At 56.4% G+C, this 69,485-nt stretch overlaps 1 protein-coding gene across 1 annotated transcript; it reads left to right on the forward strand.

The window, feature by feature from the left end:
* Window positions 1-1,237: 1,237 nt before the first annotated feature.
* Window positions 1,238-57,914, forward strand: CDH22 (cadherin 22; the record flags this gene model as incomplete). Its single annotated transcript, XM_082491255.1, has 11 exons — window positions 1,238-1,462; window positions 6,526-6,820; window positions 18,075-18,194; window positions 28,197-28,364; window positions 29,379-29,566; window positions 30,407-30,660; window positions 38,071-38,207; window positions 46,241-46,362; window positions 46,678-46,795; window positions 55,712-55,963; window positions 57,376-57,914. The coding sequence occupies 11 exons, from the start codon at window positions 1,238-1,240 to the stop codon at window positions 57,912-57,914; spliced, it is 2,418 nt and encodes an 805-aa protein (XP_082347381.1).
* Window positions 57,915-69,485: the final 11,571 nt, after the last annotated feature.

Consider the following 69,485-nt stretch of genomic DNA (forward strand, 5'->3'; position numbering starts at 1 on the left):
GCAGAAGTGAGATGCCAGGAAAACTTCTGCTGGGAAGGCTAGCAGCAGTGGCTGGACAGCCAACATCTCCCACTGTCAGGCGCTGGCGTCCCCCGGCACCAGCCTTGTCTGTGCGCGCAGGACTGGTGTGGTCTGGCCCTGTGCAGTGGTGGGGGTGCTGCCTACACATCTCCCCGCAGCGTGGGCAGCGATGGTGCAGCAGACCTCACCCCCCTCGGCAGCCAGGGCAGCGTGGTGAGGAGGGGCCCTCGACAGTGGGGCTCCTCGGTCTCGGAGTCCCTGCCGGAGCAAACGTCCACAGTGATGGGAGCTCTGTGACTTGCTGCCCTCCCTTCTGGGGTACCTGCTCTAGCAGGACCTGTGGGGCTGGGCTCTGCGGTGGGGCATCTGGGGCAGGGCAGGGTGGGAGATACTGACCAAGGCTGCAGGGGCAGCACGGCGGGGCACGGAGTCCCGCTCTCACACCAGCACTGACATCTTGGCTTTTTCCAGGCTCCTGGGGATGCTGCCGGCTGCCCTGCGCCTCCCTGCGTGAGCCAGCAGAGGATGGAAGCGACCGGCATCAGCGGGGCAAAGGACCCTTCGCCAGGTGCTGGGATGTCATCCCCCTGAAGATGGGAGTTACAAATGGGCTTTTAAACTTTGCGTGCGGCACAGGCGCTTGGGCTGCCAGACCCCTGGCGCAGTAGCCCAGGGCCACCACAGGACAGGCAAGACGTTGGCCACAGCAGCTCATCCTGCTCCCTTCTCTGTGAAACCGTACGTGGAAAAGCTTCCCTGCGCTTCCCGTGAATGACGGTCGCGGGTGCCTGTGCCCCGCACACGGCTGCGGAGCTCCCTGCCTGCTGGCGGGGTGGGCAGCAGGCTGTGCGTGACCCCGCTCCCCAGCGAGACCGGTGGCAGCGGAGCACGGAGCCGTGCAGCAGTGTCCCCGGGGACAAATGCCAGCTGCCAGACTCTTCTCTGGAGACCCCGGAGCAGCCTGCGAGGCACCAGCGCTGACTGCTCCCGCGCTAGCAGCGGGCGGTCCAGGACGCCTGTTGTCACAGATGTGACTCCAGCCTGCTGGGACAGGAGTGCTCCAGCTGCAGGACACGGCATGCAGCAGGGATGGGGATGCTCTGCATTGACCGGTGAGCCCCACGCTGCTAGTGTGGACTTTCCTCCTCCTCCTCTTCCCTAAAGGATGCTAGTTGCCCGTCCAAAAGCTACTGCTCATGCAGCCTCCTAGAGTGCAATGGCGAAGGGTCTGCAGGGCTTCTCGTGGACCATGCTGCTGCTGCTCTGCGCCATCCAGGAGCTGGGGGCCTGGGCCGTGCACACTGCAGCGGAGGGCGCTGGCCTAGGGCAGCCGGGGGACCCTGCGCTGCTGGCCGGCGGGCGAGTGAAGCGTGGCTGGGTCTGGAATCAATTCTTTGTGGTGGAGGAGTACACGGGCACGGAGCCGCTGTATGTGGGGAAGGTAAGGTAACCCTGTGTCTCCATGGGGCTGACCAAGCCAGTGGCAGAGCAGGGCACGCTGGCAGCATGGTTCAGGCTGGCAGGGGAGAGAGGGTCTGCATGAAGGTTGCTCATGGGGATCTGGTTAGCTCTATGGACTGGGATGGCAGGAGCCCGGTCCCTGGCTGGGGGGTGATGAGGTTGATGTGCTCCCAGAGACTCTAAGGCAGGAGCGCACCAAAATTCACATCTGTGTTCTTCCAGTTGCATGCCGGGTCTCCATGGTGTTTGGGGTGGGCGCAAGAAGGGGTGCAGCGCTGGGTGTTGTGGGGGCAGTGGGGAAGGCTCAGCCCCATCTCTGTGGGTAGACCTGCTGGGCTGGAGCAGATGTGCAGACCGGGCTGGGCAGGCAGGACAGGCATCTGCTCGGGCTGGTCCCTGCCACGTCTTGGCATGTAGTAGTGCTGCCACCAGCACGTAGAAGTGCTACTTGGCATGTAGAAGAGTTGTAGCACCAAGGGCCCTCCTGCCCCCGCTTTTGCTGCCGTAGGTGCAACCCTGCCTTTCTGAAGGTGGTCCGTCCCTGGTCCTGTAGCCCTTTCAGCGTGGGGATAATGTGCTGGCTTCGTGGTCCCTCCCTCTGGCTCCCTCCTAGTCCTGGAAGGACTGTGCTCTGTTGGACCTGCAGGCTACAGCAGCTGTTTCCTAGCTAATTATCTCTGCAGACTGGGGCAGGCAGGGGACATGTCCCACTCTAGTTGTGGCACGGCAATCCTGCTCTTGTTTGTGGCCGGAGTGAGGTTGTTGGTGTGGGTGTGCGGGGCTTGGAGGCACCCTGAGGGCCAGCACTGGTGATGGAGCTCTCCTGGGGCTTGCCAGGAGCCATGCCCACCAGGTCGGTACTGCGGGCGCCCCTGGGTGCTGGCTGGGAGCTGCAGTGCGGTATTGCTGCTCCCGGGGCCAGACCCTCGCTGGGCTTTGCACAGGCGGTGGCACCGATGAACTTCCAGGGAAAGGCACTGGGAGGCTTCAGGCTGGTAACCACCAGTGCGTCCTGCTCTGCTGTGAGAAGGTGCGGTAGCTGTCACTGGAGCACACTGGTCTCCCCGTGCTGGAAAAGCCCCGATCTCCCTCCGGCAGTCTCCCTCCTCTGCAAGGGGGTGGCCACTTGCGTTGTCCTGCCTCTTGCCATTGCTTGCACGCCCTGTGGAGAGCAGTGCCAGCAAACCTGGAGCTGCTGGCAGATAACAGCGCCGTGCTGGGCAGGACTGGGCCTGTCCTTGGGAACTCGCTGCTTCTCTGGTGTGTGACCGCCTAGGGCATGGGGAGGTTGGACGTGGACCTCTGCTCCCTCCACTCCTGGTGTCCTGAGGCTGAAGGAGCATTTTGCCTTGGGGTTGCTGGGCTTTATCCTTTCCCGGGAGCTGTGGAGAAGCTGCCCTGTGGTTCCCGTGTGTCGGGAGGATGTGCTACTTGTGTGTCGATGAAGGCAGTGCTAGCTGTTGGGACCAGAGGAGCGTGCTCAAGCCAGCTAGAGCTGCCCCTGAGGGGACGTGGGCTCTCCCCCAGGGAAAACGCCCCCGAGCTCCTGCAGCAGGGCTGTCTGATGGCCTCAGCCGTCTGGCCGTGAGTCTGGAGGAGGCTTGAAAATGGGCTTCTTGGCTGGGGGCCAGGTGGGATTTCAGTGGTGATTTGTGTCCATTTCAGCAGACACTCGAAAGGCGCACTCCTCTGCCACGGCGCTCAGTGCAGTTACAGCTAATTCACAGCTCCCCTGGGATGCGACTCGAAGCATGAGGCCCTGTCAAACTCCAGGGGTAGCCTAGCAACCGCCTCATCTCCAAAACGAACTCAGGAACCTACAACTAACCCATTTTACAGCCCCTTTCCACACCATTCACCACATCACCCGCCCCGCTCTGAATAAAGAGCCAGCCTGCGCGGAAAGCCATTCCCTGCGATGATTATCGCTCCCGAGGGCTGGAAGCAACCAGGGGCCGGGATTTTCCCTGTGGCTGAGAGAAGCTGGGGTGTCCGCCTGGGGCGGCCAGGGCTGGGGTGGCCCCCGGCTTCCCCAGGGCAGTGTGCCAGCCCCCCCTTCCCCCCCGGGCACAGCCGGTGGGTCCGGGACCCTTCTGGCACGGGGGACCCGCAGCTCCGTGCAGTGTAGCTGGGGCTTGCCCTCCATGGGTGCCTCTTGCACCCCTACGTGTGCTTTTCGAAGGGCCGATACCATTTCCATAAAATCTGGGTTCTCTAGCTAATCCTTCTGCTGAACTGTAATTTCCCCTGAGGCTGCTGTCAGTTTGATGTGGATTTCTTTGGGTTTTTTTTTTTAAATAGAATTATGGGGTCAGCACTAGTTACAAACTTCTGCATGTGGACAGATCTATTTTAGATAGAGGAGAGGATTAAAGGGAAAAAAAGCAGATTTAATTAAGTTGCTAATATTTAAAGAAAATTGATGAACTCGGGCTTTATGAGTTGGAGCAAACAGAGTGCACCTTTATTACGGGCTAGTTTTTATTTGATTTTCTTTCTTTTCCAGCCCCAGAGTCATTTTTTATTTGTGCATCTTTGCTTTCTGTTTAATCGCTTTTAATAAAGGATGCGCACATTTAATTTTGATTTAATTATTAGTAAGTAATTAATGGCTTCGTAAAAGTCCTGATTGTAGCCTTTTAGGACAAGGAAACCGTTTTCCTGTTTAACAAACAGACCAGTCATTTGTCCACCTTCCGAACGGCGGCTGCGGATGCTCCTGTCCTTGGCCGGAGGAGCTGAGCCGCAGGCGGGGGATTCCCGCTGCCCCTGGGGTGCAGCGCGGAGCTGGAGGGAGCTCGGGGGAAGGCGCGGTGGGGGTCCCGGGGCCGGCATGGGTCTGAGCTGTGCCGGGGCTGCCCAACTTTGCTCGCCTGCCGTGCCCGGTGGCGGTGGGAGCACGCGGGAGCGCGGCGGCCCCTGAGCCTGCACGCTGTGACGGGGAGGCTGAGCGGGAGAAAGCATCCCTGGGATGCGGTCCGGGCCTGCGGCATCTCCCCTCAGATGTCTGTAGTCTGTTATCCGGCCCTCCCCCATTAGTTGTTGTTTAGTCAAGCAGCACAGATTTAGCTCTTTTAATCTTCCCTTGTAAATCAATCACTACAGCCCCTTGAGCCCAGGCTCCATTTTTCTTCCTAGCGTTCCAGTTTGCAGGGATGCTGGTGTCTGCTCCGAGCAGTCAGCGCTGAGCAAATATGTAAAGAGGAGGTGCTGAGAGCTCAGTGTGGTTCTGGGGAGAGGTGCTGGGTGGTTTATCTCTGGCCTAATTATTAATCATGAGCCCGGTGTTCAGCAGAAAATTGCAGGTTTCTGTTACCTGCGCTGTACAGACCAGGTGCGCCTTTTTCTTTCTGAAAAGCTCGATATCTAGCGGAGAGGTAGTGAACATGAGGGGAGAGGATTATGAAGTGGAGGGGGCAGCAAGCTCTCCAGCAGCCGGCGGGGAGAGCTGGGGCAGGACCACCGGGGCGGGATGCTCCTGCAGAGTGGGACAGACCATCCATCCCTGCAGGCGCTTTCCGAGAGGTGCTGCCCCAGCAGGTCTGTGGTGGCCAAGCCACGGCAGTGGTCCCGGTGCGCTGCTGGACTCACAGCCCCGCTTGCTAGCTGAGTGAAGGTCTCCTTCCCAGGCAAGCCTTGGGAGACGTTTCAACACGGGCAGTAATATGCGAATGTTGTGTAAAATGCATTGAATTGTCTAACGCGTGGGCCCCTCACTCATGAAATAAATATATAAACTGTATCTAACAAGACAAATATAATGAAGGCGTCATAAAAAAGAGGCAGCTCTGGTATAAATTCTTGCTGGTAGAGCTGTATGTCTGAAAGGTGGATTATAGAACTGCAGTTTGGAAGATTGAATGGCCCATAAACATTTTCATATTTCATTAGCCGATTAATGGACGGCTTTTTTCTTTCTTTTTTTTGGGGGGGGGAGGGGGCACGACTTTGCTGATTCTAAGCAGAAATTGTAGGAAGCAAATGAAAGCAGCTGATGAAACCTTTCCGGGGGCCTGTCCCGTTATGGATTGTCCCAATTAATGCCCATGCTGCTCTCTGTCAAGATGCATTCTGCCTGTCCAGTTACTGTTAATAGATTTCTCATAAGTGGCTAGATTGTAAAAACCTCATAACTCAGTTTAATGCCACCAATAAAATTATCTCTGGACGTCTGGCCTGGATTCCAGTCAGCTCCTGGTCCATGGGGAGCTGCTGTTTACCCTTTCCTTTCCTAATTTCAAACGTTGTCTTAATTAGAAAATGAAGCTGGCGTTGGCTACAAAAGCATCTTCCCCAGGGTCTGTTTTTCATCCTGAACACAGGCCCAACTTGCCACGTTCTCCCACAGGCTTTGCTCAGGTGGGGGCTCTGGGTGTGATGTTGTGAGGGGTTGACCCCCCCCCCCCCCGCTACCTTGCCAGGCAAACCCGATGGAGATGTGCAGTGAGTGCGTGAGCTCTCGGGCAGGGAGACTCGTCAGCACCGTCTGCCCAGAGCAGAGCTGGCAGATGAGGATGGGCTTTGGGCAGCCGGGTAGATGGGGACAGAGGCTGGTGAGCTGCCTTTACCCCCCGGTCTGCTGTGCAGTTGGGAGAGGTGGTCCTACACTGCCAGGGTCCTACACTGCCAGGGTCCTGGCTCCTTGCCCACAAGGAAAGCTTTTTTGGTTTGTTTGGGGTTGTTTTTTTTTGGAGTGCTGCTGAGTTGTCCTTCCCTTTTCCAGCATCTCCTAACCTCTTAGTGGTGGGGTTTGTCCCTCGGTTTGTGGTGTGGGTGGGTACTGGCAGGATTTGTGATCTGCCGAGCGTATGGTGGCATAGCCAGAACTGAAGTTCCAGTTTCTTGGGGCTTCCTGCATGCACAGGCGTTGTTTGGTGGTGCTCTGTGCTGCTCACAGGTCCAGCAGTAGCAGAGGGATCAGAGGAGCATCATGCAGGGACCGTGGGCACCTTGGACCAGGGGCTCCACTCCCATGGGGTCTTGGCTGTGGGGGCACGAGCATGGCCCCAGCCTGCTCCCACCCTCTCCCTCTTTCCCTGGCAGATCCACTCGGACTCGGATGAGGGGGACGGCTCCATCAAGTACACTATCTCCGGGGAGGGCGCAGGGACTATCTTCCTCATCGATGAGATCACAGGTGACATCCATGCCACCGAGCGCCTGGACCGGGAGCAGAAAACCTTCTACACCCTGCGGGCTCAGGCCCGCGACCGGCAGACGGACCAGCTGCTGGAGCCTGAGTCAGAGTTCATCATCAAGGTGCAGGACATCAACGACAGCGAGCCGCGCTTCCTGGAGGGGCCCTACATCGGCAGTGTGGCAGAGCTGTCCCCCATCGGTAGGTCTCCTGGGTGGGCGGAGGTGGGGTGGGAAACCCGCGCCTCTCTCCTATCAAACCTTGAGCCCGCTGTACCCCGCAAAACCGCCTGCAAATCCCGGGGATTCCAGCTGAGACCGGAGCCAGGGAGCCAAAAGGGAAAAATAAATAAGGTGGCTTAAGGAAAACAAGTGAATAAATCCTCTGAGCTGATTGCCAGCCTGTGGCTGAGCGCTCAGTCTCAGCCCTAAGCTGTGCCCTGGAGACAGGTCGTGGCGGTGCCGGCTGCCCGCTGTGCGTTCACCCTGGTTTTGCACAGCCCCCTGGCTCCCAAATGCTGGGGGGGGGGGGGGAGGGCGGGCTGAGCCCTTGCATGCCGTGGGGCTCACGGCTGCCAGTGGCTCAGATTAGCCTGCGCGGGGTTTCTCCCTCTCTGCCTGCCGGTGCCCCAGCCCCTCCTCGGGCCATCCTCTGCGTGCTGCTCTCCAGAGCCCCGCGGCTGCCCGGCCGTCCCCTTGGGTGGGCACCCCTGTGCAGCGCTGCCGAGCCCTCTCACCTGGCTTCTGGCCTTCCTCCGAGGGGGCCAGGCGTTGTCGGCTGAGATTGGGGAAGTCACGTCCCCTGCGACGGGAGTGTGGCTTCCCCGTGTTATCCTGCCCATCCCCTTCCCACCGGGCATCCCTTAACTCCATTGGTGATCAGCCTCGCTGGGACGTGTGCCACGAGGCTGCATGAGTCCACCCCCCCGGGGATGGCGGAGGGGGACAGTGGGCTTTGTGCTCACCTGAGCATCAGGAGGGGTACAGCGAGGTGATGCATGAGCTGCAGTATCGCTGCCCATGCCCGCCGCGCTGGCCCCGATGGTGGGTTCCCATGCTGCTGAGCACAGCTTGAGTGCAGGGAGAACGCCAGGTAGATCGGAACAGTCTTTTTTCAGTGGTGCCCAGTGATAGGGCAAGAGGGAACGGGCACAAACTTGAATGTAGGAAGTTCCATCTAAACATGAGGAGGAATTTCTCTCCCGTGAGGGTGGCAGAGCACTGGCACAGCTGCCCAGAGAGGAGGGGGAGTCTCCCACTCTGGAGCCATTCCAAACCCGCCTGGACGCCGTCCTGTGCCACTGCTGGAGGTGCCCCTGCTCTGGCGGGGGTGGGACTGGGGGAGCTCCAGAGGGCCCTTCCAACCCTCACCAGTCTGGGATTCTGTGGCTGGCTTGCTGCACTGCCCGGAATGTCACACCATTCCCCTTCCGTGCCGAGCTATCTGTTATCCCCCATTGACCAGCCGGAGTGTGTAGCAGACTGCGCGTGCCGGCGTGCGCTGCGGGCAGGGAACTATAAATCACTGTTCTCCAAAGGCTGCATCACGGTAGAAGACAGCCTGCAAAAGACTGACTGACATCAAAGATAAGGCAGATCCCCAGCACTGTCAGCAAGGGATGAGTCAGCAAGGGGGAGAGTGATGGTGCCGGGAAGGCGGTGAGCGCCGGGAGGGAGAGCACAGGGGGATCCGGGCTGGGGGAGCGGGGCCGAGCCCCACGAGGGACTCGGCGGGTCAGGGGAACCGCCGGGTGCTGCTGTGCTGGTGTGGGAAGGTCTGGCTGGAGAGGCATCCTGGAAGCGAGCGCAGGGGATGGTGCTCGGGTCTGCGCTGCCTCAGGACAGAGCTCTGTCTCTCCGTAGTTAATGTGCAGCATATTGTGAGGCTGGTGCGTGGCCTCCAGCCGGTACAGATGTGCAGGAATTGCCCACACCAGAGGAGCTGCTGCTGCTTGGATTTCTGTTGACGGATGGAGAACGAGCTCTCCTGAGGCATCCCAAGCCCTCCTTCCTCATCCATTTACCTGCACAAATCCTTTCCCGAGTCAGAAAGCGACCCCTTGAACTACAGCCGTGTGCTCCTGGAGAAATGAAAGGCAGCATGTGGGCAGCAAAGCAGGAGGCATCCTGTTCCCAAAGGGAACAAAGAAATTAAATTAATCTATTTTGCTTGAACAACATTTAAAAAGGAAGGAATTCTCAACTCTGAGTATTAGACAAGGATCCCAGTTCTTTGAAAATCACTAACAATTATGGAGCTGCCTGATCAGACTGATGTGAACAAGACATATCAAAGGAGACAGTTTCTATGCGAAATTGGAGATCAGAGGGAGAAAGAAACACGGTTTCACAACATGAAAGGAGGCGATTCCTGCAAATTAAAATACTCAGAAGTTAAAAGTAAAGAGGAGCTCTGTGAACGGCGTGGGCTGTGCTTCCAAGCTGCATGCGCAGAGAGGGGAGCTGGAGCCAAGAGCCTCTTCTGCTTACCAGGCTGATGTTTGTCCGCCTGCGACAACCTTGGAGCTTTCTGTAGCCTGGCTGTGCCAGGGAGCATCGGGGCTCCTCTGTAGCAGCCCAGCCCTGGAGATGGCCCAGCTAAGAGGGCAGGGAGAGCTTCACATAGCATCTTCAAGCGCATGGTCCCCTGCAGTATGAATGCAGAGCTGGAGGGTACCCACGCGCTGCTGCCGCAAGTCCCCAGGTCCCTCCTGGTTCTCCTTCAGCTTACCAGTGCTTTGGCCAGAAACAAGTAGCGCAAAGGACAGGATGGACACGTCCTGCGAAAGAATAAACAAGCAAGCCTGAGAAGTAGCTTTCTCCTCAACCTTTTGGGGTTCAGCAGCTGCCCTGCTCCTCCACTGTAGCCCTGGTGTGGACACAGAGGGAGGTGGGGCTGGTCATGGACCTGGTGTGTGAAGTTCAGCTCCAGCCACTGTAGGAAGGGCTGAGGATGCAGGGCATGGGATGCTGCCTGAGCCAGGGAGGTAAAGTTCAGGACTTTGTTATGGGAAATATCCTGCCAGGCCCTGTTTGCTTGGAAACACTCCTTTTGTGGCATCGAGGCCTGGTGTAGCTGTGATCATGGCTTGTTTTTGTGGTTGGTATTGGTGGTGATGTCTCTGAGCTGGACAGATGATCCCCCCTAGACCTGAGGGGTATTTTCATAAGGGTGGATGGGGAGCGTGCCTTGCTGCCTTCCTGAATGTAGATGGAGGTGATCCTCTGTCCTGGCCAAGCAGGGGTAGGAAGGTTGGGCAGCCTGGGGAGAGCTTGGGTTGCCTATTGATACATCAAGATCAAAGTCAAAGCCTGGGATCCTGCTGGGAAACGTGCCTGGTCTCGACTCCGTTTGGGCACAGATGTTTTCCCGGATCACCAGTGTTTCTGGTTCAGCTGTGCTCTCTGCTGGGGAAGGGGCTGGGATGGGGCCACCCTGGGGGCAGGGATGCTCTCCAGCTTGGAGCTTGTTTGTAGGGAGCTGTTCATTCCCTGCCTCCGCTGCTCTGGCAGCCTTTGCTCCGTGGCCCAGCCTGAAAAGTGAAGGGTGACCCCCTTCTTCCTCTTCTCACGCGCCTGCCTTCCCAGACCTCGCTGGGGTTTGTGCTTGGGGCTGCCCAAGTGGGTGGTTTTTCTTCTCGCTCACGGTGGCTATCAGCCACAGCTCCCTGATCCCTGCCAAAAGCGCGGTCCCAGCTCCCAGGGGTGGGTACCTTCCTGGGGCGTAACGAGGAATAAAACAAATACGGTCAGATCCGCTCTCTGACAGCAGGAGCAGATCAAAGGACATTATTTGCATAATGAAGGAGTACTAATTGGGAGGGAAAGTCATTTGATTTCCTAGTGTCTAAGAGGGAATAACAAATGAGAGAACCGCACAAACTCTCACGGAGTAGCTGGGAGTGCGTTGCAACGCACCTGCCCCTTGCTCTGCGCCGGGGCCAGGGCAGCACGTGTGGGTAGTGGCAGCGTAGGTGCTGCTTGAGGCAGTGACGCTAACGGGGGACTGAAGGCCTCTCTGTCCCAGGGTCTTGTCCTGACAGTGGCCAAAGTGGATGCTTATGCAGGAGGAGGAACTGCGCACGCAGCGTGTGTGATGCTCCTCTTAATACTCTCCCAGCCAGCAGCCAGTTTCAGCTTGGGGATTTCTGCAGCTGTAGGTGGTTTCGGTGGGTTTAGTCAGCTTCAGTCTGTCTTGCATGAACTCATCCAGACTCTCTGTAAAACTCCGCAAAGGGAAAGGAAAAGGGGTTGGTATGAGTTTCAACAAGGGCGAGTGCCAGGTCCTGCACTTGGGCCACGGTAACCCCATGCAGCGCTACAGGCCTGGGGAGGGGTGGCTGGAAAGCTGCCCGGCAGAAAGAGACCTGGGGGTTCGAATTGACAAGCGGCTGAATATGAGCCGGCAGTGTGCCCAGGTGGCCAAGAAAGCCACCGGCATCCTGGCTTGTATTAGAAATAGCGTGGCCAGCAGAAGTAGGGAGGTGATTGTGCCCCTGTACTCAGCACTGGTGAGGCCACACCTCAAGTATTGTGTCCAGTTTTGGGCACCTCAGTAAAAGAGAGATATCGAGGCGCTGGAGCGAGCGCAGAGGAGGGCAACGAAACCGGTGAAGGGCCTAGCAGACAAATCCTATGAAGAGCGGTTGAAGGAGCTGGGACTGTTTAGTTTGAGGAGGAGGAGGCTGAGGGGAGACCTCATCACTCTCTACAACTATTTGAAAGGGCACTGTAGAGAGGTTGGTGCTGGTCTCTTCTCACAGGTAATTAATGACAGAACAAGAGGGAATGGCTTCAAGCTCCAACAGGGTAGATTTAGACTGAACATTAGGAAAGAATATTTCACAGAAAGAGTGGTCGGGCATTGGAATAGACTGCCCAGGGAGGTGGTTGAGTCACCATCCCTGGATGTGTTTAAGAGACGTCTAGATGTGGTGTTGGGGGATATGGTGTAGGGGAGAACTTTGTAGAGTAGGGTAGATGGTTGGACTCGATGATCCCAAAGGTCTCTTCCAACCTAGACAATTCTATAATTCTATGATTCTATGGTATTGCTATCTGATGGGTATAGCAGATGGAAGATGGCCAGGAAGGTAGGGCCGGAGTCTGGGATTTGTAAGGGGCAGCGGTGGTGCTTGGAGCTAACCCCAGCCCACGGAGCCAGGCTGAGCGTGTGCGCTGCCCCTGGAGGAGTCAGTGTTTTCTACACCCAGAGCACAGACCCGAGGCTGGCCCAGAGCTCCTGCGCTGGGAGGAAGCACATCCGAAATGGAAGCCGGCCCAAACATTTCACCGGGGCTCCCCCAGCGTGGCAGGACCAGCTGCAAGAGCGGCCTTCAAATGGCTTGTCTCCAGAAACCTCGTCTGCTCTGGGGCTGCTGGGGCGTCAGGAGAAGCGGCGCAGCTGCTGAGGACGGCCCTGCAGACAGCAGGACACGGAGCCGTGGCGTGCGGCTGTCGGGGAGGCGGGTTTGACCTGGTGCTGCGTGAGGCTGGCCAGGGAAGGCGGCTGGAGCCGCAGCGGGGCAGAGGGCTCTCCCCGCTCAGCCCCCAGCGCTGGCTGGCCAGGGACCGCTCTGTCTGCAGGATGGAGCCTGAGCCGCAAACCCCATTGTGGCCCCACGGCCGCCCCGTCCCCTCGAGGAGAAGCTGCGGGCTAGGAGCTTGGCAGGCTGCCCCGTGCTGGCTCCTGAGGCTCAGCCTCTGCCTGGGTACCCCAGTGCAGATCACCCCAAAATGCCTGAGCTGAGCAGAGTCTAGCATCAAAGGAAGAGACCTGGAGCTGCGGAAGAAGGTAGGGTGGGACCCGGCCAACTGCCTGGGAACTGCAGGAGCTTCACCTCCGTAACAAGAGATGCTAAAATTAGCTGTGTTTTGGGCTCACTTCCTGAGCTCCCTGGGGTCTGCTTAACAGCTGTCTGCCGCACACAGGCATGAGCCCAAATCCGGCAGACGCTGCCTCCTGCAAGCCAGAGCGGGTGTTGCAGCCCAGAGCTCGCTCCTGGGCTGTTTGGGGAGCAGGCAGAGCCTGGAGTGAGGGACACGCGAGGAAACGCGCATCCTTTCATCAGAACATCACTCCTTCCCTTGCTGCATTTTGCTCTCCTTATTTCTCTGTGTAGCACCAAGTCCAGATTAGAGACGATTTGGCTGTACAGACAGAAACTTGGGGTCAAGCCCTGACTCTAGCACAAAGCTGGCTGAATGCAGAAGTGATTATTGTGAAGAGAAATTGTTTAATCTCCATGCTGGAAGCGGAGAAAAATACTTTATTTAACATGCAGCCAGAACACTTGCAGGCAGCCTGATTGTTGCTTTGGTTTTATTTTTTTCCCCTGATAAGAAAGCGCTCAAAAGACCTGCGTGCGTCTGGAAGCTGCTGGGGCAGCGAGTAGCTGGGAGCTGGGGCTTGCCCTGCCTCCTGGTCCTCAGTGGGACCTTTGCCTTCAGCGCCGCGCTCTTGGTCGTGGTGCCAGCTCTGAGCCCTCTGCCCCGCACGTCTGAGACACCACGTTTGCCTGCTTGGTGCCAGGGGCTGGGGCTCCTCGTGCAATGGGTTTCTCTCGCCAGACACCCCAAAGGATGTTTCCACAGTTGTACGTTTGAGCGGTTCCACCACAGCCGGGTTGGCTCCCTCAGGCTTGTCCCGCGGGGTGCGAGGGCTCTGCAGTGAACCTCCTCTGGGTCGGATTTGGCTTCCTACCAAGTAAGGATGTTCCGCAGATTGCAAGAACGTCACTTCTGCTCCAGTAATTTTTAAGCTCCTCTGGTTTATTTACTTCCCCGCTGCCCTGCCTGCCTGCTTCTGGGGTGCATCAGCCGCTGCGTGTGTTGGGGGCAAGACGAAAGCTGTAAATTGCACCGTTTATAAAAATCTCAGCTGCCCCCTCCGCCTCCACTGCCCCCACAGCAACCACGTCCCTGCGGTGGGAGTGCTGCACTCTGGCATCAGTCCAGGGGCTGTGGCTTTGCATGACAAAGCACTCCTCTCGGGGTTCCTTTATATTCTGTGGGGCTGAAATGACCACCTGCTGCCCTGGAGGTAACCCCACCTGCACAGAAAGGTGCTGGGAACCATGGGTGGAGGGTTGTCCGCTGGGCTCAGCCTGAGGTGGAGGTGAAGGCTGCAGCCCCAGTGCTGGGCTGGAGGCTCCTACCTGCAGCGGGGACGGGGTGACGGCTGCCATGAGGAGGGGTAGGCAAATTTAGCAAGTGTTGGCTTTCCCTGCTCTTTGCCTCTCCTCCGGCCAGGAGCTGGCTGTACTTCTGCCCGTGGGGAAGTGACGGGTCCCTTCGGCTTGCTTGTGGATTCAGCGCAGGGCCTCTTTACTCTTGGATGTGTTTGGAGTTTGCCTGTCGACATTTATTTTAGCTAAACGTGTTCGGAGTGAGTGGCATAGCAAGTGGTCTGGAGCCATTAGCCTTCCGTGTGCCGGCGGATGGCACCTCCCCGGGTCGCTGAAACCCCACAGGCTCTGGGTCCTGCGGGGAAGGTGGGGATGGATGCTGGGACAGCATCCTCAGGCACCTTTGGGTGCTGCTGACCCCAGCTGGCTGCAGCGGGGATGGGATCCGTCTCCCTGCTCTGCGGAGCCCACGGGCTGGCCGGTGTCCCCGGCACGTCTCCAGGACGGCTTGGGGTATGGAACGGGGACAGCCCCGGCAGGGCTCCGTGGCACCGGGGAACGGCTGGTGGCCAGGGTCTGTGTCCCCTCCTGCGGCCCTGGCGCGGGCTGGGGGGGAGGATTGCTCAGGAAGGTCAGGGTCTCGGCCCCACGCTCCTCTGGGGGGAAACCGAGTTTGTCTGATCTGCTGTGCCAGATCACACCTCTGCAGCAGGCGAGTAGGAGAGGGACTCTGACTCATTAATTTTTATGTAAAATCGTTGGTTTCCTCCGGTTCTGTGGGGTGAGGTGGCATGGGGAGGAACGAGGTCTTTATCTCCTTTTACGTGTCTAATTACCTCTCGATATTAGTTGAGGATTCCTGGTTATGGGAGCTGGGTTATACAGTACATGATGGATGTTTAGAGTATATTTATCGTGTCTTTTATGGCTAAGGCACATGCCAGAAAACTAAATAAAAGTCGTACATGCTGTACTTGCTGTGGGCAGTGCTATGCTTGGAGAGCAGAGACGAATATCAGAGCAGGGGCGGGAGCCAGTGTTCCCAGGCTTGTCTCCACAGGAAGAGGGGATCCGGTTAAACTGGAATTCAAAATGTTTGTTCTTCAGACTGAAGGAGAGGGGGAGTTAAGGGTGGAAAAGGGCTAAGTAGGGGCTAAGAGAGGATGCTAGAAAGTTGGACCTCTAGATTCTGGATATCCTATAGGTGACCTTGAGCAGGCTGCATTGCATCTTCGCAGATTAAAAGTCAAGGCACAAAGTGGGGTTCGTGTTCCCTACCTGCCTGCTCATCTGTCAATGAGACGATGTGAGAGCAGGTGGGGAAGGGCAGAGCCTTCATCGCCTTCAGGGTTGCTGGCACCGGCACGATCCTGCTGCCTCTGAGCGGAAGGTGCCTTGCTGCAACGCTCCTCATGCTGCTGGGTTTCCCCTCGCACTAAGAGTGGAAAGCGCTGGTCCCAAACATGGGGCTCAGGCCTGGGACCCAGCAGCCCGGATCTGCCGCCCTGCAGCCCTGTTGCTCCGGCGCTTGGAAGCTCCCAGGAGCCCTTCTGCGCTGGCACTGGAAAACTGAGGAGCAACCCACCCGGCGTGTCCAGAGCGTGGCTTAAAATGGAGAAACAAAACCCGGCTCAGGGTGGGAATGGATTCTGCCTTCCCGCCAGACTCTGGCACTGACACAGTTTTGCAGTGTTCAGGTAGATACCGGACCACAAGGGGTACAGCTGTTTGTCTGGTAGGGATGGATTAGCAGGTGAGCTGTGCGACTGAGTGAACGCATCTGGGGAGGAGCAGCATGAGATGCAGAGCCTGATGCAGACTTTTAGTGGCTCACCCCCCTCTTTAATGAACACTGGGCTGGCACCTGTGGGGTGACACCACTGAGGTGGCGGGGGTAGAGGGCTGCGGCATAGTCCTTGGGGCACTTGCTCTGTCTGCACGCGTGCAGTCATGGCGCAGGTTATACTGTATACCGGGCAAGTGCAGGCAAATAACTGTTGGGCTTGTCTACACGTGGGTGAGTTTGGGATTTCCTAACGGTTTGCCTCTGAGGTGCCTTGGGCTTGTGTATGTGTGGGTTTTGGATCTCCTAACCCTTTGCCTCTGAGGTGCCTTGGGCTTATGCGGGTTTTGGATCTCCTAACCCTTTGCCTCTGAGGTGCCTAGGCAAGAGCAAGTGGTTCTTGGAGTGGGGGTGATCTGCCTTGGCTCATACCTGGTGAAAGTTGTGTGATGGCAGGTAGGGGAAGGAGGAGGAGGAGGAGGCAGGACAGATCCTTTCAAGGAAATGCAGCAATAGTATTTCTTAAACAGTTGTTTGCAAGGCAGGGAGCTGGTGTTGTGGTGGTGTGATGTGGACGTGCCTGGCAGGGATGCACCATAACTTCGCTGGAGACAGCAAAACATAAATAAGTCGACTCGAGGTAGCTTGTTGCTGAAGATCGATGAGGGGGATTCTCATGTTATCAGCAGAGTTGCAGCTCTGAGAAGATGGCCAGGAAGAATGAAAAGCAACCATGGTAACTGCTCATTTTCTTCAGTGAACACCCTTTCCAGGAGATTGGCATGAACTGGACTAGGGGGACAACGTGTGCATCCCAGCTGGTGGCAGCAGCATTGCTATCTCCGCTGTCTTGTCTCCTGCTGGGCTGGTGCAGAAGTGCCCTGGCTGCCCAGTTTGCCTGCAAGCTGTGGGCTTGTGGTCTCCTGACAAGGAAAGAGGAAGGCACCAGGGACTGGAGCTCCTGGTTCTCCATCTGGATGGTTCCAGCTCCATTTCTGCCCACTGTGACACGGGAACAGAGGCTGCTTCTGACTTTGTGTGTACCTCTGGAGTTTGGGAATGTAGTGAGTCTAGACTCACGTGCTGGCAACTAGTAGTAAGCCTGGCTCGGGGTTATTCATGACATGGGTCTAGCCAAGACCGGCCTGTGAGATTCTTTGCAGCATATGGATGGATGCACTGCAGAACAGAAGGGTTTCTGGACCAGAGTGTGGTACCTCTGGTCCTCAGCTGGTGGCGCAGCAGCCCTGAGAGGCGCCTGAGGCAGAGCAGAGCTGCTGGGTGCACCAGTGTGAGCTGTGAAATGTTCTTTCCTGGCCCCTTCAGTTTGGCCTGGTCTTGTGCCCTGGAGTCACCTCTGATGCAAAACCTACCTTCTCCCTGCAATCGCTGCTGGGGGATCTTGTCCATGATAAATTTCCAGCTTCTCTGCCATCCTTGTCAGCTCTTGGCCCCGGCAGTATCATGCAGCAGGGAATTTCCCAGTTGGTTTCATCTTTCCCTTGAGCAGATCAGGGCTCTTCTCCCTGTCCTGCACCATCCCACCAGAGAGATGACTGGTGCCGGTGCTTGACCTCCAGGGCAGGGATGCTCTGACTCTGGTGCTAGAGTTGGAGCTGGGTAGCCTGTCACACCATCTCCTTTCTCAAGGTAGATGGTCTCCTACACCAAGGTAGATGGTCACACTATCTCCTTTCTCAGAGGTGTGTGTAGCTAGGATTAGGCTTCCCCTCCTTCCTTCTTTCTGTTGTCTCTGTAGATCTCAGCCCCTTTGCTCCCGGGCCCATTCTCATGTCCTGGGTCCTGCTTTTGTCAAATTGAACATCATGTCAAATTAAAGCCATCACAGGGGCAGTTGGAGTGAAGCACCCAGTTTAATGAGGCAGCGTTGAAAATCAATAACTTAATTGCAGACATTTGATGGACTTTTATCCAATTTATAGTCCTCCTGCCCCGCTACGTGTAGAGCATGAGGACGTGGTGCTGTGTCTGGCTCCGGGCAAGCAAAAAGCCCTTCCTCTCCCATGGCCGTCATCCCTTTGCAGGTCCGTCTGCTGCAGAGATGTGCTGCTGCAGTGTGTGGATTAGGCCCTGGCTGGGAGGTCCCTCTCTGGGCAGGAGGTGACTGTTGCTCGGAGGTGACAGAAGAGGGGCAGCTGTGGTGGTAACATCTCATCCCCAGCTCCTTCCCAGATGGTCCAGCAAAATTCTTCTGGGAGAAAAGCTCCCAGCTGTTCAGACTGGTGATCTCCTGGAGACCAGGTCATGCCTAGACAGCAGCGCCGAGGTGGCCCACGGTCCGGCCCCTCCTGCCACTCTGCAGGACAAAAGGGGGGTTTGCAGCAGGGTCTGGAGTCGTGGCTCTCAGGCCTTTGCGGGGAGGCAATGCTGCGTTTGCACCCAACTGCTCTTGCTTCCATCAGCACGTGTGAGTGGTCAGTGTTGGCCCCTGCTCCCCCGTTCTGCCGGCCCCTAGCCCTGCGGTTTGTGTTGCTCTTCTCACCTCCTCCCTAACTTTTTGTTTTCCTCCTGTGTCCCTGCTGCAGGCACCTCTGTGATGCAGGTGATGGCATCCGACGCTGATGACCCCACATACGGGAGCAGTGCCCGGGTAGTCTACAGTGTGCTGGAGGGCGAGCAGCACTTTACTGTGGACAGTAAAACAGGTGAGCAGCACCCAACGGGGCTGGGACCGTCTGCGTGGGCGTCAGGAGACCAGAGCGTGGCCACACGTCCCGCATCTTTTTGGTGCATGACTGTGTGCCAGCAGGTCTGCGCCTCCGGTGCTGCGGCTGTCGGTGCCGGGGTACCCGTGCCATGGGCATTACTGGGTGCTGGAGGGGAAGCTCGCCAGCCCCGCAGGTGCCCTGCAGTGCCCGCAGCAGGCAGCGCTGTGGAGCGAGACCTGCAGCTGCCAGCCCAGAGTGCCCAGAGCTCCTCTATGCCCAGAGCACGAGCGCACCCGCAGGCACGTAAAATCTCGGTGTGAAAGGTTTAAGTACTACCGGAGGGGCCTTACCAAAGGCTGCATTGTTATCACCGGGGCTTTGATTAAAGGTAACACTTTAAATTAAGGATCGGTTTATAAATGTTCTATTAATATTTAATGAAAGAACAGTAGAAGCTGCTCCATTCCTTAATAACTTATAATAGAGCCTGTTGTAAAACGCCTCTGTAATAAATCACTAGCAGATGATGCTCTGACATACTGGTTAGAGTAGACCATAACCAGGAGTTGTTGGGGTATATATTCTCCTTGCCTCCCAGGAGTGTGACTCTCATTACCCTTAATGGGAGCCTTGCAAGCTTTCTAAGGAGGGAAGACACTCAAATGCTAATAAGAGGTGTTTAAGGCACAAAGCATGCAGTAAAGAACCCGGAGGGTAATGAAAAATTGTCAAAGGACAAAGCAGGCTGGGTAGCTGCGGCTCTGGTTGGAAAGCTGGGCAGCAAAGTCCCCCCCACCCTATTGCTGGACCACGGTGACACAGGCTGAGATCAACCCCTGGCCCAAAGTGCCCAGTCTCTGTCAGGCTCATTTGCTAAGGCTGTTTTTATGTAAGTCAGAGTGAAATTTGTTGGGAGGCTCTGGCGTGAGGAGGGTGTAAGGAAGGTGTGTGTGCCTGAGCCTCCATCTGCGTGAAACCACGCGCCTCCTGAGATCCAGTCTGGTGCGCATGGGCAAACCAGTCACCGCCCTGACACTGCCACCAGCCCTGGCTGCACTGGAGGAAAGCTCAAATTTGGTAGCTCCTAAGCACGCCTGACAGCAGAGTGTGCGGTGGGTACGCGGTGGAAAACACCATTGTGCGGAGAGAGGCTGCTGCGGTGGGTGCACAAGAAGCAGCTTGGGGCTGTACCCGCTCCCGACCCTGCACCTGGGCTTTCTTCTCTCCCAGATTTGTTTTGTTTTACTGGGCGGGGGGGAGGGCGAAGAGGGAAGAAGGTGGATGAACAGTGGGCTAAACACTGACAATTCAGGTGCCGGTGAGATCCTGTTAATCTGAGTCGGCTCTGTGCGAGTGGAAGCCCGGCTGCAAGAGCGAAGAGGGACCACTGGGAGCAAAATGCACAAGCCAGGACGTGCAGAGGCTCTGCTTCCTGCAACAACATTAATGCTCTGTATTAAGGCATAAACTAAAATGTGCCCTGTGGGACTGCGGTGAGAATTAATGTCACTCTGGGAATCCAAGCTTCTTGATTCCTTGACTTTTTGTGTCTTAATTCTCAAGCTGGTTGTTTCGTACGCTGGGGGGGTGGGGGGGTTGATTTATTGTTCTGCTTCCTTGTGATTCATAAAAGCAAAACCGCTGACAGTCTGCAGAAGAGCCCTCGGCCCCTCTTGAGCATGTCTGTTTCCAGAATATCTGACCTCTAAGGCAGGTGCCGGGGCTGATTTTTTTTGGTGATGTCTGAGCTGCGAGTAGCCTTTCGTAGCTGCCTCGCCTGGGCTCCAGGAATGGGGTGTGCAGCTCTGCCCGTTGGCCGCTTAAGATGCGGTTGCAGTCTGTCCTGTGGCCCCGTGCCTGGCGTGAGCTGCGTGCCCCGCTGTCAGCGCTAGCCCGCCTGCACGCGCTGCTGGGGGCAGCGGGTATGGCGGTGCCCAGGGGGGATGTCCCGTCTCTTTGGTACTTAGCCAGGAAGCCAGCACACCCACCCAAGCAAACCCCGTCCCGCTCCCACTCTTCACTTGAATGGGTTTTTAGCGCTCCGCATGGGAATGCTGCTCTGACTGCCCTGGGTGGCCCGGCTTCTGCCCCGAGCTTAAGATTTAATTATCCATAGCAGCAGCATAACTCTCAGAGCCACCATTGTTATTAATGGCCATAAAAAGAACCATAAAACCCTGGCATGTTACATTTCTTATAATATATGGTAATGAAGAACAATTTGTTTTCCCTTTTTAGTTTTGACCTCCTCCTTCACCTTTCCTTGCAGGTCCATACATGCACGTGCTCCCCTGCACGCCACCTAAGCCCGTGACTCCTTCCAGCGCGGGTTCTCTCTTCCTTCCTTGCCTTTACAGCCAGCTCTTTTCGCACTGCCCTTCGTGGCAGAGATGTTCCGTGCACAAGTGTGGTTTGCACACCTGAGTGCAGGATATGGGACCATGTGTAGGTTGCCTAGTTTGTCTCCTGTTCTTGGATGTTGCTAGCTGTAGTATTCAGCTGGGATTTTGGATTCGATGGACGTTTCGAAGGCAGACCCAAACCGTCTGGATGCCGTGCTATGCCAAGTCCTAACGCTCAATAAGCCCTGAATTCCTGTAGCGTCTCGGGCATCTTTTTGGAGAGGGATGAGCAACGAAGTGGCCCCACTGGAACAGTGGGAGCTGCAGCATGGCATTTGCTGATGTCCACAAAGCTGTGGAGAATGATTCCAGTTTTGGCAGTGTTGAATGACGGTGAAGAAAAAGCACAGCTGATGCATGTGAGCTCTTCTTTCTTTCATATACACCACCCACTACCTCTCGTGCTTTGAGAACTAAGTTTCAGATGCTGAAACTGTCTGTTGGTTTGTGTCGTGTACCTTAAATCAGGTCCCAGAACTCACCGTGCACGCGTTGAAGGTCCGGGCTGGCTTTCTCGGTGTATGAGCGGGGAACTTTGTGTGCACAAACTTTGCAGGCATGATTTTCTGCGCCGGCTATGATAATATCCCCCAGGCTCCCTGCCAGAGCCCGCAGGCGATAGTCGTGTTTAGGCTTTGCGCTGCCTTCCTCGTTCATCCTCGGTTTGCAGACAGGGTGCAGCGGATCTTTGCCTGCTCTTCCTAACAGGTGAGCCAAAGCGCGCTGTTTCGTGGGCGCCCCGTTCCCGCTGCAGGAGGCTGTGCTTTCCCGGCGGTCGGCACGCGTGTCTGCTTGGCTGCTTCTGTCGGGGAATCGGCCGCTTCTGCCGTCGGGGTGAGCGCGCTTCAGTCCGAGTGCAGAGGGCCCCTCTCGCCCTGCGGCAGGCTGCGGGGAGGCTGGCGGCTGCGGGGGCCGCGAGCCCCGGCTCTGCCCAGCAGCACACGGCTTGGGAGGTTTAGTGCTCCTTCCTCTTGTAGCTGCAGGAAGCCCCTCCTCACTGAGATTCTTCTGACCTACACATTTCAGATGCTGAGGTGAGCACAGAGAGCGTGTGACTCCCAGTGCGTTTACGTGAGAGGAGAATTCAGCGCGCGTTTAAATTTGCAGGGCACATTTTCATGCCGCTTTATATCATCCTGCACTCTCCGTACCTCCGCAGATTATTCACCTTTATGGGGCAAAGCTTTTCTTCGGCGGGCAGCTGCGCCCGCCTGCTTGTGTCTGTTCCCCTGTTCTTTGCAATGCCCTTTCTTACCTCTGGCCAGCGTGGCCGGAGACCTGCTGCTGCCGCAATCCCTGCCCACGGCCTTAGGAGGAAACCTGAAAATACTCGACAGCCGGAAGGGGAGCGTAACCTGGTGCCCTTGGCTCCAGCGGTCTTGTTCATCCCTTTGCAGGGATATTGACTGCCACAGAGCAATCGCAGCGGGTAACGTCGTAGACCCGTGATATTTGTTGCTTCCCTAAAAGCCCGGCTTGTCAGTTCAGGAGAGCGCATGGGAATCTCGCTTTTTGCTGAAAGGAAGAGGTTGTTCGTAAAATCCGTCATTCTGCTGTATGCAGGGAAAAGGCGGAAGGGCTCGGAAGGCTAATTGAAATGCAGTCTGGCATTTATGATTACTTACAGCAGCTCCTGACTCTCCTGATTTGGAGACGTAGCCAGTGAGGGCTTAGGTGGTACTTGTGCCAGGGAGAGCAGGACAAGAAATAACGGCCTGCTGGGATGAAGTCGATGATTATTTGTGTCCGGTCATTACTTGTGTCATCCTTACCTGTCAGCCTCGCCCTGTTGGGAGACCGACCGCAGCACTAGTCCCGGGTTAGCAGGGGTAGACTGGGAGAGGAGTTGTTGCTGGGAACACGCTGAATTGGGCTGATGAACTGTTGGATTTGTGTGATGCGGTGGTGGGAGGCAGAACGTGTTTCTCTGCTGCTCTTGCCAGTTTGTTAGAAATGCTCCTCAGCGCCTGGAAACACAGAGATCAGTACGCGTGTGGTTTTGTGTGCGCGGGGGTTTATGCAGGTCTGTGCCCCATCCCAGAAGCTTATTCACCAGAGCTGTGCACAGGGACAAGGGACTCCGAGCATGGGTGATAAGAGTCTGCAGAGAAGCCACGCTTATTTAAGGTGATTGTTCTTATTCGCAGACGGAATGTTAACAGTCCTTTTCAGAGACCGGTACAGGAACCTCGGTTGGTTTGGGACCAAATTCCATATTTGGTCATCTTGAGGAAATTAGGGTGCATCTACTAATATGCAGTGGGCATTAATATTAAATGCTGAGGGATTTAGCTGCTAAAAGAAGGGAGAAAGGGAAGGGTAAGCGTGCCGGCACATCTGTCGGAGCTCACTGCAGGTGCCCTCCTCCGGGGCACTGCGCTGGCGTGGGCAAGGCTGACTCCAGCCAGGAAGAAGCCCCTGAGAGGTGCTCCCCTCTGAGCCATGGCAGTAGCTCTGTCTCTGGGGGTGCTGCCCTAGAAGCCACGGAGTGCGCTGGTTTGAAAAGGACTTGGCCACCCGCTATGAAAGGCACCGCATTAGAAATCTGCAGGCTGCAGCATCCCTCAGCCACAACAGGTGCGTGACTCTGCACCTTCCCAATTAACGTTAGCTTGGTTATGCTGATGCAACCATGGTGTTTCCATTTCTGGATCTCAGCTCTGTACCTAATTTGCTGAAGAGCCATGAACCTCCTGAACTTTGTGCCTAGTACCTTGGTCAGACTGCCTGTAGCTTCTGCCTCCCAAATTGTCCTGAGCTGAAGGACAGGAAGGGAGCTGTGCATGTAGGACAGCCGAAGTGCTGGTTCTTGGGGCTAAGACCACATCTGCAGTGGGCTGACCTCCTCCAGGATCTACGCCTCAAGCAGCACTTGTGTCTTGGCAGATATATTGGTATTTCGATGACCCTGCAGGCCGGTGTGGGCGCAGGTGAGGAATGTGCAGCCTAGTTGGCAGATGCCCCGCCACCCCTGGGCCGAGGCAGGGATACGTTTGCTTTAACTGGCCAAGCTGCTGGGAGGAGTGAATCTCTTTCATCCGGCTAAACAGGAGGGGATAGAGAAGACAGATCCAGACTCTTCTCAGGCATGCACAGTAAAGAGACACAAATGGCAGGAAGAGAAAACTTGTCACCATGAAGGTGGCATTTCCATCCTTGGAGATACTCAAAATCTGACTGGACGTTGTCATGAGTAATCTCATCTGCCTTTGAAGACCACATGTTTTGAGCTGTAGTTGGACAAGGGAGAATATGTCCCTTGTCCTGAGAATATTCCTGAGAATATGTCCACATCACAACTTTCTGGCTTTGCACTTTGTGTTGCTCCTGACTTCCCTCAGCTGGAAGGTGCCTTGTCCAGAGGGTCTCTGAGGATGTGGACATCAGAGCTAGAAGTATCTAAGAGCAGAGCAAAGTCCATAACGGTGGGATTCCTGGAAGGCAGTTACCTGCTGAGTGCTTTGTCCTGCTTTGGTTTTATCACCCAAAGAGTGTCTGATGTTTGAGCAGATTTGATGGTATTTATGTGATGCTGTAAGTGTCCCCTTGCCTGGTAATTATACTGATTAATCTGGATCATGCTGGAAAGCCACATGTGCCTTGTACCGGAGGGTATGCCACCGTGCGTCTGTATTATTCAACTATAACAGATGCTGACAAGAGCTAGAGAGATGAGTCTGAGCAGGAGGTTGTTCTTTGGGAAGGACAAAGTTTGGCAGTTTTTCTGGCTGGAAAGAAGGTGAATTTTGGGAGATAATAGTGAGTTTTCCATGCTTTACGTACAGCAGCAGAGGTCTCTGAGCCCTGAGAACAGGTCTGCTACCATCACTTGCTGCTGCTTTTGCAGAGCCCCTGGGGGTCAGGTTTTGGGAACAGAGGGTCTTCTGGCTCTAGGAGATGGGACCATGCAAGTTTGGTGCTGGTGGGTGTTTATGGCAGCACTTGTAGCGCCATATGGAAGGAATTGGTGTGGAGGATGTTTGGAGACACTGATTTGTCAAGGCCACTAGCAAATGGTAAGTGGTTCCTCAGCCTAAAAAAACAAAACCAGCCTGACACTGGGGGTTGTAGCCTGGTGTGGCCCGTGCAGCTTTAGGGTGAGCAGCTTTCTCAGTGACAATCCTGCTGGGGCTCTTGGGGGGGCCTGGGGCAGGGGACAGTTCATCTGCATCAGAGCCTCACTTTTCCAGGATGGACTGGACAAACGGTATGCATCTTGGCAGGAGGTGGTTTCTGCCCACAGTCTGCACCCCTGTCAAAGACAAGGATTTTTTTCTGCCTCGTGCCACTAGAAGAATCGGAGCCGGCTGGGGCCGTTTGTCTGCCCTGCACGTGCCAAATGGCCTGGACTCGCTCTCTGGTGGGACGGATGACCTTGGAGCTGTTCTGGGAAGCGCCTGAGCACTTTCCTCCCATCTTGCGTGGCGTATTATGAGCTATATCATTATGAGCAGCTCAGTTAAGTCATTACAGCTTTGGTGAATGCATGAGCTTTTTCCCTCTCATCCCAATTCATCACTATTGTGCTGACATGAATCATTTTCATTATAAAATGCTTCAGACCCTGTTAATTAACAGAATTGCTTAAATTTCAATGAGATAGTGCTTGCCCAGAAATAACGGTTTTGTATTCATAGCGGAGTGGCAGGAGAGGTCTATAAGCACCACGGGCTGAGGCCAGTCCTGGGGAGACGGTGCTCGTACGAAGCCAGTCCTGCCTGGTCCCGGACGGGACGCGTGCCTGGAGGTGGCTTCGTGGCTCCTTGTCGGTGCACCCACAGCCCCTTGGGATGAGGTGGGGTGGGACTCCTGGTCGAATGGCTTCTTCTGAACAGCCCCAGGATGAACAAGGGAGCCCGTGCAGACCCTGGGCCCCATCGCAGGGTGTTCCTGTGGAGGGGTCGGGATGCTTCCTAGCAGAAATGCTGCAGTGCTCCATGCCGCGTCTCACCTGCATGCTGGCCGGGAGCGTGGACATCGGTGACCGAGCGACAGAAGGGTTTGAGAGTTCCCCACATGTGCAAAAAAGCAGATGGTGGAAGTGCTTGAGAGGTAGTGGGTGAGACAGAGCCTCCTCTCGATTCATAGGGCTGAAGGCAGTGTAATTACCTGGACTCCCCAGGTAATTGCAGAACCAAAATGACAGAGGGACAAGGGAAGCTGGGTGAAATTGTGCCTATCCGTGAGAGCTGGGGAGCTGCAAGGATCTGAAACGGTGGTTATGTCTTTGTAATAAATCCTAACGGTGATAATTGTTGGGATAATTGCTAGTTTCAGAAAGCAAGGAGAGATAAATGTCTCCAGAACAAGTGTTGCCAGCTCCTGCTGCACCTGTAATGTCATGCAGAGGCCGGGGGGGTGGAGGGGGATTTCATCCTCACAGCTCAGTGGCATTTCTGACTGCCTTTGAGCCACCACACCAGTGGCTCCTTGGTGGGAGCCGTCCACCACAGCCTTTGTCAGGAGGTGCACAACCTCACGCCAGACACGTGAACAGGGAAACTCTGACAACCCACTGGCCGTGGAGGGCTGATGCCTGGAAGCCTCGGGGTATGTCCCTGAAGCCACATCTTGTCTCCTGGCCGCCTGCTGGCACCCACCTCTCCCCTCCACTGTGCTCAGGTTGTGGCTGAAGGCTTCCCAGAAGTGTCCTCCTTGAGCCGGGTGGCTTGGACGGCTGCGATGCTCTGCCGGTGCTCGCTTTGTTGCATGTCAGCAAATGTCTTGCAAGTCGCTGAGAGCAATTGCACGATTCCCTGCTGTTGGCTCGGCAAGGGAGAAGCTCCTTGTTCCCTCCAGGTCAGACCCCCTCGCTGGAGACCCACACCACACAGCCAGGCAACTCCCAGCACCTCCCCTACCACCAGGCAGGATTACTGGTGAAACAAAGCAAAGATGGGTTTTGCAGTTCACAGCAGGAGGAAGTAAAGCTAATGGTTAAAGAGAAAGGCCTGGAAGAGAGAGCAATTGCAAAAACAGAAAACAATGTCTAAATCTGTGGGAACGTTAAGAAACTGGGCTGGAGGGGATTTTAAGCTGATTCCTAGCTGTTCTGGGGTGTTGCCGGTCTAGTGGGACTGGGAAAGTGCCACTAGTGACCTTGTATCTGTGCATGCACTCATTGGTGCCCCTGGTGCCACCTCAGGGCAGAGTCTTTTCTTTCTTTCATTCTCAAAATAAGTCTTCACTGCTTTCTTTCCATGTAAATGAAACACTCCTGGGTGACATAAGAAGTCTTAACTTCTGCCATTCACGACTGTTTTCTGGGTTTTACTGCTCTTTGTTTCTTGTTTTACATTCCTTTATATTTTAGTTCTCCTCACTTCCCCCAAGCCCAGATGACTACTGAAGACCTATAAACGCTTTTTGTTTTTTTTTTTTTTCAGAGACTTAATTTGTAAAAAAGTACTAACATACCATACATTTTGTTAAGCTTTACGGTCTTTAGAGCATTCTCAGCCCCGACACAGGACATGTAGATCATCTCTGGTCTCCTTAACTTAGAAGGACACTTGAAAATGAGGGGGTTTGTGCAGACAGACTTTTGGAAATACACTGCCCCCCCCCCCCCCCCATTTTCCAAATCAAGTCGGGGTCCCTCCAGGCGTGCTCGGGCCACGAGGCACCTGCGCAATGGAGCTTGGCACTGTGGGATGTTCTGTTCGGAAGGCTGCGGCAAGCCTGGCTCCTGCCTGAGCAGATAAGGATAAGTGGGCTGCTGCAGATTTGTGCCAAAGGGGTTTCGTGACTCAGCCTGGGCTTTTACACAGCCTCTCTGTGCAAACCTTGAGGCTGGCCGCAGTGCAGCCCCCGCATCGCGTCTGGGCGAGTCCTCTCGCTCCTGTGCCTCTGGCCCCCACCAGTCCTTCACCCAGGCTCCTGCCCTCCCTGGAGAGAAGTACCAAACCTCCTCTGAGCTGCAGGTTAACCCCGTCAGAGGTACTGGCGTCCCGCAGTAGAAGCAGCAGTGGGGAACCTTTCATGCAACGCACCTGCGAATCTGCCGCAGGGACTTGCTGGGATCAGGTTGAGCCTGTGGCCATTCCTGGGCTCTGGGGGGATTTTCAGGATGTTTCCACCTGGCTGACTGCACCCTGGGCTTGTTCTTCTCTCCAGAGCCCTTTTCTCCCCTCAGTTGGCTTTTGCTTACAAGATCTCTGTGAAGGCTGCAAAAGGGTTTGCTCCCTTTGCACCGGGGCCCAGCAGATGTTGGTGGTTGCCAGCGACGTGCTCCTGTGGCCAAGGCAGCCAGCGGCACCTCGGGCTGCGTTAGGGAGAGCATCACCAGCAGTCGAGGGAGGTGACCCGTCCGTTCTACTCAGCACTGGTGAGATGGCACAAGTGCTGTGTCTGGTTCTGGGCTGCCAAATATAAGAGAGATGGGCATATGGGAGTGAGTCCGGGGAAGGGCCATGAAGATTGGTGCAGTATTGGAGCATCTGCCATATGCGGAGAGGCTGGGAGATCTAGCTGATCCTGTTTAAAGCTGGGGCTTGGACGAGGGAAAGTCCAGTGGCTCCTTCCAGCCTCACCCCGTCGGTGACTCTGCGGGTGCTCTGTGACCTGCCTGTGCTCACACTCTCCTGCTGGTTTCCAGGTGTGATCCGGACAGCCGTGGCTGACCTGGACCGTGAGACGCAGGACCGGTATGAGGTGGTGATCCGCGCAACGGACATGGCGGGACAGCTGGGTGGCCTGTCTGGATCCACCACAGTCACCATCGTAGTCACCGATGTCAATGACAACCCACCACGCTTCCCTCAGAGTAAGTTCTGACAGCAGTGAGGGGTGAGCACTGCCCCTCATCCTGGTCCTGGCCCCTCGTGGGTGGTGGGACAGAAGCTCAGCTCCCAGCACAGCCTGGCACGTGCCTGCAGGGTGAGCCAGCCCCGCTGCTCACGCCGCTTGCATGGCGGCAGCACCATGGTACCACAGCACGTACGGCTCCTTGCCTGGGTCGGAACTGCCTGGCAGTGTGATGGAGGGGCAGCTGCCTCGGCTGAGCCTGTCCAGCGCGCCGGACAAGACCCCTGCTCCTGGGGGTGAGCAGGGCTGTGCGGTGGGGAGAGGAGAGCTGGCCCTTTCCTGATCCCTCTCTGAGCCGCGCCGGGGGAGTAGGCAGCCTGGTCTGTCACGCTGCTGTCCCCTGGGAGCTGGGGCAGGGACTCGGCTGCTGGCCTGGCCCCTCCTGGCTGCTGCTGCGTCAGAGCTTGGCACGCTCTGCCCCACCACGAAGCCGCTCAGCTGGCAGACGGCAGCCTGGATGCAGGACAGCTCTGTTTTCCTGTGGCCTGTGGCTCAAGCTTGTGTCTTCTCTAGGACCCTCCCCGAACGGGGATGCTTCAGTGAAGAGTGGGCTGTGCAATCTCTGCAGTGCGCACCAGCTGCAGAGCGGCAGCGCGTGGCTGCAGACCAGAAAAGGGTGCTGCAGCTGGAGGAGGCTCAGCTCTTTAGCTGCGCCTCTTAGAAATTAGAAACGGTAAAGTCTGCAAAGAATCAGAGAACACTGATTGCAGGGCAGTGCCCGTACAGAGAAATCAGCCTTTACGTCACCCGGCACCTTGAAATATCAATGCTCCCCAGTTATCTTCCCTCAGCCCTTGTTTTTGGCTGGGGTATGTGTTTCTCCTGGTAGAGCTTTCTGGACTATAGACACTGGTTGAGTTTGGGCAGCCCTGGTAATCCCAGGGTGCCCCCAGGGCAGTATGTGACGGGTCGTATCTGGCTGGAGGGAGTTCAAAGGGAGAAGCAGTGACCGTAGTACCTTTTTCTCCTCCAGAGATGTATCAGTTCAGCATTGTTGAAACTGCCCCTGTGGGCACTGCCATCGGGAGGGTGAAGGCAGAGGACTCTGACGTCGGGGAGAACACAGACATGACGTATCAGGTGAAGGATGAGGAAGGGGTGGAGATGTTCAAAGTCACCACGGACAGCAATACCCAAGAGGCTGTCATCTCGGTACAGAAGGTGAGAGAGGAGGAAGGCTGGTTGGGTAGGGAGGGCACAGATCTCTAGGAGGGCCCTTTCCTTTGGGGACTCCTGCTGCTGCGTTGGGGTTGAAACAAACGCTCCTCTGAGCGCTGCTCTAGCAGTAGCAGTTGCATTTTTGTGCCTGGAGGTGCAGGGAGAGACCTGGCTCTGTTCTGCCTGGATGGCAAAACGCAGACCTGTGTCTGGGAGGGAAGGCTGAGAAGGAGCAGCAGCACAGTGCCTGCTGGAGCCTGTGCAGGGCGGCTCCGCGGCGGCAGCGAAGCAGCGAGCCGTGCATAGGTGAAGCCGTGCACAGGGCTACGGAGACGAGTGCTTACGGCTGTTATTGATAGTACCTGTTAGGGGAGAAATATGCCCACCTAATTCCCATACCTGACCAACGGCACTTTGACCGTGTCTGCTTTTGGTGGCAAAACCAATCAAGCAAACACTTGATGCAGGCAAGAAAGAATGATTGTTCACCAAGGCCACTGCATTCTGCTCGCCTCCCCTGTAGAAATAATAGCAGGGTGATTAATGATCGAAACCCGCTCGCTTGCAGCACACAGTGTGCTGTCTTCCAAGTGGATGCTGGCTGCCCGTGCCCTCTGCAGCCTGGACACCCTGTTGGGAGTCCCGGGGGAGTGGGGTGGAGGCTGCTTCTTCCTCCTGCCCCCCTTGCTGTGGGTGCCGCTGGTGAGAAGGCAGAGCACGGGTGCAAGAGCACCCAGACTCCGGTGGAAGGCTTTAGTGCTGTCCCCGACGTCTCCAGGGAAGGAAGAGGCAGCAGGGGGGCTCCTCGGGCTGGGTATGGCTAACCCTCTCCTGTTGTCTCAGCCTCTTGACTACGAGTCGAAAAAAGTGCACACCGTCGTGGTGGAAGCCCTCAACAAGTTCGTGGACCCACGGTTCGTGGACCTGGGCACCTTTCGGGACCAGACCATTGTGCGGGTCTCGGTGCTGGACGTCGACGAGCCCCCCGAGTTCCGGCCCCCCTCCAACCTGATGGAGGTGCAGGAGGACGCGCATGTTGGCTCTGTCGTGGGGGTGGTCACCGCCCTCGACCCGGACACAGCGAACCATCCTGTCCGGTAAAGCAGCCGCCTAAACCTCCCATCATCTTCCGTCCAATGGTGGGCGTGGGGTCACCTGCGAGGGGCACACGTGGCTGGGGTCGGGGGGGACTCGTAGGCATGGCTGGGGCAGAGGGGAGGTGACGGCAGAGGAGGAGAGACAGTGCAGGTGGAGGTGACAAGCGCTGCATGCGTGGCCAAGCGTGTGAGTGTGTCCTACGGGACAGGCAGCTGGCAGGTGAGTGGCAGCCTGTGCGCAAGGAACAGGCAAACAAGAGAAGCCATCTCGCAGGTGACAGATACGTCACTGGCAAGCGATGGGTTTGTGAGCAGCAAGGGAGTGTCGGGAGGTGGCCGGGTGATGCTTGCATGTCCTCGCTGCTGACAGTGAGGCGTCTGCAACGGTGCCTGACCCAGGCCAGATGAACGACCAGAAATGACAGGAGGGCAGTGATGAAGGATGACAAATGAGGTGGGACTTTGGAGGTGCAGAGCCACAGCTTGGCTGTGTGTGCGTGCATGTGTGCACAGGGATCAAAGATCAGAGGAGTTTATATTTGGGCAGAGGACATAATCCAGGCAGCAGCTTATCTGCGCAGGACATTTCCCATTTCCATTTAATTTGTGGCTAAAGAGATTGTTACCTTGTTAAATTGTTATTACCTGAGGCACAAAGCAGCTTTCTGGCTCTGCCAACTGGCCTGAGTCACGAGCAGTTGGGATGGAAAGCTGGTGTTCAGAAAACATCCTCAATGTGTGGAAAATTTCCTTGAAATGTGTGTTCTCATGCCAGGTGACGGCAGGGCTGCGGGCACCTTGTACACAGCCGCTTGCTTCAAATGAGCAGCGGTGGCTTTGCATCTGAGAGCTCTGTAGGGAGCCCGTCCCAGGCAGCAATAAACTGGGACACGGTAGGGTCAGGGATGTGGGATGGAGGAGGACGTGGCCAGGGAGGGCTCAGTTACAGTACTAATCCCATTCGATGATGTCCCTGCACGTCTGCTTGAGGTGCTGAGCAGCTGTGGGGAACGCAGTGGTTCAAGGTGGGGTGAGGGGTATCTCCAGACCTTCACGGAAATTAAGATTGAGATGTTTAGAAAGCTCAGAAAAGAATTTACACATGGAAAGCTGCCATCTACAGATGCCTGGCAGCTAGCAGAGAGTATCGTGTCACAAAGCTGGATGCTGAAAGTTGTCTTTGGGGTGAATGTGAATGAAATTGGCCTTCGCATGCCGGGAACTATGTGTGTGAGCATTGCACCTCTCGCAGTAGTCGGTGCTGTCTGTTGGACTGATTCTTAAAGTTCCTCTGCTCACCTTGTCATGTGGCTCCCCTCTCTGTTCAGGCTACACGTGTGATTTCTTTCTTTGTGGCCCGCCCTGAGCACGTGGCTGCTAGCTTGCACTCTTCAGATATGTGCAGTCTTTCTACACATCTGTGTGTGTGCGTACATGTGTGCATGCGCTTTTTCCCTCGACTGTTTCTACAGTGCTACAGAAAAGAGATTTTATTTTCTGATATGTAATTGTAGGAAAGGGACCTTGCGGAACAGAACTATTCTTATTCTCATTTTTCCTTGTTCTTTGTGCTGCTTCCCCGTGGAGCTTGTTGCATTGTTTGCAGACAGAACAAAAGAAAGCAGAGGAGGGAGGCTTTCTACTGCTGTGCAGAAGGTGATGGGGACTCGGAGCAGAGAGAAGCAGATTCAAGTACTCAGCAGGAGCAAGAGGGTTAGAGCCCAAACTTGGTTACACGATTTTCTCTCTTATAGCGAGCTTAGTGCTAGACAAGGCAATGACTCGTGCTCAGGCACGAGGGCCCAGCCAACAGGACTCACGGGCGTCTGCTGCAGCTTGGGGATTGCCATGTGTTTTTCCTCGTCGGGCTTGATGCATTCAAATATGTGTCTTCCCTCCAGCTATCCCCGGGCAGGTAGCTCATCCTGCCCGCCCCGTGCTCCCCTGTGGCATTTGGTCTCTACCCGTCCATCTCTCCGCTCCCCTCTGTTCTTGCAGTGCCTGCTGTCATGAGCAGTGGCAGCTTCGTCCCTTTGTGATGCTCCCTTGGCACTTGCCTGGGGAGTGCGGGTAGCTGAGCCTTCCCTGCCGCTTTAACGTGTACCGAGTGGAGATGCAGGTTTGTGTTGGTCACACTGACGCGGCACCGATGCAGAAGGAAGGTGCTGTTGGCTCTCTCCTCCTTTCCTGCCCTCTGGCTAGCCAGGTAATTTAATAAAGTACTTTGCCACATGGACAGCTGTTCACAGCTTCAAAGTGGTGCCCAAACATTAATGCGAGCATCCTGCAGCACCCTGCCAGGATGTGACACTCACCCATCAGCAGGAGACGGCAGTAAGTCACCTTGCGCTTCAAGTGTGCTACTCCAAAGTACAGTCACAAGAAGCCAGCACTTGTACTTCACCTCTGATACGTTAGAGAGCAACTGGTCCTGACAGCATGACTACTATTTGATCCTCAGCTCCTTGAAGTTGCTGTGAACCCTTTCAAGTCGATGCAGTTCAGTGGATCCCTTTAACTTCCCGATCCTCGTCTGCTAGAGGTGGGAGCAAAGACACGGCTGTGTTTCTGTGGTGGCTGCTGTCTCCTGGACTCTGGTCTGTGTGTTGGCTCCGCGCTGTAAATAGGGGAGAGCCACAACCTTCTGTCATGATGAGACGCACTCTCCCCTTGAGGCAGGAAAGAACAAGGATTGCCAGAGACAGCAGAGCAAAAATCAGCTCTGTCAGCATTTCCAGGTCCTGCTGACACCAGGCTGCCAATAATGAGGTTTGGGAAGTATTTTTAGCCAAATGGGAAAGGAGGTGCCCTTGGCTCTTTGTTTCCATCCCCAGGCCAGCACAAACGGGGCTGTGCGGCTCCTGCTGCGCCATCCAGCCTGAAGCGGCCGCTGGAGGCACATTTCAGCCTGGTGTTCCCCGACCCTCCTGGTGATCTGCTTGTCCCACGAGGATGTGGCCACTTGGTGTTGAGAATAAATCCCTTCCAGCTGAGCCGGGCTGGGTCTCAAAGTGACCTGTTCCGAAGACATGAGGGTTGAAGGGGCGTCCAACACCTCTGTTCTTGGGAGGCATCCCTGGCTCGCTGCCCCTCTCCCAGCTGCATATGGATATAGAGCCCCCAGCAGCTGCTTGCCCGGGTGGGAGGAGAGTTGGGGCGTAGGGTGCCTGAAGAGCACCCCATCTCTCTGGGTGAGCAGCCCCTGCTTGTGGCTGCTCAGAGGGACACCCTCCCTCCGGCACCGGCGCTGCAAAGCAGGGAGTCGTGCTGAAGTTCAGCGGGGCTGAGGGGCTGCGCGCATCCTCGGGGGGGAACACGAAAACCCACCGCGGTACAGGCAGGAAATGCCTTTCTAAAGGACCGATGCTTTGTATTTTATTCCGTCCTTGTTTGTTGCCTAACAAAAGCTGGAACTGCTCTTTTTCAACAAGAATTTAGTTTCCAGTTGGCTTTTTGGCTTTAGCTGTACATTTCCTGGGCGTAGTGCAATTTTTCTCGGTTGAGCCATTGTATGAGGTAATACAGTGATAGACTGTCTGTGTACGTGAGGCTGTTTGTATGGGAGCTTTTGTTTTTCTCTCTGCAGTGGGAGCCTGTGCTCTGATTGTGTGCATTCCAGGCTTTATCAGCACTGGGAAGATGTTGCTTGGGATTTAAGGTTCTCAAAGATATTCTTGTTTGGCATTCACCAAATCCGGAGACAGGTGTTGGACATGGGCATTTTATAGACTCCAACAGCACAGCAAGAACTACAACCTGCTTCAACACAAAAGGGAGAGGAGGAAAAAAACAAACACAACAAAAAGCTATTCACACGGTGTTTGAAAAGCTCCCTATTAACAAAACACATGGCATAAAATGTGCTTCTTGTTGCATTCAGGGGGAGAAGTGAAACAAACTGCTTGAGAAATGCATTCACGAGGAAGATGAGCACCAAGAAAGCTGTCTGAATTAAACAGTCACTTGTAACATCCAAACCAACAGGCAGTGCCAGCACGAAGAGAGAAAAATGGCTTACAAGGTCCGCATCCCAATCAGAGCTGGGGACTGCGGTTCCAGACACGGAGCACCAGCCAGCTTTAGGAGGAGGGAGCATGTGTCCCGTCTCTGAGTGCCTGGAGGACCCAGGGATTAATTGCTTCCCCTTTGGGATGGATGACTATGAAGCTGGACTACCTGAAGTGGAGAGGCTTGTTGATGGTCAGCACAGACTTTGGTTGGCAAAGATTGCATTGCGCAAAACGATGGAGGCTGAGCACAGCGGATAGCTTCTTCTTCTGGCCGCTCTAGCACGGGGTTAGCCATAAGCTCTTGGAAGGGGAGGTCTGTCGTTGTGTAGAGCAGTGTGGAGCGGGGTGATCTGCAGCTCTGAGTGGGTTATGGCTGTGGCTTTGGGGTGGGGGGGGGTGGGGGGGAGATGGACATCCCTGTGCCCCCTCAGTCCCCAACTCCAGTGCCAGCCTACTGCTCCAGAGCCTCCACAGCACTTTGCACGGACAGAGAGCTACAAAGCCACCTGGGACTGGCCACCTCCAAAATCACAGTGAGCAGAAGCAGGCTCAGCCCTGCTTTCGTGGCAAATGCAGGCGATGCTCAGAGCTTTGTCCCCTTCCCCTGGCACAGTGTGGAGACGGGGGCAGCTCTCTGTGTAGCGGTGGTGACAAAGGAATCAGATTTCTGGTTTGGTTTCTGCCTTGCCGGAGGGTATGGGCAGTCAGTCCTCAGCAGACAATTCCAAAGTGACAGAAGACAACCTTAGAAGCAAAACAATTAGAAGCCTTAAGAAAAGGTTACCGGTGGCATGAGGCAGAGCGCTCCCCTCCCAGCCTCCTGCCCTCTGGCCATATCAGATGTTTCCAGGCTCAGTGATGTCTCCCATCACTAACTGGGCTTTTCTGTGTAGCTATTTTTTGCAGACATCTTTGTTTATGCAGCAATGACATGAGTGTGAACAAAACAGGCATGTGCTTACCCGAGAAGCAGGGAAGGCATATGGAGAGTGAAGTACCATCTTGAACTCTAACAGTATTCAAAAGTGGAGTGGAAGAACAGGACATGTTCGAGGTCAGGTGGTGTGGGAGAACAATGGGAAGCAGTTATGCAAATGCATCAATTATGCTATTGGAAAGATATTAGGTGTTGTTATCCCGGTTTCAGTTCCTCCCTCCAGCAGTACTGATGCGAACGAGTCAGAGTGGCCAGACCTCTCCTTTCCCTTTGCAGTGAGCGAGCGCAGAGTGGATGTGAAGCTGCAGTACGTGCCAGGACGGTGTCACTGTCCCTTCTGGAGCTGGCTACGTGCCTGTAGAGGCTCTGTTTCCAGCTGAGAGTTGGGGCAGAAAATGCAGGATGGCTAGGAAGTCCCTGGCAGTCTGTTCGGAGACGCATGGGCTTGTACTAGGCTTTGTGTGGCGGATCCCCATCGCCTCTAGATGCAAGGAGGGGGAGGGAGCCAGCCGCATCGGTGCAGAACGTGCTAGATTGTGCATGTGCGCAGATGCAATTTAGATAGTGATTTTTGAACATTCTTCCTTAACTACAAGCAAGTGCTGTTGTATTTTTCTCCCTCATCACCCCGTCTGTCTGAAAGGGAGTGAGCTCGGGAGCATAATCTGGTACTGTGTAACACTTAAAGAGTGTAGAAATGCCTTTGTATGTGCCTCCATCAGAGACAGAGCTGCCAGGCTGTGTGGGTAGGTGCCTCTCAGGAAGCACTCTCATCTGCAGCTGGTCCCCCCCCAGGGCGTGGGACAGAAGGGCATGGAGGCGTTCCATGCCTCCGGGCAGCGTGGCAGTCCTTGCATGCAGAAGGTGAGCTGGTGTTCCTCGGCTGCGACCCATGTGGATGATGGACCCACCGACCACAGCCGGACTGTGCCAGGAGAGATGCAAGCGCTTGGGAAAGTCGCCCCACAGTGTGCGGAGCACCTCCATGTTCCAGAATGCGCTTCTGGCCTGGAGCCTGTCCTGCTCCGCTCCTCTTGTCTGACATGGCTTCTCAGAACTGTCCTGTCTCGTCAGCTTTCCAGCTTGCTTTGTCCCTACATTTATCTTCCTTCTGTTGTTGGACATGTGACTGAAGGCTTTAATTTATTCACAGCCCTCCTTTCAGTAATTTATCCTTTGTACTCTTAGCTGTCTTGTATTATTTAATTCTGTAAAGCACTCTGGGATGCAGTGTGTATGAAAGATGCTGTACACAATAACATTATGCTGTATTGTTTGTGATTCGTAGGCCTTCCGGATTTCTAATTCTGATTGCAGTGGTGGTGTTTGTTATTTGTGTTACAGCTGTGCTCGAGGGCCTCAGCTGGATCGGGCTTCCCTTCCAGTCCCTTCCCCAAGGAGCAGATATCTAATTGTGCCCTGATTTAATGTTGGCTTGTTTTATGCTGTGTGTAATGTGTGTAATGGTTGGAAATGCAGGACGTGCCACTGGGACTGATTGTGTGGGCTCGTGGTGTCATGGCTAAACCCCGGTGTCTGACACTTCTGCGAGCTGTGGCGGTGCCTTTTGGGAAGAGGTGGGAGTCGTGCTCCCAGAGGTGGCGCGGGGAGCGGGTGGGCTGTTGATGGGATGCCCGGGGAGGGGGCTGTTTGGGGCAGTGCTGGAGCAGCTGACGGAGAAGAGTGAGAGCTGTGTGTGAAGGGTCTCTGCTGAGCGGCCGGAGCCCATCGGAGCTGGAGGAGCTCTTCAGCCCGCTCCTGTGAGACGGGGAAGCCCAAACTAGGGCACATCCCAGGGCTGCTGGGGACGGTGTGCTGTGTTGATTGTGGGGATGCTGGCTGTTGCCCACCTCTCTGCCGCCGGGGCTCTCGCCCCAGTTGCACAGACTCCGTCGGGATTCAGAGGAGACCTTGCCGTTTGGTAACTGCTGTAGCTGCAGTTCAGGTCATCTGCAGGTCCAGCTCACGGCCTGCCCGTGTGCCGCTGTACTGTCCTCCAGGTCTCTCGCTTGGGTGGGTGCTGCGGTAGGATCAGGAGAGAGGGTGGTAGGTGAGGCGGGCTCCTCGAGCAGGGGTGCCCTCCTTTGGTTTGGGTTGGCGGTTTTCCTGAACCTATAGCTCAGAAGCTTTCCAGACTCATAAGTGGAGTTACAGCCCGTGATTTCTATGTTGCTCTGTCTATGCTCAGCATAAGGTTCCCATCAGAGCAGGTTTTTCTCCTTGTCTGCAGTCTCTGCTTAGTTCCACTTTATGCACCAAAAGCTGCACTTTAATTTTACTCGAGGGCTCTGGGCTTGCAGCCTGGTTGAAAGATGGCCTCTGGGTACCGTGCCGCAGCAGGGGAAAAGTGAGAGCCGTGATATAGGGCCTGTTGCATTAGATCCCTGTACTCTTGGGGCTGATGGCGAGGTTGGGCTTGGCACATCCAGCTGTTCACAGTTTTCCCCTTTTGCCTGGTCTCAGGTACGCCATCGACCGCAGCACAGACGCAGAGAGGATCTTTGACATCGATGCCAACACAGGTGCCATTGTGACAGGAAAGGTCCTGGATCGGGAGACGGCAGGGTGGCACAACATCACTGTCCTGGCGATGGAAGCAGGTGAGATGGAGGAGTGCTGTGTGGAGGAGACAGTGTGCTGGACTGGAGTGGGGCAGAGTGGGAAATATGGGTGCCTTCACTGCAGAGGTGACCAAGATGCAAGCGTTAATTAATACTGAAGTAAAAAGAAAAAAAAAAAAGCGGCAGCACCGAGTCTGACATCTCCTTAGACAACCTAAAAATACTCTTCCTGACTTGAGCATTAATAAGGGAGCATGGTCGAATAGTATATTTGATGAACACTAATCAAATTCGTTATCTATGCGCCGGCTCTGCCAGTCATCCCCGTGCAGCTCGCTCCCTGCGTTCACACCTGCTGAGTGGCTCTGGGGGCTCCCAGGGGGTCTGTGTTCACATCACCTGCATCCCCCCAGTCCAGCCACGTGCTGTGGGTGGGTGTCCCATCAACTGGAGCCCTGTGGCACAGATGGCTGCCAGCGCTCGCCTCTGCTGGGGGCTCACGGTGGTTGGGCTTTGCAGGCTGTGCCTGCACGTTGGGTTTGTGGCTCTGGATGCCTCCTGTGCTTCCTTGGTCTCCCTGCCCTTGGTGTGGCTGCAGGCTTGGCAAGGCACAGCAAGCAGTGGCTGGGAGGTCCTGGCCCTGCAGCAGTGGCGAGGGGCTGTGGGGAGAGTGTCCCTTAGCCCCCATACCAGGGATGGGGAGCAGCGGTGCTGCCAGGGTTGGTACCACCAGGCTGCTTTGGCTCTGGCCACAGTGCTTGGCCTCACCTTGCAGCCCACCAGGAATAGTCTCAGGCAGAGGGTGAGGCGAAGCTCTTCTGTCCTCTTGTGAAATTAGCTCCTTTCTGACCCTCCCACGAGAGCCCTGGTGATGGTCTCTTCCTTCCCTTATGGCTGTGCTGTGCTATCCTTTAGTCTGTATTTACAGTAACTGCCAAATCTGCTCACACCCAGCTGGGAGAGCCGGGAGGGAACAGCTTAGTGGCTCTGCAGGTTTTGTTAGTTTATCTTCCCTGTGTGTGATGGGGGCAGCGGAGCCTGGGGTGGATGCTTCCAGCAGAAGTTCTGTTTGTCTTTTCTTCTCCGGTTAAGAAAGAACAGAACAAACCTGGGTCCTGCTGCTCAAAGGAGCTCTGAATAAACTCCTCTTCAGGAATGAAAAGAAAATAATAGCAGCAAAGGGCAGGCTTTGCTTCCCTGCAGGTGTTCCGCTGCGGGTAGGAACCTGCCCTGGGCGTACCCTGCTGCCCTCCATCGTGTTTGCGCGGTGCCTTGGCTCATGGGCTCCGCAGGTCCCCATGCGCGATGGTGGCTCTGGCCCCGTGGGTCCCAGGGAGTGCTCTATGTTCTTCCTTTTTCCAAGCCTGAAGATGGAGAAGGGGCTTCAATCCCAGGCACCATGCTGGGAAGCAGAAAGGCATTGCCATATTCTTCAAAGTTTTCCACATTTTGGATGCGCAAGTCTCACGAGCAGCCTGGGGCCTGCTGTGCTCTGCCACCCCATGGCAGGTGGTACCAGGGGGCTGCTTTGGCTGCAAAGCACCTTCTGACATCTGCAGACGTGTGCCGAGACCCGCCTGTCTGTGGGAAGGAGCCTTCCGTGGCCTTCATTCCCAGAGGCCCCTCAGGAGTTCTGGTTCTCGTTTCTTTGCTCGTTCTTGAGCAGGGAGACGCCGTTGACATTGAAGGAGCCGTGTCAGGTCCTGACTTATGGCCCAGAGATCGGTTCCTGCTGCGGGGTCACCCTACCGAGGCGGCAGCCATCCGCTCTGGCAGGGCTGGGGCGGGAGCGGAGGGAGCAGCACCCCTGGCCAGACCCGCGCCGCCCTGGGGGGAGGTCTCTGGCCCCGCTGCGTGTCCCAAGCCCCTCTCTGTGCTGACGCTTTGTGCCTGCTGGCCGGGGTGACCTCTGTGCCATCTGGCTGTGGTGCTGTGACAAGCCCTGCCAGGCATCCGGCAGCGATGGGCAGGCGTGCCGGTGCTGCCGGAGGGAGGGTAGCCCGCTGCCGAGCCGCGGCGTGTCCGGGGGCTCTGCGGGGAGGCTCTGCCAGCGGTGGCCGGGGAGGAGGGGGATGGTGGTGTTGCAGCACAACTCAGCATCCAGAGGAAACTTGAGGTGACAAGAATCAGAAGGACAATATTTACAGGCAGCGGCTAGGATTTCGGAACAAGTCGGTAAATGCTGCGGCTCCCCTCCGGCAGGGAAGCCTGTCAGGCTGGATCGCTTCAAAACCCGGGGAGACTCTTCAGCGCGCTGCCTTCTCCCGCGGTGAGCTCTGACTCATCCGTTTTAACTGCCCAGACATTCCTCCCAGTGACATTATCCTTAACGTTTTGTAATCATGAAATATTAATGACTGATATTGAATTTAAAGTACAATTTATGTCTGAATCCTCTGGTGGAAAGGGCAGTTGTAAAGGTACAGCCTTCCGAGTGATGGGGGCGGGGGGGGGGGGGGGGGTGGAGTGGGGCTGTGCAGCATCTGTCACGCTGTGCCCGGCGCAGTGGGATCAGCGTGGAACACGGGGCGGCTGGGAGCCTCTGCACCGGCCTCGGTGTGTCCGGCGCAGCCGTTCCCGGCATGCAGGTGTCCGGAGCTGGCGGGGCCCTGCGGTGCTCACCGTGGGCATGCAGGCTGTGGCTGGCTGACCCAGGCTCTGCTGCACTGCCAGGCAAGATGTTATCAACTCGGGCGGAGGCAAGTGATAAAATAGTCTTCCTCTTTTCCTCAGCAAGATGTAAACTTTGCAAAAGGAACGGAGCGAGCCCACCAGGCATCGTCCTACTGCCCGGGCTCATGTCTGGTGCCCCAGCTCGTCGGGGCTGGTGGGAAGCCGTGCCCGCTCGATTCCCACGGCGTATGGGCACATGGCCCGGAGCGCGTGGCACCAAGGTCTGGCCTCCCTGCAGCCTCCTCGAGCTGCCCCCGCTGCCTGCTGGCAGGACCGCCCTGAGAAGGGCTTAACGAACAGCAGCTGATGGAGAGCTCACCCGCTGACAGCACTTGTCCCCGCAGGCAGCCTGTCTGTTAGGTTTGAGCAGCTCCGTACAAGAGCTGTCCCCCCACCTTTGACAGCCCCGTCCGGGACCCGGTGCTGCCGCAGCAGAGACCGTGTCCAAGGGTTTGTGTCCCACCTACGGATAACCAGAGAGAGTGTATTTGCACCCGAGGAGCAGTAAGAGAAGCCGCAGAAGGCGCCTGGCTGCACCTGAGGCTGGCCGGGCTGCGGAGCAGGAGCGGGTCTGCCCCCACCGAACAGGCTCTCCCCAGCGGGAGCTGCCTCGGCCGGCGGAGGACCAGCAGAATATTTGGCCTTGCATCGCGGCAGCCAGCGGGAAGCACGGGGGCCGTTCAGCAAAATCTGGCCTGGGACCAGGCCAAGCGTTTCCAGAGATAAATCTTCATCTCGCTCGCAAGCTGTTTACCTTCCTTGGGCTAATATTAGCGATTCTCTTCCTGTTTTCCTCTTTGCTCATGTAAAATGATGAGGCCTTGACTGCTGCGTCCACCGCTGGTAATTGAGATGATAAATCTTCCTGCTGGAGACTGGCTTTAATCAGAGCATTGTGTTTGGATGCGATTTAATGACTCTCATGCTGCTGAGTTCGGGCAGGGCTCAGGAGAGGTGAGAGCCATTTATATGTTACTTGGCTTAACCGCTGCTTCCCCTCAGCTGGGAGCCACGTTTTCGGCTCCAGCCTCTGCTGTAGCCGTCTGTGTCCGACGAGCCGTACCCCTGGCGTGCCTCTGCCTCGTCCGTGCCATCAGCGCTCCGCTTCGCAGTCAGGCAGCTGCGCTGACATCTACACAACCACCCGGTGCTCCACAGCCACGGCGCGAGTGCCGGAAGGCAGAGCGGCCCACGCCGGCCTTCTGATCTGCATTTTGTTCTCCCAATTTGCTCAGACAGTGAGGATTAAATTCCACTCTTGCCTCTTCTAACGTAAAAAAAAGAAATGAATTGAGTATTATACCAATCTGGGCTTGAGGCAGAAGAGAGTGGGTCGCACACTGCGCCCAACAGCATCCGTGAGCTGTGCTTCCCCAGGTGCTGCGGCCACAAACAGCGGCCCACGGTCTGCTGGCCTTTGCCCAAACCGCGCTTCAGCCCCCGGGTGCTGCAGAGCACCTTTCTGCGCGCGGTGTCACTGCATGGCTGTGCGTGCAGGCAGGAGCGCAGATGCTACCTGTGCCGCAGCAATGGTTGTGTTTGGAGCTTCACGGTAGAGGTTTGGGTGTAAAAATGGAAAGTGCTTTATTGTGAGTTTGTGTGAGGGTCTGGCAGGGTCAGGACTGGATCCCAGTGCGGCACTAACCACAGATTCCCTCGTTTACTGCCACAGCAGGGGTGGCCGAGCATCTCGGCAATCCCTTCCCATCACCGTGAGTTTCTGCTGCAAAGCTTCCAGCGCTTGAGAGCAGCTGCCCAGAGCTGCTCGGTGTCCATCCCGCAGGCAGTCGGCTGTCCGGATCCCGAGGAGAGGACAAGTTGTTGGCGTTTTACGTGGGAATGTTTAAGAGAAGAATGGTTGTACTGTTCAGATTACTTTCATGGTTAATTAAATTAAGAAAAAATACTTTGGGATGTGGCGGAAGGTTCAGCCAGAGCATTTGAGGCTTGGCCTCAGTGTCGCCCTGCAGCAGGACATGCTGCAAAGCCAGGACACTGCCCGTCCTGGCCCGGCCCGTCCCGTGTCCCATCCCTGCGCTGCCCGTCCCGTCCGTGCACTGCCCGTCCCGCAGCACCTCGGCACAGGGGTCCCGTGCTCCCTGCTCGTCCCAGGCTGTGCTGTTTGTAGCACTGAGGAAAGCGCAGACGCTGCAGCGCGGAGGCAACGGGCAGAACTCTGTCTCCCACCCCCGGCAGGCTCCAGCGGCTCCGAAATAATTCAGCCCGTGTTGGCAAAGGCAGCTGCCAGTCATCAGCCTGGAGCTCCCGTACTGCACTGCTGTGTTTCCAGCGTCTCCCCCTTGTTCTGTGTATTTTCCATGTCTCTTTCCTCAGTCTTTTCAGATTAATAGCATTCCAACTCCTGGAGGAAATGCAGAAAAACGGCATGTTTAATTTTAATTTAGGAAAGCGTTTAGGTAGCAGCCTAGTTTCCTCGCTGCTGTCAATCAGGTTTCCTCAAGGCTGACATCAATTAGTTTAAAAATATTGAATGTAATTTTGCCTGACACAACATATTGCAGCCACTGCAAAATATAATTTATTTTAGAAGAAGAAATAATTAAACTAATTTGCATGTCAGTCAGCTGAGCTGGAATACCGAGGAGAGATGCTGCAATGGAAGATGACTTTTTTTTTTCCCTTTTCCCTCTCCAGTCGCACTCAGCCTGGCACGTGCAACCCTCTGCCCGACCGCTGGCCGGGTGCTGCTGGGCAGAGCCCTTCGAGGGCACGTTTCTGCCTTCCCCCAGCCCTCGTCCACCCAGTCTGCTGTTTGTCCTGGCAGTGGTACCCGCCTGCCGAGCGTTTCCTTCTGCGTAGGGCTACGTGCGCACATTCCTGTGTACGTAGAGGAAGCACAGGTCAGAGCTTTTGGCCTTGCAGATGTGAAGCCTGCATTATTTAGCCTCTCATCACAGATGCGTTCCAACAATCTTACTCGCACTTCTGACCACCATAAATTCAGTTTATGCCACACGAGTTACAGAAAACATATTTCAGAGATGTTTGGGGGATTTTTTTTTTTTTTTCAAATACATCCAACCATTTTTCATATTTTCCACCCATAAATCCAGGTACTGTCTCAAAGGAAGAAAGCATTTGAGGAACCTTCAAACAGATCACGGTACAGCCAAAATAAAAAGCAGCCCATGGGCGCCTCACTGGAAGAGTAGACAACGATGCAATGGTTGCATTTCTAACCTTGACGTTCCTAGAGATGTCAAATTTTAACCCTGTCACTGAGCCACGAGTAAGCGTGTGCCTCGGGCTTCAGCAATTTTGGAAGGGGCAAAAGGAGAGCTTTTTTATGACAGGGTGCGTTTAGAAAGGACAACTGTGCTTTGAGCTGCGCTCAGGGGAGCGGGACGTTAGTTATGGCTCTGGCAGAGGGGTGAGCGCGGGTCCTCGGCACTGTGCCATGGCGCATGGATGATCCCACTCGCGTGCACGGCATAAAACACTCCTGGCAGCTGCTCGCTGATGCTGTGGAGTAGGACGGACCTATGGCTATGCCCAGCCCTAAATACGCTGATTGCATCCCTCCCGCTGAGGCTGAGAGAGGTCATCTTGAAGGGAAGCTGCTGTGCTCAGGCTCACCCGGGTGTCCTGACCTGGCCCCGCAGAGCCGCCGTGGCACACGCCGTGCTGACAGGTCCTGGGGAGAGTTCAGCAGCACTGGGATGTGGTCCTGCTCACGGCTGGCACCGCAGGGCTTCGGGTCACAGTTCGGAAGGGGAAGAGATGGGGTTCTGGGCTCTTCTTCCTCCCTTCTCTCTGCCTTTCTCTCGGCAGTGCCCCCAGGGCAGTGCCAGCTTGCTTCAGAGCTGAGCAGCGGGGACGGTTATCCATCTTCCTGCGGGCTGAGGAGGGGGAGATGCTGTTGTCCTTCTTTGTGCAGGAATTGGAACACTTTTTCCTCCTGCTCGTCTGTGGCCCCCGTAGGCACCGGGCGCACCCCTCCGCCTCCCCCGGGCTCCCCGCTGCCTCCCCCCTCCCTCTCTCCCTGAAAGCAATTGCAGTTTATTTCACTGCACCAACATGCCTTTTAAAATAACACATCGTTCTAGGCTTTTAGTCACGACTTCTGCCTCCCTCCCCCGAAAACAACCATCTAATCACCAGAGCAGCTGGTCTGGGTGAGAAGGAGTGATAACGCGAGAACAGGGTGAAGGCAGCTCTGGGGAGGGGGCTTAGGTTCCCAGCTAATTATGGAGCAGCGCTAAATCTCCTCTCCCCTGGGTCCTCCCCCACCTGATCTGCGGGGGCCGGCATTAATTTTATAGACAAACAGGCAGCAGAGCTCTGCCCGAGCGAGGAGAGAGGCATCGGGTCTGTCACAGTTGCAATCTCTGGGTGAAACAAAGGAGATGGAGTATGAGGGAGTTCTCGTTTCTGGAAGCACATGAGGTGCTTCAGAAAACATTAGGCCCTGCGCAGTGATTTATAATCTTCTAGCGGGGGCTCAATGTACCTTTGCGGTGTGTGCCGTGGGGTAGAGTGGCACTGCAAATGCAGTCTATGTCCCATGTGCGGAGCGAGTCCGGAGGTGGACCAGTGGCTCCATGTGCCCCCGAGGGAGGGGAGTGGGCTGTGAGCCCCCCAGGACCTCTGCGAGTCCCCCAGGACCACTGCCTGCACGAGGCATGGGCCGGCGAGTGCGGGGGTGACAGGGCTGCCCCAGATCTTCCTGCATGACCCCGCTGTGCCAGCGGGCAGACGGTGCACAAGTTCAAACTGCTGATGGCAGTGCAAACACGGGTGTCAGTGTGCAAGACACGGGTCCCAGGGCAGGAGCCTCCTGCCTTGACAGGGAGCGTTCAACCCCGGGTCACCTGGGTGCGGTGGCGGTGTAGGTGGCAGATTTCATCACCAGCCTGCGCTGGTAGCTGATCCCAGCTGTCTCACGTCCTGGCTCTGCTTGCTTGCCTCTCAGCTGTTGCTGCTAGCCCCTGGGGTGGAAGGGTCAGGATCCCAGTCAAGGTGCAAAGTTCTTGCATCCAACTTGGCTTGTCCCCTCTTGATGCTGCCTGGCAGCAGCACAGATGCTCGTCGGTGGTGACTGACCCTTATTGTGGGGACTTGCTCGGGGCTGCTCAGCTTTTCCAGGGGTAGATCAGGCCAACAGCAGCGTTTCGGGAGTCCTTGGTACGCAGCCCAGCAGTTGGGTTTCTTTACTGGAGAACATGTGTGGTGAAGGTGAGTGATGCTCTGTGGGTGCCGCTGGTCCACAGACGGTGTGTGCCATGGGTGGGCAGAGGTGCAGAGCTGTGCGACCCTCTGCGCTGGCAGCAGCTGCATGGCTGCAATGGCCTCTGGATGGACAGACACAAGGAGAGTTTGCTCCCTGCTAGTGGCAGATGGCAATTCCTGCTGAAGCTCTGCTTCCTTTTTTGTTTCAGATAATCACTCCCAGGTATCAAGAGCATCTCTCCGTATCCGTATCCTGGACGTGAACGACAATCCGCCCGAGCTCGCCACCCCCTATGAAGCTGCTGTGTGCGAGGATGCCAAGCCAGGCCAGGTAGCGGGTGTCCCCCAGCCCTTCTCATGAGTCTCCATCAGCGCCTGCAGCAGTCTCGTGCTGCGAGCAGCGCTCTGGACCAGTGCCAGCCTGCCCATCCTTCCCCTTCTGCCTGAACATCTTCCCGTGCAGCTGCTGTCACCCTGGGAGCCACTTTGCTGGTGTCCTACAGCTAATCCTGTCTGCAAGGGCAAAGGCTCATCCCTCACTGTGGCAGACGCGGGTGATGCTCTGCTGGGCTGGACCGTGTGAGCGGGGCCCGTGGGAGGGGCTGCGGAGGCAGCACCGATTCTCACCTCTGCTTTCTCCTCACAGCTGATCCAGACAATAAGCGTTGTGGACCGTGATGAGCCTCAGAGTGGCCATCGTTTCTACTTCACACTGGCACCTGAAGCCACCAACAACCACCATTTTTCTCTGCTGGATATTAAGGGTAAGCCCTGCTGCGCCCTGCCCAGTGCAGGAAGGGAGACGGGGCTGTGGGCTTACAGTCCATCCTTGCCGGCTGGAGCTCAGGATGCTTTGGGCACCCTGCAAGGCTCTTTGCCAACCTGGAATGGTGGGACTGGTCAGCTACCAGTTCGTATTTCTTCGCGGAGGCTCTGCCAGCTTCCTTCTGTGCTGCAGACAGGTCCAAAACTCTTCTTGTGCTGCCTGGTTAGCCTTCGATGTTTTCAGGGCTCTTGATCCCTTTCTTGATGGGAGATGTCCAACCTGCCCGCAGGCAAGGAGGTGATGTGGATTTACAGATGAACACGCTCCCATTTTGAGCATTAGGATTTACCCCTCTCCAAGGTAAATCCGGGACCCGCCGTGCGGGTGGGCAGCCCCTGTGCCCTGACAAACGGGAGCAGCTCAGGAGTCCCGGGAGGCAGCGGGGCCGTGCAGCAGCCAGCCCTCGGCCATTGCGGGGTACCTGGGACACAGCCAGCAGAGCCGGATTCCCCGTTAGGTGGTGGCTCAGGAACCTGGTTCCTCTGCGTTTCCTGAGGCTCATCCTGTCCTTTAGGAAATGCAGCCAGGCAGGGAAGCTCTGCTGCTTCCCTCTGGGAAGCTCTGGGGTTCTTTGCACCTCTGGGTGGAGCGGCTCCGGATGAGTTTCTCCCCACCTGCTGCTGTAACCCACGGGGTGCGATGCAGGTTTGGCTGGCTGAGCCCTGGTCGCCAATTGCCTTTGCGGACTGCAAGCTCAGGCTGCGTTTGTGTGGATGATAACAATCCAGAAAGGTAGTTACCAGGCTGCTTCCTATTTTTGACTGGTGTTTGGGGTGAATTTAAGTGCTGATTACAGTGGTATGTACATCAGGGACCTTTGCAGATACCGAGATTTCTTCAGCCAGATGTGCCCTCATTTGGCAAGGGGCCAGCCCAGAAGGAAGCCAGCAGCCCACGTTGAAATGTTTCTTTGTTTTGTTTTGTGGGTGCTTTTAAACCATTCTTTTCTCCATTTTTGCAGTTTCATCATCTGTCAGAAGTCTGATTTAGTTTGTTCTGAGCTTATCAAAGGAACCCTCTGCTGATGTAAGATCTGCTTGCTCAGTTTGGTTCAGCATTATTAGGGATAGCCAAAATGGAACTTGCAGCAAAAAGCTTCAGACGTAATCGCAGATGGACCGATATTGCTTTGTGTCCTAAAAAGTGCAGCTGTCCCTGACCCGAGTCCCTCCCCCTGCACTGATGGGGCAGCTGTTCATGAGGCCTTTTGCTTCTTATCACGTAAGCAAGCCTTAATCCTCTGCAAGATTTTGTCCCACGCCCAGCGATTAACTCCTTTCACTTTCTCTGAAGGACCTTATGAAAACGTGCTGAGTTACATCCCGGTGTCTGCCCCTACCCAGACCCCTCCAGGAGCTCCGGGGGGCCCGGGGCCACGCTCCTTGCTCCGAGCTGGGATGTGTGCTGCAGCTGGGTCGCAATCCCAGAGCCATCGCTGCTGTTCCTCCTGTCTGGCAGGAGGGACCTGGCCAGGGGTGGCTGGAGCTCGGCGGGGGCCACTTCACTGCCCGGTGCTGTGTGGGAATCGCCCCCCGTTCGCTCAGCCGGGGTTCACCAGCAGCAGCCCCAGAGCTGCCCTTGCAGGAGGGTGCAGGACACGGGCTCACGCGCTGCCATCTCCTCCGGAGCTGCTGCTCTCTTGAGTGGGATGAGGCTCTCGTTGCACGGGGTAATCCTTCGTGCTAAACGATCCCACAAACTTTGCATGTGGTGCAACACTGCATAAAATGAGTAAAAGCTGGCATCACCTCCCGCCTTCTGTTCTCGGGGAAAACAAATGCTGTTCTTGCAGGGTTATTCCCAGGGTGTTTGGAGACCCTCCCAATTGCCAAGCAATGCTGTCTTCCACAGCAAGAGGAGGCGGCTGCCTGCGCAGATGGAGGCACCCCTCATTTCTAACGTGTGTGCGTTTTGGTGTCATCTCCCTTCCTTTGATTTCTCCCCCCCCCCTTTTCTTCAGCCCATTGAGTGCCCTGGGTGCGCTCACCTTCATCCCCTGCTCTCGTGGGTTCCCTTGCTGCATCCTCCTTTGTCCCCCCCTTTGCCTCCCTCACGTGCGTTCACCCCTCTTGCACTTGTCTCTGCTCCTCCATATAAATATCAGTGGTGACAAACTGCTACCACCGGCCCATCTGTTTCTTTGTACAAATTCGTAGCCAGTTTTGAAACGTGATTTATAAATATTGCTTTTGCAGCCAAGGAGTGACACTGATGGATGTCAGCCCAGATGGATTCACTAAGCTCTCGCTTAAATCCTCCTTCTCTCTTTTGCTTTGCACCTACATCCCTCGGCTCCTGCAAGGCAGCAGAAAGCCACCTCGGGAGGGTGACTTGTCCTCAGCACGGCAGGGACCAGCATCTCCTTGGGAATGCCGCGGTTAGGGTTCGTCAGGTGGGGCAGGAGCAGCCAGCCCTGGCAGGGTCGGTGGGGAGCCTGGGTGGCTCCGGCCGGCAGCGAGGTAACCGGGAGCTGCCGGAGAGATGTCGGAGGGGTCGGCTGCTTGGGCAGGCACCTTGCTGGCAAAGCTGACCCCGCAGGGGCTGGAGGAGCAGAAGGAGTGAGAGACGGTTGAATGTTAAAGCACGGAGCCCTGTCGCAGGGGTGGGAGTGGAGCTAGCTGGGGTAGCGTGGGAGGGCAGGAGAGGACGCCGAATGCTCTTCTAGGGTTCCTCATGGGCAGCGTGGAGGAAGGCTGCGAGGGTTTTAGGGAAAGCCCAGGGTGATCGATGGGGCAGCCTGTCCATCAGATGAAGAGCTTGTGGAGTACCTGCTAATAAGTGAGCGTATGGCAGAGGTCACAGGGCAGGTCTGCTGCAGCCTGAGACCGCCGCAAGGCAGTCAGGACACTGCTGCTTGCCCAAAACCTGCTGGGTCAGTCCCCAGTGCAGCCAAAACTGCCGGGAGTGGGAACAGCGGTAGCAAAGGGCCTGCAATTAACACCCGCAGCCCTGCTCATCAGCTCCCAGCGGTGCGCAGAGCTGCCTTGGCTCTGATGCTCTGGGTCAGAGCTACAAGAGCGAAAGGTGACCCTGCAGGAAACCTTGTGTTACCTGAGTTAGAGCTGGTTTGCAGGAGCCGGGCTTTTGGAAACAGTGCCGCTTCCTACTGGCATCTATCTTTCCTTGCTTTTGTTCTGTCCAAGGGAGTGCTGAAGCACTTCCTAATGCATCAGACAAGGAATAAATGTCACGTGTGGTAACAACGACCTCAATCCAGAAGGAAGATGCCCGGCAGATGAAGCGCCTAAAGGAAGAGAGAGAATTGGAAAAGCTGACCTCACCCAGGTCCAATTGGTGCCATTCCAAAGGCGTTCACCATCCTCTGCCTCCTAAGTCACCTTTTGCTGGGTCCTTCTGGCCTGAGAAAATTGATTACAGAAGAATCAAAGGCAATTAAAGCCTGAAATCATGTTCTCCAAGAAATGCTAATTGTGTTGGAAGGGATGGTAGAAAGCATCCAAGCCCGGCAACCTGGAAGGGGTGCTAGATAATATGGAGCGACACATGGAGCTACTGACTCCAGAGCTCAAGGGCTAGGCAAGCAGATGTCTGAACTCTCTGCAGGTCTCATTAAGAGCATGTAATGGGTGATAGAAGATCTGAAAATCGTAACAATCAAAAGCAAAATGTTTGGATTTGAGGATTGCCTCAGGATAGAGGAAGCCTCCTCCAGCCCCGCAGGGATGCCGTTCACAGCAGGAGCCGCACAGATGCTGATCTGACAGGGGGTGAAAAAGAGCATCAAATCTCCGATCGGGCTGGCGAAAGGTAAACACGCAGCAGTGGTGCTGTGGCCTGGCACCCAGAGGATTTGGGAGAAGAAAGAGGCAAAAGGGAAAAAATCGGATTATTCTCTTACCAGCTGCACCCGCCAGGGGCTGGAGAGGGGGTCTGCTCCCTTTGGGCAGCTCCAGCGGCAGTGTGGCCCCGGGCACGGCTGGGAACCATCTGCACGTCCCCGGAGCTGGCGTGCCCGGGCACCGGAGCTGCAGAACAACTGCTGGAGAAGGGGAAGGCAGACGCTCGTGTGGCCCCAGGAGTGTGGGAGAGGGCAGGGGTATCGAAATCCAAACTGGAGGCAGCGTGCTCCCTTCTGCTGCCCTAGCGCTGTTCAAGATTGAGTTATGAGAAGGATTTATTAGTTCTGTCTTTGAAGCTGCCAAGAGCCTCTTCGGAGAGGGAGTCTGAGAGACTTAATTATTTTTTTATTCCTAGTGATGTTACGCTACCACCAGAGTATATTGGCTTCCTAAACTTTCCTCTTACAGCAGTATTGACTGGTCCCTGCGCACACTCAACTCACGTTGGTTTCTGCCTTGTCTGGTGACGTGCTCCTCAAGCAGGCAGAGGTGCCGTCTCCTGTCCATCGCAGGATGGTGGTATGATGCGACATGGGATAACATCGCTGTGTGGTCAGGGAGAGGGTGGCATAGGAAATCTGCAGAGGAGATGTCAGTTTACATAGCAAGATGGCAATGAGAGTAAATGGTTTGGCTTGGGGCTTCAGAGAACATATGGCACAACCCTTAGAGCGGTGTGACCGTAACACAAAGTGCAACCGGGTGAGGACTGGGCAGGAAAACGTAAGTGTGGTGATCCAAGCTCGTCTGTGCAGGAATGCTGTGGATTACCATCTGCTCAAAATTCAGTACCACCTCCTGGGAAACACTGCTCCTCAACCTCATGACCCCAAAAATGGACTTAGCATGAAGCTGCTACAGAGGAAGAGACACGAGAGGCTGCAGAAGAAGCCCTGCCTGGCTTTTCTTTGCAATGATTCGGGCTGTGCCGATACTAACAAATCTACACCAAGACACACATGCTGAAGCAACTTCCTTGGGTCAGCTGCATGTAAAGAAACAACTGTACCAAGAGAAAGATGATGTTTTGTAGGAGGTTGCTTCGGATGCATTTTCCAGGATACATTTTCCCAGATCTGGGCAAAATTTTCTTCGCTTCTGTGGTCAAATAGACTACATTGCATGGCAGCAGCGCTGCTTTTTATGGAGTATCTCAGAAGGGAACACAGAAGAAGTTTGCAACTAACAGGGGTGTAAACACCCAACAGAGAAGACAGTTGTGGAGCTGTGGGCGTAGCGGGTGGGCAGCAAGGAGGAGACTGGAGCCGTCCCAGCGCCTGGAGGGGGCTGGTCTCTGCCAGAGCGGGGTCTGGCTGTCCAGCCCCGGTGAGCAGTGTTGTAGGTGTAGACCTGACATTTCTGTGGATCTCCCTCCTGTAGGAAGTGCTCGTGTCACCCTGTTCAAGAGCGAAAATGTCGGTTTATGTTTGAAATAGCGTTTTGTAGTTGTGATTTTTGTGTCTGTCCCTAGCACCGAGTTTTGGGTGACAGAGCAAGACCTCAGCCCCTTCCTGAGCTGAGGTTTCTCAGAGCAGAGCTGTCTTTCGTACCGCTGATATATTTAAGTACTTGCTACTTTATTTTGACTTTGTGGGTTCAGCAGTGAAAATATTTCTCCTTCCCATACTCGGAGGTGAAGGGGCTCAGCAGCGCAACGTGCTGTCTCAGCTGAGCTGAGCTGAGGTTTGCGGCTGCCTCGCTGCGACTTGGACGTGTATTTCCCCTTGATTTCTAGAGACTGTTCCTAAAAATACAGCGTGCCTTGTGGCAGGCCCCTCGCAGGAGCTGGAGCTGGCTGTACACAGAAGGGGAGTCGCCAGCCTTCTGCTGCATTTCCAGAGGTGGGGGGAGCTGGTGCTGCGCCTGCATTTACGCAGCCCTACAGAGGTGCTCGCCCGGGCGGCTGGGAGACGTCCCAAGCACAGAGGTTCATCAGACCTGGGCCAGAGACGGGCTGAGCGGCACGTGGAGGTACAGGGCTGTGGGCACGGGGATCCTCCGAGCCGGCAGCCGACCACGAGCTCAGGCTGGTTACTTGACTGGTGTGACAGGGCCAGCAAAGGCGACCTTCCCGGGCTGAGGGTCAGAGCCTTTCGTGCTCACAGCAAGTGGGTCTGTCCCATTTGTCCTGTGGCTTCATCTCTACCGGGTCCAAATGCCCGAGGCTTATGTTTAGGTGGGCTAGCTAGGAGTTAGTCCTAGGCTCTTGCTGAGATGGTGCCATTAACGTTATTTATATCTCCCTGCTATGCTGCAGCAAGATGAGGGAGCAGCACCAAATTAGATCTCGTTACCTTTGTGCAAACGATTAGCATAACAATTATTTTTTTTCCCCTAGCTCATCCTTGGTAGGCAATAGGCAGCTTCTCAGCAGGTTCTGCTGCGGGCAGGCTGCCACACTTGCTTCAGCCTCCTTCAGCCCGGGGGGCTGGTGCTCCCCTGCTCCTCCTGGCAGCTCTGCCGAGTTGCCTCTGCTCTGGGGCCACGTCCTGCTCCAGGAGTCTCAGCCGTGGTGGCAGATGTCCTGCAGGACCAGGTGGCTGCCCAGGCAGAGGGTCGGTGGTCCCTGCCTCGCGTGCAGAGAAACCAGACAACGCATGCGGTGCAGAAAGATCGCGCTCTTCGCTGTGGGCAATCCCCTCCACGGGCTGGTGATGCTGCAGCACTTGGATCGCGTCTGGCTCGACACGTGGGTCGGTGCTGGGGCTGCAGCCGTGCAGGCGGAGCGCTGACATTGCATGCGGTATCTCCCTTCTGAGGCAAACTGTCCCCGGATCGACTCGTACAAGCCTTTGCCTTACTGCTCTCTTCTGCCCTGTGCTCCTGAGGATGTTGCCTGCCTGAAGTCTGCTGTCCTGAGCAGGGATGAGTGAGGTTACCTGGAAAATTCCCTTAATGGATTAAAGATGCTACATATAAAGGAAGAGTTTTTTCCTAGTGACCTGCAGCACAGTTCAGTGCGCATGAATAAGATCTGGTTTTGGATATCGCCCTTGTGGCATTCAGTGCAGCCTCCAGATGTTGGCTGGTGTGGTCTTCTCTCCGGTGTCTTTGCCCTTCCCCCGCGCTGAGCTCTTCAAGGCAGACCTGTGCTCTCAGATGAACTGGAAGAGATTACTTTCTCCCTGTCTCCTTTATGCTGGAACCCCAGCTCTCCCCAGCTGGGGTGCCAAAGGCTGCGCTCTCCCTGGCAACACGGCCGTATTCTGGCAACACAGAAGACTCCGGTGGGCTGAGTCCAGAAACCTGACGATAGGAAGCAGCAATCTGGTGTGTAGCACCACAACAGCCGAGCGCTGTTCTGGGCACGAGCCCGTGCGCTGCTGCCTCCCCTCTGGGCACAGACAGCCCATCTTCCTCGCTCCTGCTGCACGTAGCCACTCTCGCCGCTGGCACACGCCGGGTGGGCTTCGCCTCTGCACCCGCGTGTCAGCACGGGGGGCAGGGATTGCCCCAGCTCCTCTTCCAGCCCGCCCCGAAGCAGAGACCAGCCTTGCCCTCGCTTGGCCTTTGCTGGGGCTGGTTGCAGCAGTCCTGCGGGCAGGTCGTCTGTGCCTCTGCCGTTGGTACTGGCAGAGCTGGGCGAGGGCTCAGCGCTGGGATCCTGCCAGACTCTGCCCAGACTGCGTTGCCCCCAGCCCCAAGCAGCTCGGGGGGGTGGGGGGAGATGGGCTCCGTGCTCTGCTCTGCCCCGGCTGCTGCGTGGCATCTCCGGGATCTGCCCCGCTTCCCGTCTGGCCGGTGGATCTTCCCCGTCCCGCGGCTCGGCGTGTGCCTCCCCCTCTGCTCGGCTCCCGGCTCGCCTGCTGTCCCCGCCGTGCCCCGTGTGCTCCCGTGCAGCACCCGATCCATACGGCAATTTCCGCGGTGGCAGGCAGCCCAAGAGCCAGAATTAGAATAGATGTCTTTTCCGATCGAAGAGCTGATTGATACAGAAAGGGGCCAGTCTGGCATAAATCAGGCGCAATGAGGAGAGAGTCTGTAGACAGCAGCACCTTGCTGTGAGCGGGCCAATCTACGTTTTATTAGATAAAGACTGCAGACAGTCGGCAGCCACTTCTGACATCTGGCCGCACTCGTTCAGCTACTGTTCAATCCCTTCCCCGCTCTGCTGCTGGCTGGCAGCGAGTAGCACACACGAGCAAGGGGCCGAGCTGATTTTTCGGTCCCTCTTCCTACCCTCCCTCCTCCAGGTCGTCCTGGGCGCAGCTGCTGCTTGGGTTCATCTCTGGCACCCGGGCCCTGGAGGAGCCCATGGAGTGGCCGCGTTAATGGGATCGTAATGGGTTATGCTGTGCCGGCTGAGCCCCTGGAACAGCAGGGTTTGAGCAGATGGGATGGAGGATGGCTGGCTTGGCTGGGAGGCTTGGAAGGAGCTCTGCCTCCTCCTTCAGAAGTTACAAAGGATCCTGAGGGTATTTCGCCCTCCAGCTGCGGCAGGACCCTTCACCCGCGGCTCTCAGGTTTGGAAGCAGTAACTGCTCTTGCAGGTTCAGTGCCACCTGCAGACCCCCGTCCGCTCTGGTCTCCATGTCAGCAACTGATTTTTATCCTGATTCCTGCTCTGTGCCACCCTCAGAGGGTCTTCTGGAAGGTTTTTTCCCCTCTCTCTGCTCCAACTGTGTTGTTTGTCAGCACGGCTCAGATACCCACGTGCTGTTTCTCCTGTGTTGGCTTCGCCGTGCCCTAGGCACGTTGGCCGGGGAGATGCTGGGCTGGCCCCAAGGTGCTCAGTGAAGGGGCACGTGCTGGAGCAGAGCTGGCCACCTCCAGGCGCTCGGGCTGCTGAGGGGCTGCGGTGCATGAGCCAGCCATGAGCTGACTCCCCGCTCCCCCGTGATGGCGAGGAGGGAGGCCCCATCCCCTCTTTGGGCGGTTGCTGGAGTTGGCACACGAACAACCCCTGTTCGTCTCAAGTGTGGAGGAGCTCCTGGTGAGTCCCGCTGGCTGTGCCATGGAGGTGATGTAGCTGTGATTTTACTTGTTCCCTGCAGACAACACAGCTGCGGTGCACACGCAAAGAATGGGCTTCAATCGCCAGGAGCAGGACGTGTACTTGCTCCCCATTTTGGTGGTGGACAGTGGCCCACCGGCCCTCAGCAGCACGGGGACTCTGACCATCCGCGTCTGCGGCTGTGACAGCAACGGGGCCATCCAGTCCTGCAACAGCACAGCCTACGTCGTCTCAGCTACGCTGAGCCCCGGTGCCCTCATCGCACTGCTGGTGTGCGTCCTCATTCTGGTCGGTGAGTGCCCGCCTGTCCCCCGGCATCCTCCTGTCCTGTCCCTTCTCCTCTCCACCCAGCATCACACCAACAAGCGCAGGCGGTTGCTGTGGGCACAGTGCTGGCTCCTCTGCCAGCTGCCTTCTTGCCGGTAGCGCAGCGTGTGGGGCAAGAAGCCTGTCCCCCTGCCAGTGGGGGACCACCGGGGAAGCTCCCATGTTTGCCCCAGCTGGCAGGCGCTGGGCTCGCAGGGCAGCCAGAGCAGAGGTTCCTGCGGGCGGGCAGGTGGGCTGCTGCCCGGCAGAGGCTGGAGAGTTGCTGGCTTGCTCCCTGCCTCGCGGGGCAAGAGCTGAGAGCTGCTCGCAGGCTGCCGTGCCGTGCCCACAGCAGACGGGGCACCTGTGCGTCCCAGTGCAGTGGCCAAGGGTGGCAAAATGTGGGGTGCGCAGTTGTGCTCTTACCTCGGAATGGGGGGATGGTCAGTGTTAGAGTGTGCGTGAGCGTGTGGGCAGGGCACTGAGCTGGGGTGCTCGCAAACCAGAGCATTGCCTGGACCCTGGGGATGCTGCTGGCTGCCACTCACACACTGGCAGGAGCTTGTGCTGGGCCACCATGGCACGGTGTGAAGGTGCAGGGGTGGTGTGGGCTTGTGTGCGCGTGGGAAGGGGCTCTGAGAGAGGGGTGTTGCGGTGCCCTCAGGTTTAGCGTAGGGCAGTCGATGGATGCTGCTGCTGAGAGCCCTCCAGCATTGGTGCATGCTCGCAGCTGGCTCCTGAGGGCTGTCCGGACATCTGTGGAAGCCAGCGCGTTGTTCAGTGAAGTCTCCTCTCCTTGGCACCACTCTGCTCCCTGTCTCCTGCTGTGTCTCCGTTTAGAAAACCCTTTCCCACAGGGTGCACTTTACACTGGTTTCATTTTCCAACGCAGCGCAAACAAATTTCTGCCTAATTGCCCAAACGAATAAAGTGCACATCGGTGCTTTAAAGGTGATGGGATGAATGGATGATGATCCGGGACACATCTGCGGCTCATTGCTCAGGCTCTGTGCCATCTGCTCCACATTCACCCTCCCAACATTTGGCTGCTGCCGTGATTCATGCACCCCCTTTTCCTACTCATCTTCTGCAGAATCCATCCGTTTGTCCAGCCGTGCATTCATCCACCTGTCCCTCCTGTCTCAGCGGTCACGCTGCATGGGAAAGGAAGTTCCCGGTCTGCACTGGAGCCCGGGCAAACCTCTCTCACAGCACAGCTGCTACTTGATGAGCCTGGCTGATAGGAAGGGGCTGCCGGCGGTCTCGGCTGTGGGGGTCCCTGTGCTGGAGGGTGCTGTGCCTCTGCACCCTGCCGCTGAGCACCAGCCGTCCTTGCCCCGGCAGGAGCGCGGCTTGCAGAAGCCCCTGCGCCCATCTGACCGTCTCTTCCTTTCCCAGTGCTGGTCCTTCTGATCCTCACGCTGAAGCGACACCACAAAAGCCACCTGACATCCGAGGATGACGAGGACATGAGGGACAATGTCATCAAATACAATGACGAAGGGGGTGGCGAGCAGGACACAGAGGCCTATGACATGTCAGCCCTGCGCAGCCTCTACGACTTCAGTGAGATCAAAGGCGGCGACGGAGGCGGGGGTCCCGGAGAGGGGGGCCTGAGCGGAAACCCGGCCTCCGAGCTCCATGCCCTCCCGCAGTGGGTGCAGAGCCCGGACCTGGATTTCTCCGTGTTCAGAGACTATATCTGCAAGAAGGTGGAGCAGGCGGACGAGGACCTCTCCGTGCCGCCCTACGACTCGTTCCAGACCTACGCCTTCGAGGGCTCGGACTCCCCCGTGCCCTCCCTGAGCTCCATCAACACCTGGTCCAGCGGCTCGGAGCAGGACTTCTCCTACCTGGGGGTCTGGGGGCCGCGGTTCCGGCAGCTGGCAGCGCTCTACGCTGGGCGCAGGGGCGAGGAGGACAGCGAGGAGTCCTAGCCGTCCCACCAGCACCTCGCGAGTCTCCCGGTGCCTCCCGGACTGGGGCTCTGTGCCACGAGGTGCCGTGCGGGGACAGCGTGCGCCTCCGGCCGGGCTCGGTGGCTGCCGGAGAGGGGCTGCACCGTGGGACCGGGGAGCGCCGGGCGACGTGCTCCTCGGCAGCTGCCTCCTGCTCCGGGCACCCCTGCACCCACACGGCAATGCCGGGGTGCCCAAAGGAGCCGCTGCGGCCATCGTCATCTCCTTAATACCAGTCTCCATTAAAGCACTACACATTAATTTAAGAAAGAGAAAATCTAATTCAAGAGAGTTTGGAGGGGGTTTCTCCCCCACAAATTATCATTTAAATAGATCTGTTCAGTGAGCCCAGTTCAGGAGAGGAAGAGCAAACCCGGAGCCTTTTGTCGTCTAAATTGTTTTTGTCACTTGAGTCAGAGCATTTGAAGTGCTTTGATTTCTTTAAGAGCTTTCCTTGCAGAGGGAAACAAGCTTTTAACTTCTGTTCAGCTTTTTCCCCCTTAGGTTCACTCACTTTTTGGAGTCCTCCTTCTCTGCGCGGGGGCTCCTCGGCAGCATCAGAGGGAGCGTGTGGCTCTGGGGATGCACGTGCTGGATGCGGGCTCCGGGGTCACATCCTGCACAGAGCTGCCGCTGCGCTACAGTTCACTTCAAAACACACTTTGCCTCTAAGCTGCAATTGCTTCACCTCTCAGTTCTTAGACCTTTCTTGGGGTTATCAAAGATGCTTATGATTTTGAAGGGGCTCTCCCTGCACAGCGGACGTTGTCTGTAAGGTCCTGGTGTACCCCATGGCCCCGGTGATGGACAGGGATGTCCCATTCGCCGCCGAGGTGCGGTGCTGTGGCCTGAGCCGCGGAGCAGCCGCGGTGCTGGGGAGCGCCGTCGGAGGGGCGCAGAGCGGCGGTCCCCGCGTCGGCTGTGCCATATCCTCGGGGCAGGCTGGGCCCGGGTCTGCAGGGCTCTCAGCCAAACGCTGGTTTCTACCAACTGGCGTGGGCTGCAGAAGGGCAGAAGGTGGGACGTCAGCACACCCTGACCTTCAGTGTTGGGGGAGATCTGTGTCCTGGCTAGAGGATCATGCTGTAGGGCGCGAGAGAACCCCAGCCGTCTGGTTTGGAGGGATAATTCCTGCTTACACCCAGCTGACAGCAAAGCACCACCATCAGCGATAGAAAAGCCATCCCCAGGACACGGGCATGAGGCCAGATCCTGCTGGCGCTGCTGCACAGCCGAGCTGGTTGGTGCAGGCTGGGCAGCGGGTCTGTGACACCTTGGCGTACCCGGGGTGTCCCCACCCCGCACAGTGCCCTGCAAGAAACCTGCACAAGCTCCCACAGCGGGGCCGCCTTCGCATGAAATCTCTGGTTTCGAGAGGCAGATCAGGAGGAGCTGTCGGGCTGTGCTGTTTGTTGCTCCTCGGGCTGCAGATGATGCTGGAGGAAAGCGCTCAGTGCCCTGCACCTTTCCAGTCTGCTGACTTCCCCTGGGGTAAATTGAGCAGCGCTTTGAGCAACACCCCCGGGCAGTTTCTCAGGCTGTGCCGGCTAGTGCAGCTCCTTATCTGTTCCTGTTGGGAAAAAAAGAAATCAATTATATCATTGATAGGTAACTGATAAGGTCTCCCAAGGCATGACACATCCTGGGCTTGTCATTGGGTTTGTCCTTTTAGTTTAGCCACAGAAAGTGTTTTCTATCCTTGGAGAAGGTTTAAATGTAAATGTACCCACGTGTTCATTTTTTACTGTGTTTTGCTTCCCGGCTGCTGGTGTTGGTCCTTTGGCTGCAGCTCGAGACCTGACAGTGGAGAAGGGCAGGACGCGCCTTTGCCGCAGCTCCTGCCCTCGGCTGCTCCTGCCCTCGGCTGCTCCTGCCCTCGGCTGCTCCTGCCCGCTGCTGCCATGTCCGCCCACGCGGGAGCCGCAGCTCGGCTTTCGCGCTGGGACCGGGAGCTGCTCGCTTCTCAGGGTCTCTCCGTCTCCCCCCTCAAAGGAGGCGGCAGGTGCCCCGTTGCTGGCACCCGCGCTCCGGCGTGCTGCTGGTTCACTGTGATGATGCTGGGAAGGCAGCGGGGCCAACGGGCTGCTTCACGCTGGCCCTCGAGTGCTGGCTCCGGCCACTCCGCCTCAGGCAGGTGATGCCCCAAACCCCGGAGCAGGAGAATGGAGAAAGCCCTCTCTTTCCTCAGGAACGTGTTCGTCTTTTCCCTCTGGGCTGCAGAGCTGTGCCCTCATCCCTCCGGAGCTGGCCCTTCCTCTAGCAAAAGTGTTGTGCAATAGCAGGGCTCTGTCCCTAGGAGATGGGGTCTGACAGGGTACGTGTTTAGTAACCCTCCCACCGGGTTATTCTCCATCCCCGACCAGCCAGTCCTCCCCAACGCGCATGCACGCACGCTTGCGGTTTAATTTCTATCCCACATGTAAATACGGGAGGAGCGCGGTGCCGAGCGAGCCGGCCGCTCCACGCAGTGCTGCCCCGCACTCCCTGCCCACCCGCACCCGGCAGGAGGAGCTGGCAGCTGCCACAATGTCTGATGGAGTCACTTTGGTTTCCTTTCTCTACCCAAATGAAATTAGGAGGTTGATTTCCTCACCCTTGTTATTTTTTCAAGGTCTTTCGAGGACCTGGAAATAAATTATTTCCTTGTCGTCTAGCCTGGGTCTTATTTGCTTATTTTGTCTTGTTTCATTTCCTCATATTGCACTGCCACCACGGTCCCATCAGCACCTTCCCAGAGGGATGGGCAGGCTGCCTTGCCGGCAGGACGGGCCACGGCACAGCCCGGCACGGCATCTTCCCTGCCAGGAGCCAGCAGCCAAACCGCCTGCCTCCTGCAGCAAGTTCCCACCGGCAGGGCAGGACGCTGCTTCTCTAGCTTCTTCCCGGTTTCCATTGAAATGCTCATCAGAAAAAGCTTCTTCAAGAGAAGGGTCAGTTATTCTGTCTGAATTTGAAGGAAACGATGAAAAAAAAATTTGCCCTTGGCTTTCTCCATCTCTTCAAGAAGAAAAAGATGGGTTGTGCTTTGAGTAGCACAAGGTGCGGGGTGCGTGGTCCAGGCTGGCTGCGGTGCTTGCCTGCCGTGTCTGCTCCCAGCAGGAGCCACCTCAGCACTGGGGTCCGGGGTCTGAGCCCCCACAGCCGGGCACAGGCTCCTCAGCGCGGTCCCAGAAGCACTGCCCCTGTGGGAGAGCAGCAGCAGCGCTTCCTGCGAGGGGGTCATCGTTCCCTCGTCCTGCAGAACAACAACAGAAAGAACAAGAGGCAAACTGCACGCCAAGTGACAAAAGCAACTCTGATGATGCGTCTTCACGATCTTCCTGTTTCAGCCAACAGAGTTCCTTAGTGTTCTTTAAAAAGTGCATCTTCAGTGTTGTTCTCTTGAAGTTCATGAACAGCCTGGTAGCTGACCAGCTGATCACTCGTGGGCACGGATCCAGGTCAGGTACTCCTTCCCGGCTTCAATACAGCTGGGAATGGGTTGTCAATTGTCAACGGGTTTTGTTACCGTGACCCGTTCTCACACTGGTAATGGCGTGTATTACAGCAGCGTTCAGTTATCGGCTGCCGCAAAAATCCCCTTCATATTCAGTTTTAATACTGAAATGATGCAAATAAATGGCACCCTAGCCTGACCACAGGTCAGTCAATCGCTGATGGTTTTCTTGAGGGCAAGGGACTGGGGAACGAGCAACGTGTTCATGGAAAACAAGCATGAACCTCCCTGGGCCCAGGAAGCCTGGTCAAGGCGTGCAGCTGCGAATGCTCCGGCACCCGTCGGCGGTGGCGGCACGCCGCAGAGGGCTGGATGTGGCACACCACGGCTGGACGGCACAGAGAGAGGGGGACGTGCGCTAAACCCTGTGGTGGCATCAATGGGGGTCAGCAGATAGCACAGGCAGAATTTAAACCTCTCCGTACAGTGACAGTCGTTTAAATAGCATCTTGCAGTCCTCGATCCGAAACAGACTTATCGATCCCTGAGGTCTTTAAGCGTTTCCGTATCCTTCACCATCCCTGTGCCTCCACTCCCATCTATTCACTAAATGTTGTCCGAGAAACGTCTGGTGACCTTTGACGACGGCAGTTAGTGGGATGCTGTAACAGAAGGGAGGGGTCTTGAGGCCGGAGAGTTTTTCAGACGTGCAAGGTGTGCTGCCACACCTCAGCGTACGCACTACTTTTCTTTTCACAGTGTTGCCAGTGCCTCTATAGCTGCCAGCCCTGAGGAGGCCTTCTTGCGAGCATCGTCAGCAATGGCCCCCGCACAGCGAGTGTGGCAGCGGTGCACTCACAGCTCTATGCTATGGCTGTTCTGGACACACGGGCCAGTTGCTGTGCGCAGAGGTACTGATGGTTGCTGGGTGTTTGTACCCCGGGTTTTCAGCCCAGGACCTTGGCAACAAGAGCTCTCATCTCCCAGCTACAGCCAGAGGTGCTCTCTTTGACTCCTGCTGTCCAACTTCAGGCACCCAAACAAGCAGCCTGCCTTACCTACCTTGGGCGCTGGGGATCAGGTGGGCTGGGTTGTCCTAGGAACTCCCCGTTGGCAGAGGAAGCGCCTGCAGTTAATGTGCTCCTAACGAAGGAGGTAACAAGTGCCGAGCATTGAGTGTGATGAGCCTGGGCCGTGCAGAAGGATTTGCTTCTTGATATTGTGGAGGAATGGAGAGAGCTCAAAGCAACAAATTGCCAGCCAGAACCAGACCCTTGACTACAAAAGAGGAGGATTATTGAGAGCTCTGATTGCAGAAGCATCTGTGAAGATGTTTTAAGAGCTCCATGCCCCCTCAACCCAGACCCTTTTGAGGAAATCTCTCTATAGCAACTTCTCTCTCTCCAGCAGTTGCACAGCAGCCTCGGGCTCCATGCAGGGCAGGGCAGGGGCAGGTTGATCTCCTCCTTGCTCCCGCAGGAGAGGAAGCCGGTCCCACTCTGCAGACTGGTGTCCAGCGACAGGACTGTCTGAGATCCAGGGGCCGAGCTGGCGGGCTGGGCACAGCCAGGGGCTGCTCTGCTGCTGAGTGTGGAATGAAGATGCTTCTTCCAGGTCAGTTTTGTCACATCAGAGGCATCCCTGGGGGTGTGGAACACGCAGCACCATGGGCGGAGGGCTCCCAGCTCATTAACGACGCCTGCGTTGCGTCGTCCGTGTGGAGCGGGGCAGTGAGTGCACAGAATCGGCCGTGGCTGGGCAGAGCGGGCTGCTGTAGGAGCAAAGCGGTGCGTGTGGAGGACACTGCCGCGCGCTCGGAAGGTGATGGCGGCGGTGGGAACCTGGCGGTGCTGTGCCCTGCATGCTGACGCCTGCAGCTTCGGGAGGTTCTTCTGTGTTTTGGCCAAAGAGCGACTGCTCGCCGGGTGCCCTGGCTCCTGCGGTGCTCCGCGTCCTTGCACGGGGCATCTGGCACCTGCGTGCGAGTCACCCCCTCGCTACCCCGCTCCGAGGCTGAGGCACGACCCTCGCCACACGGGATGCAGCCTGCGGCCATCTGCTGGCAGAGGATGGTGGCATTTGCCACTATCGCAGAATCACAGAATCATTTAGTTTGGAAAAGACCTTTAAGATCACATTCTGAGCGAGTCCTGCAAGGTCAGTGCCCCTGCGCTACGTTGGCGGGTGGATAGCACAGCTCCGCTCCCGGCCCCAGCACAGGGACGCCGCAGCGGTCACCTCTAACGCCTTCGCTCTGAGCCACGGCGAGCTCCAGAAGGCAAGGTGTCCAAGCCTCCTCCAGAGAGTTATTTACAAAAGATGGATGTGATCCGCTGGGATCATTAAGGGGAATGAAAAAAGGGCAGTGATACCTGCACCCCCAGGAGAAAAATACATCTCTGGTAACTGAGTGCAAGCAAGGCCGGGTAAGCCTCTGCCTCCCGCTCACGCTGCTAATACGCTGCTCAGGAAGGTGATCGCTTTTCCTCCCGTATCCTCCAAGGAAGCTGCTCTGTCACCAGAAAGCTGACTCCTTTAACCACCTCTGCCACAGCTAATATCACAGCTCCCCGCATCCTTTCATTTACCGAGCCCTTGAGCTTGCTTTAGGGTCGGTGTCAGCCTCTCGCTGCTCAGCATAATCTCAATTTTGTATCTCTGCTCTTTGTGCTCAGTGCAGACAGCAGCTGTGTCTTCTCAGAGGTTTCTTGCTGTGCCGCGGTGCTCCAGTTTGTGCCCTCTCCTTGCTGTGGCTCCGCTGCCTCCCAGTCCAGCCCAGGAATGTTTCCAGCATCCCGGAGGTGCCTTAGGCTTGTGGTCTGCAGCAGCAGGTATTCCTTCCCACTCACTGGCAGGGACTGAGTTTCCAGGCAGCTGTCACAGCTATGTGTTGCCGCAGCCAGAGAAGTTAGAGAGAAACAAAATCGTTGAATTTTACTTGGCCTCGGAGTCTCGCTCCTGGGCAATCAGTCAGTGGGGCTGACATCTCCCCCGTCGTCTTGCTGAGCACGCCGGGGCAGTGCGGTGGAGAATGGGCGTTGCTGCTGTTTGCCAGGACTGCTTCCCGCTCGGGACACCGGAGCCGTGCGGGGCGGCCAGGCTGGCTATCAGCCATGCACACATCCCAGCCTGGGCTTTCTCCCGGCCTCACGGTCCTTCTCTGGGTGGGCATGGATTTAATGACTGTTCTTCAAATTCTTAGGAAAAGACCTTGGGCTTTGCAAAGCAGGATCCAACGCGGGTGGGCAGAGCCTGAAGCAGTCGGGATACGCGGCCGTTGTACCAACGCAGCAAAGCAAAACCAGGGTGCCCTGGCAGTAACCGCACAGCCCCAGCTTCAGAAAGGACCTCAGCCTGCCCTCACCGATGCTGGAACCCAGGTGCCAGTGGGGGGTCAGCTTCTGGCATTTAATGTCACAACACTGGGCGGTGAGGAAGGGCAAAATACGGGAGCAGGACCCGAGTGCCTCAGCATTTGCCTCTCCTGTGTTGTGCAGCGTGGCACGCTGCCCACCCGCCTCTTCTGCTAGCGCGAATGCCAGTCCTTTGTGGGTAGGATGCCAAGCGGTTGTTCTTAGACATCCCTCATCTATTGCCAGCGACAGCGAGTGTTTGTGGCTCGGGGATTGTTAACTGCCCTGTCCAGCTACACTGTGGGTTTATGGACATACATTTTTCATCTGTCTCCATCGCTGCTGTAGAGGAGATGCTCAGGTGAGCATGAATTAGCCCGGCTGTTCGCCGGGGAGGGGCGGGGGGGGGGCAGCAGACACCAGCCATTTCTAAGCAGAATGCATCCCCTTAGCTGGTGTTTTAACCATGGTAATTGGAGAAGTTTTAATCCCTCTTCTGCCGGGGGAAGCACGCATCGCTAACAGAAACGATCCACCCCAACTTATCCCCAGCTGAGTCAGCCTACAGCAGCTTCCTCCGCGGTCAGAGGAGTCACTCACCTTTAGCCAGGAACCAGGCAGCTGTTGAAATCCCTTCACATTGCACGCAAATTAGGCATTGAAAATACTCATTACAGCCAACATGACACGCCTTCATTATTCCAGAATAATTGTCTGAAAGGCTCAGCTCGCAGCACAAGCTTCACTTGGTGCAGAAATGTGATAAAAAGAAAACAGGAAGTGCAATCAATGCTTGTAATCCTTTTAAATAAAAAGGTACTTGCTAGTAGCTGCCAACATCTTTAAAAAGCTGTGATTTCCCTGGAGAGAGCCCTTATCAGCTATGACTGCGTGTCATTCTGGCTGTCTGTCAATCCATCAGACTTCAGTGCCACTGACATTAAGAAGCCAGGCGTTAAGATTATCACATTTAGCCGTAATGTAGCACAGATTGTGTTGACATTTGGAAAGTATTCCACCACAGGAGCCATTTGACTTCAATACTTTCTTCCCAAAGAAAAAAAAAAAAAAAGCCCAAAACAAACCGCTTTGAACTGTGTCAGGGAGGGAGCCTGCTCTGCCTGCTGGGTGGCCGTGCCACCCTGCCGTCGCGGGGAGGAGGAGGAGGAGGAGGGTGCGATGGCCGCCAGCAGGAGGGACCCCGGCACACTGGGCTGCTTGCGGCTTTCTCCGGAGCTCCGCAAGGCCTGGCAGCCCACGAGCATCGAGTCCGGGCAGGGCTTGCTTTTTGGAGGTTCAGCTCCGGGAGCCGCTGCCCAGCCCTGCTCTGAGGGGGCTGCTTCCCAGAAACACTGCTCCTCCGGTTCCTTCGCCAGCGCGAAGCACGCTTGTACTTTTCGTTGGCCAAGGTGTCCCCTGTGCACGCCCGGGGCAGCCGTGGTGCTTTGCCGGCAGGAACTAGGAGAGCAGCACCCTGTGGACGTACCATAGGGACAAGGGCTCCTTCCCTCTTCCTGGCTTTCCTCCTCCTGGGAAGGCAGCTCTCCCCGCAATGGAGAAGGGGATATTCCAGGCCATGCGCTGGTTTGGGGAGGGGGGGGGGGGCTAGGCCATAGAAACAATGGTAAACGACCTGAAATGAACTGATTAATCTCTTTAAATAACTGTGAAACCATTTTCCAGAAAAAGTTAATCTACTCTAAATAGCTCTGGTGCCTTTCCTGGGCTCCAATCAATATGTGGTCGCTTGCTTTTCATGTGTGATTCACAGTAATTGCAAAAGAGCATTTTCTGAAGAAAATTACGTTCTGCAAGCAGAAATGCAAAGAGACACTAGGACCAATTAGCATTAAATCCCAGAACAAGGCATGATGTCGAGCACACGGGCGAGCTGGAGATGCTGCAGCATCACAGCTCGGTGTCCTGGGTTCCTCTCCGGGAAGCTGCTGGAGGTGCCGGAGGGTGTTATGTCCGGCTGGATTGCTCGGGAGACTCTGCTGCTTCTAGGTCTGGCTGCAGGGACCCTGGCCTGTGGATCTCCAGCCCACCAGCTGCAGTGAGAAGGTGGCTGCAGGATTACAAGGTCAGGCAGAGACACATCCCTTTGATGCCACCACAGCAACAGACATTACTGTGCCCCGGAGGCAGCCGTGCTCCCCTGCCAGGCTGTCCTGTCCAGGGCTGCGCAGCAACCCTCTCCCGTCACCCTGTGGTTCACGCTGTGGTCCAGGATGTGTCCCTGTGTGCAGAGCCAATGGAGCGCAACCGTAGGTCATGTTCCCAGGTCTGTCCTACCCCCTTCATCTCCTGCTTAGGTTTGCATGTGCCAGGTTTGCCCCCCATCCTTGCCCAGCCTGCGAGCACATACCCACACAACCGGCTCCTGGTTTGCTGAGGAGGGCTGCTGTGGGGCAGACAGGGAGGCAAATGGGCGGATGGGTGGATGGACAGATGTCCCCAGCAGGGCAGAGCTTCCCCAAAGCTGCCCAGCATGTGGTGTGGAGGTCCTGCCCAGCCTCGAGCTGTGGCTGCCTGATGGGAGGACAGGAACCCCTTCTAAGGAGTCCATTGCTTTTCCGTCATCTGCTGTAAACCCAGAGCATAATTTTCCAGGATGTCATTCTAATTCTAGTGGGAAAGCTTATTACTTGTGATTTACCCATAAAAAAGCCTGGTGACTTATGACTGTGTATCTGTGGGTTTGCCCATCAATCCATCACGGGGGCTGCGGGCGGGCTCTCCGCAGGGCAGGAGGAGCACGATACGGGGACTGAGGTGAGCATGCCACTGTGATTGACGTGCTGCTTTTACCATCCGTAAAGCTTCTGACATATTCCTTTTGGCTCAGTGCAGATCCTCACTGCTGAGCTCCAGCACAAATGTCATTAAAACATGTTCTACCCATGGCACCTATAAATAATTGAGGCAGCAGGTCTGCACTAAGCTCTGTGCTGCAGGTTTCTGCTCCTCCGGTGAGGCGGCCCAGGAAGATGACCTTTCCTTCTCCCATTTGCCATCTTTGAAATTAAGGGGTGCCTGGCACTTTGTCCCCACACTCATTTCTCTGTTGGATCCCCCAAACCATGCAGGATGCTCCCAGGACTTGAAAGGGGGGGGGGGAGGGTCTGGTGCGCTCCCTGCAGTGAGGTGAGCACAGACCCATCAGGCTCCAGACGTTGCCCTTAAGGGCAATCAAATGGAGGGTGGTGGAGAAAGCCATAAGTGGTACCTTTCTCCTGCCCCGAGCACTGCCACGTGTGGATGGGTGGGATGTGCCTGGCAGCCAGGCAGAGGGGTCCGGTGGTCTCAGTGACCCAGGCCACCTCCTGCTGATGCGGGGGTCGGCAGCCCCTGCCCCTGCGCCATCACAGCCCGCGGTTCCCGGCTGCTGACGCCCACCGCTCCCGCACCTGCGCAAGGTTCCCCGAGCTGCCCGGGGCAGCGCCTGCAGGTCTCGCTGCACTGGTGCGTGACCTGCACAGGTGGTGGTGCGTAGTAAATACCATCTGAAATAGCTTAATGCACTTGGATGCGTTGCCAATACTGTCACTAATTATGTGGGAAATTCACAAGCCTGGCAGGGAAACCCATGGCCAAGGACGTTTGTTGCTGCTGTGGCCTTGGCAGTGCCTGACATGAGCCAATCGGTCCGTGAGCACGGCTTTCCTCGCCTGGCCAAGGCTGGTGGGAGCATCCCATCTCTGTGTGATGACCCACCAGGCCACTGGCACTGTGGGAGGGTGCAGCACCTGCCACCCATCCCGTTCACGGGACGGACCTCCCCGGCTCTTCTGCATGCCCTGGCACAAAGGGTAAGTGCTGTCCTCGATCCGGGCTCTTGCAGGCCAGCAGGCACTGACCGTGGGCCGGCAGATGAGCTTGCAGGCCAGGCAGCGGCGTGGGACAATAGCGTGGGACAGCAGCAGGCTGCTCAGCCCCTGCGAGCAGCAGCCTGTCTCTGCTGCGAGGACGAGCTCACGCCTTCAGCGTCAGCCCCCCGACACCTCCCGTCACGCAGGTGCTGGCTCCCTCCGTGCCCACAAGCAAGTTGCTTCTTTTCTCCCTTCTTATGACAGCCACCAGCTCCCCCGTGCCAGTGGGAGTCATTAGCAAGCCTGACGTTGGGAACATGCAGTATAAATACGGAGTGCTAATATCACCGCTTCGCGGTGCCGGTAACGGTAATCCCGGCGTGACGCCATCTCCCCCCAGCAGCCCGTGCCCTGCCACCCCTCGGCCCCACCAGCCTGCAGCCGGGCTTCTCCCAGCTGCCCCACCGCTCCCGGGGGTTCTGGTGCCCACACGTGGGAGAGAGCTGTGTCACGGCCACAGGCGGCGGCGTGCGGGAGCACACCCCCGTTGCCCAGCGCAAAGGCACGCAGGGAGCCGTAGCCGGGTGTTCTGGCGATGGAGGAACAGCCTTCTGCCCCAGCGGCAGACCCGTAGCGCCATGTCCCGGGCTGAGGGTGGCTGTCCTGCCCCCCCACACGCACGCCTGCACAGCGGCCACGGCTGCAGCGCGGTGGGCACGTGCAGAGGCAGGTGCTGTTGTCCGCATGCGGAGGCGTGCAGCCATGCAGAAGCATGTGTATGCTGAGGCACAGCCGCTACGCTGTGCAGCATGCATATGCCCTGACAGATCGGGAAGGTATATTAAATAGCAGCTGTCGGGCTCTTCCTGAGCACAGCGGTAACACAGTTGGGACCATTGTGATGTCTTCTTAATTTAAACTCGTGTTGTCTTTCAGCCACGTGCTAATG

Source organism: Vanellus vanellus, assembly GCF_965231255.1.
Source record: "Vanellus vanellus genome assembly, chromosome: 15".
NCBI classification, from domain to species: Eukaryota; Metazoa; Chordata; class Aves; order Charadriiformes; family Charadriidae; genus Vanellus; species Vanellus vanellus.